The following is a 72,089-nucleotide window of genomic DNA, read 5'->3' as shown; positions in this document are numbered from 1 at the left end:
ATTTAGTGGACCTTCTTAGCAAAAACACAGTCCACAGTACAGTTATAAAGCAGGAAAAACTATTCTAAATTTTTGAAATAGTCAAACTTATGTACCAATTACTATCCGCCATGGTCGTAATATGTACACTCCTCAAAACAGAACAAAAGACGTAAATGGTATTACCCCTTGAAAAAGCCACCGACATGGTAGGATATGAAAGATTATTGTATATTGTACCTGTTGTGTATTAAATTTACCTAAAAAGGGTATAATTTTAAAGAAGTGTAATTGATCGAAATCGATCAATTATATAGATTAATTATAGCAGTCTTTCTGGCAACACTGTCATCCGATTAAAAGTAGAATACACGAGCCGGTTTCGGCAGGCTAAGTTGATCTTCCAACGTGAACTAAAGTGTACTCAGTACCCAGTGATCCGAACACTCAATTCCATTTACCATCTGAAAGGATTATTTCACCTTGCTATCTTGTTGGATTCTCGGATTTTACCCGGACACGCACGAAAGACCTTAAAGTACCATTGTTGGAAGCGGACGTAATAAAGTTTAGTTTGCATGATCAAAGTGTTTCCGTTCCCTAAAATTTTCGTCCTCCATAGTGTTTAATTTTTGCTCCACAGTAATGAAGAAGTATAATTGATAAGCCTTATGTTTGTCTTGCATGTGCATTTAGTAAGACTTTTACGCTGTAAAGAGAAAATTCGGTGGTTGATTTCTTTCCTACTATCATAAGAGCCATCCGAAGCCAATCATCAATCAGATAAAAACTATTATCAGTCAGATTATTAAGAAATTTTTGGTATTTGTTTCTTTCGTTCGAATGGCTACACTATTCTTCCCAACGGGGGAGGTGTGTCCAAAACTCAAATCGCGTCCCATCAATTGAAATATATCAAAGTGGGTATGCCGACTCGTAATAAAGCCTTTAGAAAAACGGTGTCTCATCCCGCTGCTGGGTCGACGTTTGTCTACCGGTAAGGTTGACTGTGCTGCAGCACAGTGCGGCTTGCTACAAGAAAAGACTTGCTTGGTGCTAGTTCAGGCCAAGCTCCGGCTCGTTCCCGCTCACTGGATTGCCTTCCCTGAATGTCGCACCGAGTACGTTCAAACGGATAAGTTTTAACACAACCCGAATACGGCCGCTTGGGTTTTAATGGGTTACGTAAAAAACCCGAATATAGCGATTAGTGGACCTTCTTAGCAAAAACAATTAAATCGAAGGACACGGTGATCACCATTCAACTGGATAGTGATCATTGCTGAACCAATTCTGAGCTTCATGTAGCAAGAATTGTCTAAGACTAGAGGTACCACAATTGTCGATGTAACAAATCCTCGGGTCAACCAACCACGAACTAGAACAGCGCAGTCCTTGTGAAAGAAATTTAAGATTTGTGGGTTAAGTAAAGGACCCAAATACAGAGATTGTTGGAGCTCCTTAGCTAGAACAACTAAATTGAAGGACACGGTGATGTTCCAAAGCTTTCATAAACACAAATCAGAATGACGGCTTCTCTACACAAGCATTGCTTTGTTGTTTTGTTATCATTTTTAAGTGCTTTGAGCATTGGAAAATGAACCTTCGAACTAGCATAAGCAAAGCAAACGAACGCAAAAGAATTACATGAAAAATGATAGATGTATTAGACTTCTAGATAAACCATTTCACAGTACTTAGCAACCAATTTTAGACAGCATTTAGACCAATGCACTTCATTACACCAGAACATTCTTTTGAAGGGGGAAGGTGTGCTATACGCTCTCCATTTCAAGTTCAACACAAACAAATTAATTGAGGCAGAGGGCTTACAGCTCTTCGAATAGCTACTGAATTCACTTAGCAACTTGCAAATAACGAACAGATAATTATAAACCAAATCATCGGTAAACGTTTGAATCACATTACCATCATCATTAACAACATACTGGGAATTGAAAGAGAACGAATTCACAATCATACACTGCTGATAAACATTGTCAGCTTCATACGGCGGCGATCGTAGCTTCTTGACGTTTTGCGTTCGCAAAGATCCTGACAAAGAGTTGGTTGCCCTTGGTAAAAATTGTGCCTCTCATTTCAATACCTGCTCTTCGGATCACCCCCTCAAAAGCAATGTTCAACAGCATGCAGGATAAGCCGTCACCTTGTCTCAACCTTACTACGTCTCGAAGGGACTCGAGAGTGTCTCCGAGATGCGCACGAAGCGCACACTCAATCCAATGTCCGTCAGTTTATGCGGAAAACCGTGCTCTTACATTATCAGTCATATAGGTGGTCTCGATCGACTATATCGTATGCTGCTTTAAAAACAATAAAACCTCTCTTTCCATCCATTCCTCCGCTAGCTTCTACTCCTCCCAAATCATGGAAATAAGCCAGTATAGAGCCGTTGCCAGCGTTTCTCGGCCATATTTATAAAGCTCTGCCGGTAGACGCTCTATACCGGTGGCTTTATTAGTCTTCTGCAACCTGATTTCTCGTTTGACTTTTTGGAGCTCCAGTGCAGGGACATTACTATCTGCCATGGGTACTCCCAGGTTCCACCTATTGCAATTTCGTCATTGAGGTGTTCATCGAAGAATTGCTTCCACCTGAACATCATCTCACGGTCGTTTGTGATTAGATTCGCCCCCCTCATCCATATCACATCACAGGCTTCGGTGTGCTATACCGTAACTACAAAGCTGTTTGGTTTTAGCGCAAGAAAAATTGGGGAATTTTTTCTGGTTTTCAAATTCCAATGGTGAAAATTTCTGGAGGGGGCCTGCAGAATACTGGAGGCCTGGTCCCCTTGGCACCCCCTCTAGCTACGCCAATGCACAATCTTCTTGTCCCAATGGTCCATGGCTTGCGCACCATAAAAACATCAAAGATTGTGTGTTGGCCTAGGCCGCACGAGTAGAGAATGTCACATTGGCGATCCTGCCAAGAGGTCAAATAAGTACTGACTCCTGCAAATCTCTCTACGCCAGACACAGACTATGAAGAATAAAGTGTGTTTTTTGAGTGATTTTAATTTTTTGTTTAAAAATTGTCAATTGTTAAAAATTCTTATAGCTAATTAAAATCGATCTAATCCGCATTCAAGGTAAATTCTTCCGTGCGGCTGAAGGAAAGCGAAAATTACGGTGGAAGTTTCAATAACAACAGATCAATGTAAAGAATATCTTACGACTGGAGCGTCTTCAATAAGGAGACTTATCGTGAGCCCAGAGTAGCGCACGCGCAGAGTAGGCGAACGCGCTTATCGCTCGACGTGATAATTGGAAGGTTAAGCCAATTGACCTCGTACAGATTGCTAGAGTTGGCAAAAGGCAACGCCAACAACTATCAATCAATCAGATCAAAACAATTCTCAATCAGATTATTGAGAAATTTTTGTTATTCTTTTTTTTTCGTTCAAATGGCTACACCATTTTTCCCAACGGGGGAGGTGTGTTCCTAATCTTAAATGCCGTCCCGTCAGTTGAAACATGTCAAGCTGGTTTTGCTGACTCATAAAAGACAGTCTTTAGCGAATTGGTGTCTCTCCCCGCTGGTAGAAGTAGCTCAACCGCTGCTCGAGGCGGTCGCATCCGTCGATCGCAGAAGTGAATTTTTTACTAGTACCACCAGTTCGTTCGCCTATGCCGAAAAACGGAAACGGAAATTTCCACAAGTGCCATCAGAACGCTATTCTTTAAATCACCATCAGCAGTATGATAATTTCGGATGCCTGTAGCTCGTGTAGGACCTGGCAGCTAAAGCTACATTGTGTTTTGAAGAAATCTTACTTACTACATATCCTGCTTATGACATGTATCATCCCGATCACTCATGTCAATCTACAAATACAAGACCTCTTAAGAAACCCAGGACTACTGACCATACAGAACGGAAACTGCATGATAAAGATGGAACACCACGAGATCGACATAGATAAATACAGCTCCTTACTAGACAAAATCTACAACATTATTATCGGCCTAAAGATATTCCCGAACTGTCAAAGACAAGACAGACTTATAACACAACAGATACTTGACCGTTGTTAATCAATTCAAAAACTTGTATCCTAAAACAGAGAGAAAGACGAGGTTTGTTTAACTTCCTATGATCTAGCATCAAACTGATAACAGGAAACCTAGATGATCTTATACAGATTAATAAAGACATTAATGATGTGAGATTTGCCAAAGACAAGCTCATCAGGGAAAACAATGTTCAAGTAAAAACTAACTCGAAAATAGGATCAACAACATTGTAAAAGCCATAAACCAACAACTGGAAATTATAGCTAAACAAATTTTAGCAGTTAGGCAAGATGTTGTAACCGGTAGGAATGTAAATCAAAACCTAACAGTGCTTAGACAGACTTTTAAAATATAAGTATAACTTATAAAATCACACTTTGATAATATTGTGGTGACCACCCTCGAGTACAACCCTGACAGAACAGCTGCTGGCAGTGTTCTGATTAGTAAAATAAAGATTCAGTTTTTAGTTGACTGTCGAACCGTTCACCTCACGTTTATCAGTACCGTATATCACAGTTCCCTAAGTTTATCCTCACGGTGTTTGAAGGAACTTATTAAATATCTTCGAAACAATACAATTAGCTAGACTAAACGTTATTTCGAAAAAACTTAATAGAAATTCAAAAGATGGAACTTTTAATCTATAGACTCAAAGAACCTACCAAACCTACGAATTTCTCAGCATCAAAGCTCTTTATAAAGGTTCCAAAATCTACTGCATAATACTTGTACCACAGATAGAACTACTAGCTTTTAGCAACTTCTTACTAGAACCACTTCCAGTAAGAATAGGGAAATAAAATTCCCTAGTAGTGTATAACCAACCAGGAATCCACTTACTTCGTTATACAGCCTGGCCAAGTCGTTGAGCAAAACACCTTATGTAACTTGAAAGACTTAATCAACGTGTCAAAAGATGAATGTTTCTCCAAACTATTGAATGGCGTCTCCGCAAGATGTGCCTTTACAGAAGCAAGCAGTACCACGGAAATCAAAAGACTAACAACAGACAATCATGTCGTCGTAAAAAATGCAAAATCAATAGATCTAACCATAGGCTGTCAGTTATCCAAAAGATCACTATCCGGAACATTTTTGTTACACTTTAGCAACTGTTCTATAAAACTTAACAATCAGAACTTCATCTGTTTTGAATACCAAAGCCGCCCCTCTCCTCTGATTGTTTAAAATGTTCTAAAAGAAAAAACTCTATTAACTCTATGAGAGAAAGTGCCAACGACCGCTTCCTTAATGTTTCGATTCCTGACCTAATCAGAAACATTCCTGCTTTTAACGGGAATAAAAAAAGAAGTAAATGCTAGGGTAGAGGATGCCGAACAGACCAAAACTACCAAAAAGGAAGCAATCTACGGACAGATCATTAGAGCTGTCAGGACTAAAATTATAGGAGAAGCAAGGGAAATACTCATTGCTTCTAGAAACCCTAACAGGTGGGTCGAAACTGAAGAAATTATTTTAAATGCATTTGGCGATCGGCGAAACCTGCCTAGCCACATTCAATCGTTTTTCTATATCCGACAAGGAAAGAAAACCTTAGGAGAAGATTGAAAGAAGAACCTTAGAAGAAGTGTGGTAATATAATTTAAGTGAATAAAAGTTTTCAACCGCGGATGTATCACGGCATAATTTATGTACAGGGTGTTAGGTAGCTTAGTGCAGATGTTTCAGAGGGTGATAGAGGACCATATTTGACGAAAAAAATCCTCGAAAATCTGTCGAAAAAAAAAAACTAAAAGAGCTCCCTTTACTATCTACGGTAAAATGATGGCACAAGACTTATGGCGCAGTGGTTGTGATTGGGACGAGTCAGTCGGTGAAGATTGCATCGAACAGTGGTACCAGTGGATTAGCTGGCTTCCAAAAACCGAATCAGTAAAAATTCCTCGTTTTCATTTTAAAGGAAGCTTACCGGCAGATTATCAGTCCTTGCAATTACACGTTTTCGTAGATGCAAGTCAAAAGGCATACGGTGCTGTCGCTTATTTCTGAATTATAACCGATTCGGGTCCGTTGTGCTCCCTTGTGATGGCACGCTCTAAAGTGGCACCTCTGAAGCAGCTTTCTATTCCGCGCCTGGAGCTTCAGGCTGCTGTACTAGAATCTAGACTTTTGAACTCCATAATCGACAGCCACTCAGTTGAATTGAATCAGCGGTTTATCTGGACAGATTCAAGAACCGTGCTTTCCTGGATCCAATCGGATCAGCGGCGCTACAAGCAATCTGTTGCCTTCAGAATAGGGGGAATTCTCAGTCTCACGAGACTAAATGAATGGGGTTGGATTTCTACAAAAGACAATATTGCCGACGATTTAACTAAATGAGACCGTGGACACAATCTAGGCTCGGACGGTGCTTGGTTTCGGGGTCCACGTTTCCTGTATCTACCAGACGATTTATGGTCGAAGCAAACGCGAATTTCACCAAATGTGCCGGAGGAGAGCTGTGCTCGCCTTTTGCACCACGATATTTTGCTCACGGAACCGGTGATCGAACCATTACGGTTTTCGCGTTGGAAAGTTCTCGTCAGAACAGTCGCTTGTCTTTATAGATTTATCGCAAACTTCAGACTCAAGCGGCAGTAAAAAGACCAAAGTATTACCAACCACTAATGCACTCAAGAAATTTGTGAAGAGAAAGTTAGCGGCAGAAGTTATCCCTCTACAATGCGAAGAATATCAAAAGGCGGAAGCGTATTTGTGGGAAAGGGCGCAATCCGACACGTTTCCCGATCATCCTTCCTAAGGAACATCCGGTTACCGTTAAATTGTTAGAATATTACCATCATTAATTTGGGCACAGTCACCAAGAAACGGCTGTAAATAAAATAAGACAACGGTTTCGAATTCCGAACCTTCGAGCAGAGTTGAAACGTACGGCAAAGTCTTGTATACACTGTAAACAAATGTCAACCAGATCATCCAAGGATGGTTCCACTTCCGATTTCCACCTTACACCCGGATTACCACCTTTTAATTTTACCGGGATGGATTATTGTGGGCCTTTAATGGTCTCTGTCGGGCGAAGATCGGAGAAAAGATGGATATGTTTATTCACATGCTTGACGACGAGAGCCATTCATCTCGAAGTAGCCCATGCTCTTACGACTCAGTCATGCATGATGGCGATATGGCGGTTCATCTGTAATAGAGGAAGTCCTTTAGATTTTTTTTCAGATAATGGGACGAACTTCCAACGTGCCAGCAAACAAATTTTGAAACAAATCGAGATTAACTGTGAAGACACCTTTACAAATGCAAGAACTCGCTGGAACTTTAACCCACCCTCCGCGCCGCACATGGGCGGAGCGTGGAAACGTCTGGTTCGCTCTGTTAAGGCAGCTTTGGCGGCGACAACCTTGGCAGAAGCAACTGATTTCATCAATTCCAGGTCACTGACATATGTTGGTTTGGAACAAGATGCGAAAGAAGCGCTGACACCAAATCATTTTGTTCGCGGTGTTTGCGTGAATCCGATTGTAGGGTCAACAAATGCACCACAAGTGCTCCGGGATATAAGCGTTAAGCGTTCGCAGTTTCTGGTTGATCGTTTGTGGCAATGGTGGAAAGAGGAATGTTTGCCTACCATAAACCAACGCGCGAAATGGCATCACGAGACATTCCCTATCATCGAAGGTGATCTGGTGTACATCGCGGATGAAAGTGTACGAAAGCATTGGGTCAGAGGCGTAGTGACCAAGGTCTTCTGTGGGGCGGATGGCTGGATCAGACAGGCGCTAGTTAAAACCTCGAAAGGAGAATTCAAACGTCCAGTGGCTAAGCTTGCGGTGCTCGAGGTCCAGGATCGTAAATTTCGTTCAGCATTGAATTCCTCACCAGAGTTACAGGGAGGGGCTGTGTACGCACCGCCTGGTGCCATGCCGTACCCGTTAGCAAGAGGGACCTGGTAGATTTATTAAGAGATTTTTGCTAAATAATTATCCAGCGGCTTAAACTAACGAAGAAGAAAGGTAGGTGAAGTAAAAAGTAGTATTGATTTAAACTCATGGAGAAAGGAATTTAGATTTTTGATAAAGAAGTGAAAAGTAGCTGAAAGTTAACCGGAAAGTAAAAGAGTGCGGAAAAACTAAATGTTGTGAAGATTTTTAATAAAATGAACTTAGTTTCAAGCTGCGACACAAAAAAACTGTATTTGCTGCTCTGGAAATAGTTTCGCCCGAACAAGTACAACTCATAACTAAACTTTTCCAAAACTTCCGAACATTAAATTGTGACGAATAACATAGTAAAAAGTGATACTTACCCATGAAAGTCGATCCACTTGCTGAGTGTGGAACAGTGTAAATGCATAAATAATGTTCATAGAATTGTTGATGAATAAACTAGTGAAGTGAAGTTTTCATATTCATTTTCATATAACATGTTTAGGTACCATCAAATGTCAGCATCGGTGCCTTTGGTGGGTCTACAAGAGGTAAAAGCTCAAGGCCAACGCTTATTTATTGATGGCCTAGTAAGTAGCGCTTAAACACTACTTAAAAGAAAGAAAGACGAGACAAATGAAAGAGACAAAGAGCTGGAAACTTAGAACATAATTACAACGCACCGCAAGCGTTATCATTATGTGTCAGAACTAATCGTTGATGCGTTTGGATAAAGGTTTCTGTGAGATACATGTATGTGAGGTGCATACAGGACTCTATAGACAGTCACTCTACTTCCCCCTCAACGACGAAAGTATCGGCAACGCTGTCATGTGAAGCTGTCACAGTGCGCAATTATCATTGGCAACATTGCTCGTGTATCTGCCTCTTTATCAGCAGACTCTTGGACAGGTAAGACGTACTTTATTTACACAGCGCTTCTCCGCGTCGAGTGATCTCTACAGTGCGATTTGTAATGGCGTCAGACATGAAACCCTTTATGTCATTGAGCCTTCACAGTTTCCTGTCATCGTTGGAAGGAAGGGAAATGGCATCTAAACGGCACGATAAACACGACAATTTCATACGTACTCATTTTCTTATAACGTATTTGGGTACCAGCAAAAGATCAGCATCGTTGGAGCCCAAGAGCAGGGTTTTTTTTAAGGTCGAGTCGGGATGAGCCCAAGGCGAGAACAGTATGAAGCTTAAGCTAGGAAACGGCCCAGCGCCCAGTCGACAAGAGCTCAAGGCTAATGCTTATTAAGGTCGAGATAGGAAAATATATCATAATATGTCGATAATAGATCATGGCCAACGACCTTTAAGTATTAAGGTTAAGTTGGCAAAACTTGTACTGTACGTACATATAATTTTAAGAATTTCCCATCCGGAAATTACACTCCGTCACATGGTGACGTCGTGACTGAGATGATTCTCTACACCTAAAGTGACAGTAAAAGAAGATCTACTCGTGACTACAAAAGTCGGAACCTAAAGTGTCAGTGAAAAGAAGATATAGTCGCGACTACAAGAAGAATTGCAAGAACACCAAACAGTAAAAATGAATTTAACAGCAATGGGCTGGTTCGCATCAGATAATATCGTAAATAAGCACGTACAAGTGTCGAAATTCGAATTACAAATAATCGTCAGCACAGACATAGCAGTCCTAATATTAGTGTTGTTATACGGCGCTTTGAAGCAAAAATAGAAAAAGTCACGCGGAACCAAGTCGCACCAAACAATGTAAGAACCACGTAAACCCCGAGTGAAAACTGCTTTCCATCAAAAGAAAAAAAAACAATTATACCGTATGAACAAATATTAAAGTGAAGAACTAAAGCTAGTACTATACTTATCTCCTGATATAAATCAACTACACAGTACATCAGCTACATGCTGTATTGCGAAGCAATATGGACTGAGGTGGACAGGTTTATAATAGAAACGGTTTGTAATAGCAGTACTTAGTGAGTTCCTGTGAGTCTAGTAAGGACGAACAGCAGGAAACTTTCAGCGGCGTTGATTGAAACGGAAAAATAATAATTTCAACCGAGCAAAGATTATTCGACGGAAAATAAAGCTCAAGAGTTATTAGCTTAGGTATTGTGCTTCCTGAGAAATTTCAATCAGTTCAGTGACGCACTAGATTTCGAGCTACTTCAGTGCAAGCACGCAGAAGACCGACAGCAACTCCACTAAAAAGGATTTCCACGTTGCGAATGATAGGCAGAAGAATTTATTTACCAGTCTGTTTTTGGAACTATGTTGTGGTACGGATGATCGTTATCGTCTCGACTTTGTTTATTTAGGATCTTGCTTTAGGAAACAGATCCGTAAGCATGACGAGACGTGTTTTATGATCGATCCGTCTTACAACATCTTATCGCGTAGGGTATAGTTAAACAGAAAGAAGGTAAAATATAGAATAAGGGCAAACAAGACATGTCTCAGTGTTCATATTATGTAAGCGAAAAGTAGATAAGCAGGAAGTAGGGAAAAGATAGTGAAGATAAAATGTGAAATGGGAAGAAATGGAAAAATAAAAGTTAGTTCTAGTCTTACTGTGAAGTCGGAGTGTTGTGTGAAAGAAAAGGCCTCCTACATTATTTTGGTGTCAGAAGAAAACCGGTAAGTACCTTCTAATAATATAAATATAAATTAGTGATTTTTAAAAGTAAAGTTTATGAATTTGAATATTACTCCCATTAGGAGAATTAAGAAAATAATTTCTCCAAAAGTTTTATACTTTGAAAAATTTAATACGAAGAAATCTAGTGAGTGTAACAAAAATTCGGAGTCAAAAATGTCGGAAATTTTGAAATTGGATTATGTGCAAGTTTTTAATGGCACACCCGCGACTTTAAATTCATTTATTGCGATTTTAGATGCATTGCACACGAGTGAGCAAATAGCAACTCCTGCCGATGAACTTATTTTTGCTGCTACAATTATTCATTGCAAATTATCAGACTCAGTTAAAGAGAATTTAACGGGCACTGAGATAAAGTCATGGGCCCAGTTGAAGCCAATACTTCAAGAAAAGTATAAAACAGATCCGACGCGAGTGCATATTTTACTGTCGGAACTGTCAAATTTTGCCATTAACCATGATGAGTGTCTATCAAATTTTGCTGATAGATTATCATCAAAACTCAAAGAAATTAAAATAGTGTGCGGAGCGGAGTCAGCGACACTTTTAAAGTTTGCTGAAACAAACGCTATTGAAAAATTACGAAATTATTGTTCCCCACATGGACAAATAGCATTAGGTGCCCCACAAACATTAGAAGAAGCTAAGAAGCTAAGAAGAAGCTTGTTTATAAAGGACTAGGATCATTCAAAGCAAATAATTCATTCGAGTCTATTGATTCAATAGCTCGAAGGGAAATGAGTGGTCAACCTCAAAGATATTCCTTTCAGCAACAATTTTAATTAGTGGAAAAGAACATAGGGTTCATAGAAATAGATTACTCAAATTACAAAACTAATCATATTATTTTTTCTCTTTCAGTAGTCTTCTTTGTTTGCTTTATTTTACACATTTATCATTTCAGAAGCAACCATGCTAGCTTTCATACTGTTACTACCAGCAATCATGGGGCTGGAATACGAACTAACGCCTTTGGACAACTCAGGATTTATTATGGAAAAAATTCCGGAGGTATATTATACCAAACAAAAAGTGGAAATCGCAACGTATGTGAACCTTACTGAAATCAGGACCGATATCTCATATCTGGACAGGATGATTAACATTTCTAGTCAGGCATGTTTAAAATTAAAATTCCTCAAGCTGCAAACACAATGCGAATTCGAGATGTCGAGTATGCGACATCAGCGAAGAGAAATGGCAGCCTCGGAATTTTTATTTAATGCAGGTAAAAGAAACAAGAGAAGTATACCTTTGTTAGGTATTCTTGGAAAAGTTGCTAAGACCCTCATTGGAACGCTAGATGAAGACGATGGACTATATTTTGAGGAACAGTTCAAAAAGGTAAAGAAAAATGAAGAAATTTTGGTTGATAGGGTTGATAAACAAACTATGGTACTGAGTTCTTTGTTTGAAATTATTAACAATCCTATGTACTCATTTTCTTATAACGTATTTGGGTACCAGCAAAAAATCAGCACCGTTGGGGCCCAAGACCAGGACTTTTTTCAAGGTCGATTTGGGAACCAACCCATAGTTCAATGACAAACGTTATGGTTGAATCAGAGAAAAACCCAAGCCTAACGCTTGTTAACGTTGAGTCGACAGAAGCTCAAGGCCAACGCCTGCTAAGGTTAAGTCGACAAAAGCCCATGGTCAACGTGTATAATACAGTTGACTAGACTAGAGCACCACATAATTTCTTATGTATTCGTTTTCATATAACATGTTTAAGTGCCATTAAAAAACCAGCAGCGCTGCAGCTGAAAGACAGAATGTTTTCTAGTAGCACAGTTGTAAAAAACCAGTTGCGGCAACGTTGGCCATAAATGAGTTGCTGCAACTAAAAGGGCCAAATGTGTACCGCTTGGGTTTTGAACAGATGTGAACAGCTCTGATAGCTACGATTCACAAAATGATAATTTCTCGCATAACTTTTCAATACTTTGTGATAAGTAACTGTGACAGATTTTCTTCGTGACTCTTCTCTCTCGCTTATCACGGCGATGCAACGAATAGATTGCTGACGTCATTAGGTAGCAAATTGCCAAGACAACATTAGTAGTTAACAAAGCCTTTATTTCACCGTACTAATCGGAAGAAAGCCTTCTTAGCATTGGTGTCGACAGAATGCGTGCGATGTACAGTTACAGTTGTCTATAACCCTGGTAGCACAGATGTTGTAAACTAGTTGCAGTGATCGATATATGGCCTTTGCAAGTCATAAATAAGTTTTTTCAACTTATTGTGGTAGAGCTGTGCTACTCGGGAAGGTGCTCGAATATGAGCAGGCAGTTATCCTTACCCGCTTGAGAATTTTTTTTATCAAACCTTCGCGAAAGTTAAGAATTGCGAATGATTTGAAAGTTAACAAGCTCAGTTATTAGTCGACTGGTGTTAGGTTGTTGTGCTTAATTTTCCGAAAACAACCCACCAGTGTCCAGTGACAAACATTAGGTGTTACGCTAGCGGTATGGAAAAAACCGAGCAAAAATTGGGCTAATTAATTTTACAACAACTTCGGATCTGAAATTTGGGTTTCTACAATAATAAAAGTAAAAAAAGGATATAAAGCCAGGGCAAAGCCAAAAATAACAATATTGTTATCGCTTCTATATAGTATGCGTCGTCCCTTGTCCTTATTTTATTAGTCTAGACCGTTTGTTTGAGACCTTTCTTAGGCTTAGGAGTGTGGAATAATAAAGAGTGAAGAAGTGAATTGTATCTCATCTCATTCTTCGAGTAACCAACTTTCTGTCCTACTTCAAATTAACGAAATGCCTTCGCCTAAGTTTGGCTTAAACATTGGCAAAAAATTCCCTCGCCTAAGTGTATATTAAGGTTGAGCCGCTGTGCTTATTAAGATTAAGTCGACTTAAGTTCATGGTCAACGTATATTAGCTACAGTTGATTCATCTACAGTACCACATAATTTCTTACATATTCATTTTTATATAACGTGTTTGGGTACCATTAAAAAACCAGTATCGTTGAAATTTAATAAATTACACATTTGTCATTTAATGATTACTTGTTTGCGCACGTTGGAAGTGATCTAACAACTTCCAGTCCACCAACAAACGTTAAGGTTGAGCTAGCCCAATACCTTGGCTTTGACTAAATTAATTAGTTAATTAGTACCACAACTAAAGTAATTAGCTGGAATCCTTTGCCGGGTGAAAGACAACGTCCGTCGGTAGCTCGCCATGAGCTACACATTGTGGTGACAGCGGTGGGATCCGAACCCCCGCCGTTTCTGTCTGAAAGTGAACCAGTGAAAAACTAGGCAGAAGTTAAAGAACTCTAACCGCATGGATGACAAAAACCAAAACCGAAGTAGGATTTAGCAGAAACTTTGCCACACACAGATTAGGAACAATCCTTGGAATCGGGTTTACTATTTCCACTATGGGCACCCGGTTTTTGCCAAACTTAACAAGTTTAAGATCAAAAGTTTACAACCAAAATAATCCTATCGGTATGCATAGGTTACGATTAGTGTGTTTGAGAATTCCATTTTCTGGCAACGCTTCCAAAATGTCAAAAAATAGACGCGAGAATTCGCTTCGTTGAGAACATAGTCATTCGACCTCCCACCGAGTAAGACCTAATAAAACGTTGGTAAAGATTGCGGCTAACTGTGCGTGTTTTATTTTAGGCTACAATGCTTTTATATTCGATATCGAATCGATTAATAGCTTTCAAGTAACCGATAGGTATATGTGCCTTATCATGAGCACAGCAAATATTTGCTTTATTAAAGGAGTAAAGATAAAAAGGACGCAAGTAAGATCGAGTAACGCTAGAAAAGTCAGATACGACATTCTGTGTGCTACTTTTGTGAACGAACGATGTGTTTTGTTTTCGGATACAGCTTATTCGGCAGACGAAGCACCAGCTATGATTCTAGACATTGACATGACTAAATCATCAAGTGGTCGTGACCGTGGTCGTATGAGATGCAGAGAAGCCAACGTTAAGGCAGTCGTAGTAAGTACCGCTTGATGGCTGTAATACGGCTTGTCACAAATAGGACATCCATCTGGGAATTCCACATGTGACGAATGCAACCAATGGTTCCAGGTTAGCTTCATGCAACATATTTAATAGAAATCATGCTGGCTGGAACAGCCCAAGTGCAACTCGAGCAGTGAATCCCGACGGAAATACACGATCCAACGCAATAGGTACCCATCGTTATGAGCGTCCTTGTGAAAGAATCGATAAGTCTCTTGGCAGACTGGTTTTTAAAACAACATGGGGACAACGCATGGAGAAAAAAGATGAGAGGATACTTAAAACTGACACAAGTGTGGGGGAGAACTAATTCACGTTCAGAGACAATTACTACAAACAGTTGGTAGGTGCACCGATGGGCAGTCCACTATCACCGTTCCTGTATGAACTATTCATGGCTAACTTTGAAAGTAAGCTGGAACAAAACCAGTTAGTCCCGAAAAGATGGAAGAAGGACGTGGCGGAAAGCTCAGAGATGCTCCTCCACAAAGACCCTACGTGGAACGTTATAGTTATAGAGGGACCCAACTGTATTTTTGGAGGCTTCTGGGCCACCTCCCTCCCTAGATTAAGACAGTGTAGATTTTAAGTTAGGTAAAAGTAAAAACTGAAATATAAAATCAGAATTGAATTAGACTTTACTCGGAAATGACGCATTTTTTTGTTTTCCATAAGTCATCGTTTTACACTCCTAATGGTACTAACGTGTTTTATTTATCCTTTTCGTAACCAGACGGTCGAAAGCGACGCTTAATCTGCGTCGCAACTTTATTATACTATAGAAACTACAGCGGTTGGGCAGGTCTGTGTTATAAGGAGCGCTACTTGAACTGCCGCATTTCACCGCAATGGCCAAAGAATGGTCAAAGTTTAACAAAAAAAAGAAAGCAGGGAAAACTTCAACTGTCTGGCAAACCTGAATAGATTGACGAAAGTCGTGCATGATGACGCAGAGAAACGCATGAGGCAGCTGATGCTAGATCCTGGGAAACGTCATTTATAGGGATGGTATGATCTGACCACAATACGAAAGAATGGAAGAAATGTTCTAACTGATTGCTCAGACGTGTCGGAAAATATTAATTCTAACACAATAGGTAATCAGAGAATGTGCGCTTGCGCTAATTAGGCAGCTGAATGTAAAAATTCACTACGGAGAAGCCACTAAGTAGAAGGTCCATTGGACATTCAGTCTACCAGTAACACCGCACTTTGGAGGCACTTGGGAAAGATTTATTTGAATTGTCAAAACATCTCTAAAGACGTTAATTAACTCGTTTGAGGCAGGCGTTCGAAACTTTTCGACGATTCATCATTCACATCCAGATTGGTAACATTAACTGAAGGACATAAAGAACTCCTCCAGTAGTCATATGCTTCGAATGGTCCGAACTCCCGGCCGTCAACTCGACCACCAGCTACTAGAAGCTCATGTTTTCAATAAATTGGGACGATGTAACAGTAAAAAAGAAAGTCTGAAAAACTACTTAAGTTCACCTATGCAGCCATCATCAGGAGAATTAAGCAATAGCAACTTCGGCGTTTCTACCACTTTCAAAAGCCAATAGAAGGTTTGGTCAACACGTGCTTGAGCGTGTTAGGGAAAAACGCAAACACACATTGCTGACCTGCGCGTCACTCGTAAATTTAAATAGGCTAAGATGTGATGAAAAAAAAACGTTCAGTCAGTTGAGAACACACGCCGTCTCCAAGCTCTATTTCGAAGTTCGATAAACCCTACAGCTGACAACACATGGCGACCGTGACAGTTAGACGCGAAAACCACAAAAACTAAAAGGTAAAAGTGTAACGGATTGCCCGAACGGCTGGTTCGTAGCAGAGAATATTGTTCATAACAATATAAAGCTATCGCAGACAGAACTTCAACTGATTTGTATCCTAGCCATGAAACGGGTTTCACGCTGCAATATTTTGCAGACCTTTCAATCCACGCGGATGCCAGGCATTTCTCCGCTGTTTGTAAATTTTTGTGCGCTTTTGTTATATCGCAAACCTTACATTCTCTTAATTCGTTGCAGCGATCGTACTCTTCCGTACTTAGTGTATAACCCCATGTGTCGTCATTTTTAATTACAGTAATATGTCCTCCTCTATGTGAGAAACGAGGATGGTTTTAGTTATCATACGTGGTTTCATCATACCCCTGTATGTTTGAAAACTTTCTCGATTTACGAGTGGCAACACTAACTCTACCATCAATTTGCCTGCGCTTAGAAATTTGTAGTTATGTTTCGTACCGTCCAATATTTCCGGTGCTATAGTTCCATCAACACCTTGGGCACCACAGAGACCAAAGTCATCGCTGGATCCATCTGCGCGCTCGTGGCAAACCTCATTGGCTATTTTGCACTGAAGATGCTGTTGACATACAGCAAGAAGACGATGTCGGAAGCAGCACGGCGGGAGGTACAGTTAAACAACATCACGACGCAGCGGTAAGCGAATGAAGATAAAATAACTACAAATATACAATATAAATAAAAAACAAAATAAATACTAATAGTAACACATGATACACAAAACTGAGTTACTAGACTAATTTAAAATATATGGACCCCATTAGAACGAAACTCGAGTCATTGAAAAAACTAGAGTCAAATTTCATAAGGGCACCAAACAGAAATTACACTAAGTGGTTTTTAGAGAGAAAGTTGGCGGAAGTAAAAATAATTCGAAACGAAATAGTAGAACTCCTTAGCGCCATCGAACACATAATAGATAACGAAACATTGAGACTTTTATATCAAGAGGCGAACAACATAGCCGGAAATTAAACTCAACAGACACAGACAAAGCAGTTCTAGTGTATCGTATGCTGCTCTGAAATTCACGAAAATATGATGCGTGGGCACGTTGTACTTTCGACATTTCTGAAGGATTTGTCGGAGAGTAAAAATTTGATCCGTAGTAGCACGGGCCCCCATAAAGCCCGCCTGATACTGCCCTACGAATTCCCTTGCTATTGGGGATAGACGACGCAACAGAATCTGGGAGAGCACCTTGTAGGCGGCGTTGACCACCGTAATGCCGCGGTAGTTACAGCAGTCTAGTCGGTCGCCCTTTTTGTAGATGGGACAGACTGCGCCTTCCTTGGTTTTAGTTATCATACGTGGTTTCATCATATCTCTGTATGTTTGAAAACTTTCTCGATTTACGAGCGGCAGCACAGGTGCTAGTAAAGTAAAATTCATCCGGGAGATTAGCCTCCATGATGTCTAGCTTGTTCATCAAAATTTCCGGGTACGTCAGCTTCTCTAACATTTGGCTGCTTATTTTTTATTTGTTAGAACGGCTACGATCGCGTCGAGCTTTCCGTTTATGCTCGCGATCAAATTCTGCAACCAGAACCCCATTTCTAGTAGCTTAGCTTCAAGAGCTACTATGCGCCTAAAATGTGTAGTGAAATTATTTGAATTTTTTACGACTTCTTTAAGAGCCATAAAATCTTTGTGCATATCTATTAAATTATTATTCATATCCAGCACCGAACGAATCACATCCCTTTAGTGCTGCAAGGTTCCTTCCGCAAAAGTCGACTAACGGAGAGAAAAAATGGAGAATAGTCGTAGACTTTCGGCCGCTGAACAAAATGTTGTTAGCGGACTAATTCCCTCTGCCGAGGATTGACGACCTCCTTGACCAACTCAGCAGAGCAAAATATTTTTCAACTTTCTTTCTTCACCAAATCGAAATCGGGAAACACTCCAGAAAAGTAACAACGTTCTCTTTATGCTTGCTGTATGGTACGACCTTTTGTGTTCTCTATTTTCTGTACAAAAGGGAGTGTTTTGCTCACTAGGCGACCCTTACGATGGTCACCGGTTAAACATGTTTATTGTTTACAACGACGAATCTTTTAAAATTGATGTAATTGATTGGACTACAATCAGCAGTTCGACATCAACACCAAATAAAATCCCTACGAGACCTCCCACAACAAGGCATTCACTGGCTACGGGCTGGTTCAACGGAGACACGTTCATCACCAACACTTTGGCCGCTGCGGAGACTAAAATGACGCGGGATCGATAGCAATGCTAGTATTGGGAGTCATCTCGTATTTTGCGCGTAAGGCCCTAATGGCTTAGAACAAGAGGACCATGGCAGAGACAGCTCGCAAGGAGGAACAGGAGGAATAACATCGTCACACAGCGGTAAGCAATCCAATTGTAAACATCTAGAATCTTACAAATCAAATAAGAAAGTGATTAAGAAGATAAGACATAATAGCATGAAACTGAAGAATAATATTTACATTTATATTTTTTGAAAAATTAACGAAAGAATAACATAAAAACTTCCGTAGCGTTTGAGACTGACGTTCGGAGCTTTTTGACGATTTATCACTCACTTCCAGATATCGAAGTGGGATCTGTCATATTCGCACCAATCAATATAGCGGCTGAAGTTTGGAGTCAGTCGTGATCAATTGTATCACGATTAGGGCCAGCTAACAATGCACTTGTGACGAGTGCGACAGGTGGTTGCATGTCCGCTTCTGGCAACATATCTAATAGAAATCACACGGACTGGAACTATCGCTATTATTTCCGATCTGATCCAGTGCAATGAGTGCAACTGGTATTTCTACCATTTTTGCGCATCGTTTTTCACTATAATCACTTATCAGTTAAAGAAAGTAAAAAAGTCAGTGGAGAATCACTTACCCAAGATGACACGGAGAGAAGGTAAATTCATACAAATGTTGAACTTAGTAAACCACTGAGCTACGTAGAAGATCCCTCCTATGCCAAACAATATCTGTTAGGAATACCGAGGAAGGCAAAGATCCACCACATTGCCCAGTAATGGTCAACGAACAAAAAATGCAGCGACACAGTCTAACCATGGCAGCAATGGGGACCACTCGGACTGCCTATTTGGGTTTGGTTCAAGTTCTAAGTGCTGCTACACATTCATGGTGTACCTAAACTCCTTTCAAACAGTTGGCAACCCCTCACTTCGGAGGAGCTTGGGAGAGATTAATGATGAAGTTCAAATTGTTTCCATTAGGGTGTATCATACTGTCCGTTTCTTTTGTGACGCTGCGGTTGAGTAACATATTTAATAGAAATCATGCTGGCAGGAACCAGTGCAAAAGGACTACTCGAGGAGTCAAACGGTTGATTGTTTCGTACAATCGTACAATAGTTTTTAAGAATAAAAAAAACACGCCCGGATAGACAAGTTTGATCAGTAAGCGTTATAAATTGGTAAAGAAATCATAACCCAACGATCAGTAAAAGTTACCTTGCCTAAACGTAAATGAGAATGGCACTCACAATCGAAAACTAACGATGCAAATGTCATGCCATCCACCATGAAGAAACCGATCCATTAAATCGGAAAATTAAACCATTTCCAAATTGGGGATCGAGATGACTTTTTGCATATTCTTTTTCGTTATCCGTACGGGCACACTGAGCTCGCTGTATGAATGCCTCACATCACGAGCTCAGTTAAAGTGACATACAGAGCTGCGCATGTGTGAGTGTGACTGAGGATTTGCGCAAGTTGGTTTTGCCACGAGCGCTCTTTGGCGGGAGCCGATCCCGGCTTCACACATACAATAACGGTTGAAGCAAGTAACGTATTGCCATCAATAAAGATGGCTTGCCCGATAACTGAATATTCTCTAACGATGTTATTGGCGGGAGAGAAATTGTATGAGCCGAAGAGAATCGGTCGGTATCGTTGAGCGTTCGGGGATCGGGTGATAAAGAGAAGCAATTCGGCTCTGAGTTAGAAGAGCAGCTAAAGGTTGCTAACAATTAAAATGGAAGACGATTCTGATTCTGTTGGCGAAGTTTGCATTGAATGCACATATTTTTCGATAGCACCGTTCGCGAGTGAAATTATACGTTGAAAATGGCTACGAAATGGGTTGATAAGCACGACAATGACTACTTGCTTCGAGAAGAAATTGTTTTCTTACTAAGCAATCGTGTAATATAACCGATCCCTTGAGGAAGTTGGTTATAGTTTGACGACTTAGAGCGGAACAATAAAACCACTTGAGAGGCTCGATTGCCACGACAGCCTCTGCAAAAGAGTTGTGCTTTAAATCACGTTCATGTGTTGGGACAACCATGAAGTTCTTCATATTCATTTTCATATAACATGTTCAGGTACTACTGATAGAATAGCATCGTTGAAACTTAACAAATTAGACATTTGTAAATCGCATTTTGGAGGCGCATGGGAACGATTGATTCAGACAGTAAAGACACTAAATGAAATGCTGGTGACCACAGGAGACCACAAACGAGTGGAATTATTTCCAAACTCACGATTTGTAGCATTCCGTCGAAAATTGCGGTGATGATATTGCCGATACCTTCCAACTGACCCCTGAGGTGACGATAGTAATTATAAGACGAAAAATCAAGTCTAATTAAAGGTGTATGAAATAAATTTCTGAGAAACTCGAGTCATTAAGAAGACTAATCAAATTTTAAAAAAGCACCCAATCGAAGCTGTCACTAGGGGTTCCTCGAGAAAAAAAACTAGCAGAAGTTACGGCTATTTTAAACATGTGATGAATGCGACCGGTGGTTTCAGGTCAGCTTCTTGGACCACATTTAATAGAAATCATGCTGGCAGGAACCATTGCAAAAGGATAACTCGAGCAGTCGAGCCAACAGTTGAGTAGCTCTAATACAGTATGAAGATCAAAGGAAATTCCACCTAGGAAGCACTTCGAAACAAGAAAACATTTAGACAATAAAAGCTCTCACTAAGGGTCGCGCAAATTAAGCGAATTTTTATTTATGACCGCACTAGAACTTTCCCTACGTATCACATAGGCTAAATGCTAGCGCAGAGAACTGTAACAACCGCCAACAGGGTATGTTTAAAGAATAGTTGAAGAACTCCAACCGTGTATGTCCGAAGAATAGTTGAACTAGCATAAGTGTTACGCTAATTGGGCTAATCATTTTACAACAACTACGGATCTGAAATTTGGGTTTTTACAATAATAAAAGTAAAACAGGGTATAACCGGGGCAATACCTAAAATAACAATATTGTTATGGTTTCAATACAACCAGCATCGTCCCTTGTTTCATTAGTCTAGACCGTCTGTCGCGAGTAAAACAGGGAGTAGACAAAGAACTCGTCCTGCGAGGCGTAGGAAAATAGTAGTAGTATTTTTTCCACCTTGAGCCTGATTGGCTGATTGAATCTTTCTTAGACTTAGGAGTGTAGAATAGTGTAGAGTTAAGAAATGAATTGTATAGCATAAGTTATAAATATTTATTATTAAGAGAATTAAGGGAGTCTCGTGTCGTTTTTAAGCCAACCACAGTGTCTTCTTTACTTTTTTTTTTTTTCAAAAAATCTAAATACCAACAATCCTTCGCGTAAAAATTGTGTGTGTGAATTTTTGTCAGAATTAACAATAAGATAAGTGTAACTTACGGCTATTTTAATCATGTGATGAACATGTGGTGTAACGGACGCATCTAATTAAACGTTTATTAGATATTTACCTTCAGTCAAATGCTAAATTCATTTCATTTATTTTCCTGTAACTAACGAAGGTTTTGAAATGTAGGTTCATAAATCGTGTATTTTCAGTACTGTAACTTTGCATAAGTAGGTTAGTTTTTGGAAAACAAACAGTCAGTACTTAAGAGTAAACTCAGACACGCAGTAGTGTTCTTCTCAATCCGAAAAGTTAAGTTTTTTCCACTTACTTGGTAAGCCTTCCGAATAAGAGAAGGACCTTGGTTTGTAAGTTTAAAGAAAAAATATTTAAAGTAACTCCTTTTGTTGTGGTACGGATGATCGTTATCGTCTCGACTTTGTTTATTTAGGATCTTGCTTTAGGAAACAGATCCGCAAGCATGACGAGACGTGTTTTATGATCGATCCGTCTCACAACATTTATCGCGTAGGGTATAGTTAAACAGAAAGAACAGAAAGAGTCTCAGCGTTCATATTATGTAAGCGAAAAGTAGGTAAGCAGGAAGTAGGGAAAAGATAGTGAAGATAAAATGTGAAATGGGAAGAAATGGAAAAATAAAGTTAGTTCTAGTCTTACTGTGAAGTCGGAGTGAATAATAGAAGAATAGTCGAGTTTGCTCTCATCTAATACCCTAGCGGTAACATGTGGTTTAAGCTCGGCTTCTAGCAACATATTTAATAGAAATCATGCTGGCAGGAACGAGAACCATAATTCGAGCAGTTAAGCAAACAGTTGAGTAGCTCTAATAACAGCATATCGATCAAGACAAAACCAGATAAAGACCGACAGGTTCGACCAAAAACCTGTTTAGCAACAGCTATCCGTCAGAAAAAGGTCCAAAGAAAAACAATTCATCGGTGGTTTTTAAACTGTTTGTTCGTGAACAAGGAAACATGACACTAGTAGAATGTAATAAAGTTAGCTAGAATGTTCCGGAAGCGGAAATGAGCAATATCTACCTGATAAGAGTAGAGTATAACAGTAAAAAGTTGAAGTGAGTGCGATCTGACTACTTTCCATCCATAATGCATCTCGATGAAAGTATTGGGGATAACTCGAAAAAGATTTGTAATCTCTTTGCAAATTTTTTTCAAGAAATCTATACAACATTTTCTGAAAAAGATCGCGATCGCGACTATTTTGCATTTTATCCGGAATTTTCAGTGGATATAGGTGTCAACCAACTTCATGCCCAGGACATTTTGCAGGCCTTAAAAAATTTAGATGCTTCAAAAGGCCCTGGACCCGACGGAATCCCTCCAGTTTTCATAAAACATTTTGCAATGGAGTTTGCAATGGAGTCACGAGGAAAAAAATCAAAGTCGTTATTACCAGGTGATTCCTGTTACCCTCAAAAATGGAAAAAATATTGTCGAAACCTACGCTTTCCTGGATGCAGGCTCCTCGTTAACACTTATCGACGAAGATATAGCCACTCAACTTGACTTGGAGGGAAGAACAGAAATCCTTAAACTAAAATGGACACAAAACGTCACACGAACGGAGGTTAGCAAAAATGTACAGTTTAAGATATCTGGCCCCTCAGGTAAAGAATTTACGTTAAAAGCGGTAATAACAGTGAAGAACCTTCAGCTACCGGTACAGTCCGTAAATTATACACACATGGCTAAACAGCACGAATATCTAAAGGGTCTACCTATAAAAGATTACCAGAACGCGCACCCGACAGTTTTATTAGGTCTAAATCATAGCCATTTATTAGTTGCGATGGATAAGAAAACTGGAAATGAAAATGAACCGATCGCAATCAGAACCAAACTTGGATGGATGATCTTTGGAAATATCTCGACCTCAGTGGAATATGAGCACGTAATGATGCACGACGAAGAAGAAGAAGATTTAAACGCGATGATGCGGAGATTTGAGTCATCGGAGAATTTTGGTGTAAAGGTAGTAGAAAATCTACCTAGGCCCGCCGACGACATTAGGGCGGAAAAAATCTTTAAGGATACTTTAAAATATGAGAATGGCAGTTACGAAGTTGGCTTGCTATGGAAGGACGACGAAGTTAAATTTCCGAACAACTATGGCCAGGCACTTAGAAGGCTTCAATACCTGGAGCGAAAAATGTCAATTGATAAAGGACTAAAAAAGTGGGCGATCGAAACATTTAAAGAGTACGAGAAAAAGGGATATATCCGCAAACTCGAAATAGCGGAACTATCAGAAAACTACCCCAAATTAAATTATATACCTCACTTCATCGTATTAAACAAGAATAAGGTTCCACCGAAGCCAAGGCTGGTGTTTGATGCCGCGGCTAAGTATGAGGGAATATCGTTAAACTCGAAATTGCTATCCGGTCCAGACACTCTTACCTCGTTGTTTGGAATTCTCCTGCGTTTTAGAGAGGGAAAATTCGCCGTCTGCGGGGACATTAAGGAAATGTTCCATCAAGTGAAAATCAGGAAGGAAGATCAACATGCCCAGAGATTTCTATGGAGGAACTGTAATTCATCTGAACCACCGGACCAATACGTAATGCAGGTGATGACGTTTGGGGCGACCTGTTCGCCATACTGCGCTCAAGCAGTTAAAAATCATAATGCGGAAAGATACGAAACGGAGTATCCGGAGGCTACAAATGCTATTATAAAACAGCATTACGTCGACGATTACGTCGACAGCTTTTGGGACCTTGATAGCGCAAAGGAATTAACTAGAACCGTGATAAGAATTCATCAAACCGGCGGATTCCACATCAGAAATTTCACGTCGAATAGTACCGAGCTATTAAAAGGAATACCAACCACTCGACGGGCACCCCTTCTAATAAAGCCTTTCGAAGACAAAGACTCGCGTATAGAAAAAGTGTTAGGCGTATATTGGGACACTGCAAACGATACCCTAAGTTACCGAATAAACTACGATGATAAAGGAATCGGAATGTTTAACGCAACTAAGGCGCCCACAAAAAGACAAGTGCTGTCACTTATTATGAGCATTTACGATCCGCTTGGTTTAATATCCAATCTGATAGTCCACGGGAAAACGTTATTACAGGAGTTACACAAATTTTCTAAAGAATGGGATACCGCCGTTCCGGACGAGTTATGCGGACAATGGTTAAGTTTTTTGGATAAACTAAAACAAGCGGAAAATTTGTCTATTCCTAGATGCATACTAGTGGAATACGGTCCAATACAACTCCATGCGTTTGTTGATAGCTCTGAAAAGGCGCTAGCGGCCTGTGTATACGCTAGAAGTGAATCAAGATATGGAATTCACATTCAATTAATAACGGCAAAAACGAGAGTTGCCCCAATTAAGCCAATTTCGATACCACGGTTAGAACTACAAGCAGCGGTCATGGGTACAAGATTAATTGAAACCGTCAAAAGGGAATTACGATTGCAAATCCAATCTATAACACTATGGTCGGATTCCCAAACTGTATTGGCTTGGATAAAAAATACTAACAAGAGATATACACCATACATAAACGTTAGAGTTGGTGAAATACTAGATACCACTGCTAAAGATCAATGGCGCTGGGTACCATCTGAAGAAAATCCAGCCGACGAGGCTACAAAGGAAAACGTCGGAAAATCGAAATGGTACACGGGACCAAGATTTCTTAAACAAGCATCTGACACTTGGCCATTATCGAGAGCACGACACCTAACATGTGAGGAAGAAATTTTGTTCCATGGAGAATGCGATATCATCGACGAAAACGATTTTTCCGATTGGTGGAGATTATTGAAGCGGTATCGATTCATCTTAAAATTTGTGAATCAAACAAGGGAAAAAAGATCAAATTTCACCGTTGCGGATCGAAGGTACATCGAGAATATTTTATACAGAAAGGCGCAGTGGCAAGCCTTTCCTGTTGAAATGGAAGTTTTAACCAACGGCAACAGTGTGACGCGTCCCAGCAATTTAGTAAAGTTAAATCCATTTTTGGATCAATTTGGAGTAATGCGCTCAAACGGACGTCTCGCAAGAGCACTAGGGCTCCCAGAACAACTTCGATTGCCGATCATACTTCCACAGAAGCATCATGTTACGAGATTGATTATAAGGGATGCTCATGAGCGAAAATGGCATCAGGGTAACGACACAGTCATCGGAGCACTACAACAGAAATATTGGATACTGAATGTAAGAGCTGCAGTTAAGAACGTAAAAAAATGTTGCCAATGGCGTATACTGGCGTATGCTAAACCAGTTAATCCAATGATGGCCGCCTTACCCGATTGTCGGACTACCCCAAATGTATATCCGTTTACAAATACTGGAGTCGATTATTTTGGACCTTTCGAGGTTATGGTGCACAGATCAATGGAAAAGAGATGGGGAGTAATTTTTACTTGTCTATCAACGAGAGCGGTGCATATCGAAATGGCGGAAAAACTAAATACGGATTCTTTCTTAGTATACCTCACTAACTTCCAAAGTATTCGAGGCAGAGTCAACCATCTCTTTAGCGATAACGGTACCAACTTTATAGGAGCCAACAATGAAATGAAAAAATTAATCAAGAATATCGACAAAAGAATGGATAACGGTGAAGCCGCAAAACAGGAGATACAATGGACGTTTAATCCACCTACAGCTTCGCATTTCGGAGGAGCTTGGGAGAGATTGATTAGGATCATTAAGGGTTGTTTAAAGGTTTTATTCAAGTCATTCCCAACTAAAAACCCTAGCCCGGATACTTTGAGATCCGCCCTTATTCAAGTGTCAGCGATTTTGAACAAACGTCCATTGACACATATTCCTATTGAGACAATCGAGGATAAGGTATTGACACCTTTCCACTTCCTCATTTTAAGATCTGGAGAAGAAGTACCGCCGCAAGAATATAATTTGACCCAGTACGATAGAGAGCATTGGAAACAAGCGCTAAAAGCATCAACGCAGTTTTGGAATACCTGGAAGACCCAATATGTTGCAACTCTATGCAAAAGGAATAAATGGACGAAATTGGAAGATCCCTTGGCGGTAGACGATATCGTTTTAATAACCGATGATAATGCGCCCCCTAATACTTGGCTAAAAGGAAGAATAATAGAAGTATACCCAGGCGCAGATAAACAAGTAAGATCTGTAAAGATACAAACCGCTAAAGGAGTTCTTACGAGACCTTCAAACAAGGTTGCTTTTCTAGATGTGAGAAATAAAGCGGAGGATAAAAACAAAGCGAGTGTTATGATACATCATCAAGAACCCGGACCGTTAAACCCGCCAGTTGCCAGCACATCATTTTCGAATTGGGGGAAAAGAAAGCAAATCGACATTGAAACAGTTAAAAAAAAGGCCGAAGAGCTCAATTCACCTCGGCCATCTAAACGAGCGAACTCCCATCGAATAACGACATCTCCAGGGGCATTTGCACGAATGGTAGTGACCGCTTCAGCCTTATTATCTTTCACCGATGCACTTCTGGTAAAGCCGATTGAGGATGACGGTTTGATGTTCGATCATCAAGGCACCTGCTTGGTTGAAAGAGGAACATGGAGAACGAATATCGCTACAAATATATCTATTTCCGAGGATATATACTTCATTAAATATATCCACCAAAAACTTTTGGACACGTTACAAGCTACAGAGAATCATTCATCTACGAACTCTGCTAGCCAAATTGCTCGATCCATAGAACACGAGTGCGACAATGCGATCGACGAAATACTACGGTCTTCTCGGGTCAAAAGAAGTAAAGGAATTTTTGGCTTTCTCAAGGATCTTTTTTTTGGATCAAACGATATCGAAGACACCATCGAGGCGATACGTGTAAATGAGGACACGAAGATCCACCATTTGTCCGAGACGATTGGGAAAATAAATGAAAAAACGGCAAACATGAGCAGCGATCTGAGTGGCAAGGTGTACTGGGTATTGAAGGGCGTCGATACTCTTAAGCATAAATATTCTCAGGTCGAACAAGAATCACTTCATAGAAGAATGCTGGAAGCGGAAATGCTTGCGAAACAGATGATCAGTGAAATACTAGGAAAATACAGAAAAATTCGCTTATTTCCGCTGACTTCGGAAGATTTAAAAACAATCAGAACCAATATCACGCGTTCCCTGCCCAATGGATATGAGATTCTGGACCATTCAACAGCAATTCAGTACGAAACCAGAACTTTAAATGATACAATAATAATAACAATGAAGACTACGATCATTGCTAAGAAAACGTTCGAATTGTTCCATATAATACCGATTCCGCATCCGAAGGACAAATCCTTAATTATCATAGACAATCATCATATCGCAGTAAACGAGCATGGACGATATTTCTACCCGATGAAGGAAGTAATACGAATCAATGGTAGCCACTCTATCACATCACATTCTGAAATAATGACGACACCGGATTGTTTAGCAGCGGCGATTCTTCAAAAAAACCCGAAGAGAAAATGTTCATCCACGCAATTAGACACGTTTCCGACGAAAATATTCAAACTGTTCGACTCAAACTCGTTTCTGTATTACACAAGCAAATCAGGACAAGTCGTCATACACTGTGAAAATTCTGCGACTTCTCCCCCATATCTGGCCGCGATATTACATCTGGAGCAGGACTGTATGATAAGAACGGACGAACAAACGTTTTATGCGGATATAAATGGAGAAAATAAAAAGGCAATTACTTTTTTTAAGCCAAGAGCGGATATACAAATAAGCTTTAACATCACCAACGTGACCTCAACGACAATGCTTCCAGATCAATCGGATCGATTTTATTTGTTCAAACCAGAACTCGACGAATTCGATTATTCAGTCACGGTCCATAAAATTCATCCGTTTGTTTGGATCGGATTTCCAATTCTATTGCTGATCGTGATACTGGCGATAGGAACATGTTTTTACCGTAAATGGAGGCGCGGTAGAAAGCAAAGACGAATCCGGCGACCACCATCATCATCCCGGCGCAGAATTGTTTCTGCATTTCCAACAACGGAATTAGCTGAAGTTAGTGTTTAAGAATAGTGAAAATAAGATGCGATAATTTCGATTTTTGTTAAAACAGAAGTTTTATGAGGCCTGGAATGTTACTTACGCATCTTAATTAGAAAATTTATTAACATTTAGTTAAAATCAATATCTAAATTCAATTCATTTATTTCCTATAGCTAAAGAAGGTTCTTAAAATAGATTCATGAATCATGTATTTTTTGGTACCTGCGCGTACAAATTGTAGAAAGATTAGAAGAAAGGATCAACAGAACCATCCATAAACCAAAACCAGGTATTTGAGCAAGACCCCTTTTTGGTGATTAGGCTGCATAGGCAGTTATATGCACTTATCATGTTTATCAGGCAGGGTCCGAACACACTTTACACTCGCCTCAGGTAGCGTCAAAGATAAGCCGGAAAAAGTAACCTCTTTTCACCACACCTGGATCAAATGATTTGAATTTTGTATCGAAAGATAGGAAAAACCAAAGTTATCACTTTCACTCCAATTAGCCATAAGGATTTAGAATAATTGAATTTACCTAACTATGTATAAATAGATCAGCTTTACGAAAAAATAAACCAGAGTTAAACTGACACGCAGTAAGGTTCTTTCTTATCCGAACAGTACTTTGAAAGTACTTTATCAACTTGCTCTCTAAGCCTTCCGAATAGGAGAAGGACCTTGGTTAGTAAGTTTAAAGATAAACATCTTTGAAGATACTCTTTTAAAAGAAGACAAGTCAGGTTACTCTCGATTTAACAGTAACAGTCAGGTTTGCTCTCAACTAAATACCCCTAGCGGTAACATATGATGACTACTTGCTTCGAGAAGTATTTGTTTTCTTAGCAAGCAACCGTGTAATATAACCGATCTCTTGAGTAAGTTGGTAATCGGTTCATAACCAGATACGAAAGAATGAAGAGCCAGGCAAACCTTAGTAAGACGATAAGTCTTTCTCAAACGGCATCGACTGTGTGCCAAACAATAAAAACGTAGGGTAACCGACTTGATTTGGACCCCTACATGAATTGGACCCTTTCAACATATTTAGCCACATTACTAGCTAGCAGCTCAAAATTCGATTAGTTTGATACCGTCATAATATTCTTTGGATTCTTTTCTAAGCCTGAATGCTTTCGGATCACTTTAAATTACTTGTATTTAGCTAAAATTTAGAATCATAAAGTATATTGCCATATACCACTCAACAATCCGACGTAGGGTCTTTTTCTAATTCCCGTCGTAATAAGGAAAGCCATTCTAATTTTCATCATTTCCTGGATGGATTTAGTGAATACTCCAAAAGTTCTTGTACTGATTTGACTAAAACACACTTACCTTCCGATCCGTGAACTTTGAAATCACTGAAAAGCGACTATTAAAGCATATTATTGAAATTACGCAACTGACTTCATTACTAAAATTCGTCGTACCGTTTTAAAATCCGTCCAACAAAATTTTTCATCGTCCGAACTAAAAATCACAACAATGTTTACGAAGCTAACGCGCATGTATTTGTGTAGGACGGCATGACAAATGTTATTCTACAAAATTTCTGCAGGTCAGGCAAGTTTTTCTGGCTGTAGATTAACGACAATGCCTTGCGTGAGTTATTTTCATTTATGAATGACGAAAATTAAAACGATTAGTCGACATTGTCTTCTTCGTCGCACGAAAAAACGTAGGATATTTGGCTGGTAGGACTTCTTTAATGATAAAAAGCATTTAAATAGATCTCAGCTCACTTTGATTGATTGCGTATGATAGACAACTAACTAAAATATTAGGGAATAACTAGTTTTGCATTGTGTGTCTTAAAAATGGTGATATTTTTAATAATTTGTGTTGGATAGGACGGGAATAGGCAATTACGACGATGTAGCAACATACCCTAGGTGAAGAGGAAACGATGTTTGCAACACGTTTTCGATTTGGTTTTAATAGTAAAATCCAATGAATTTGTATTGATGAAATCAGTTAGTTTTATTCTGGAAGCCGTATTTCACATGGTTTCGAAGGTTTCTTCTCAAGAATTCAAATTGTATCGTGGAAATTTTCTTACCGTCAGATTTTGGACACCCCTGTATTTTGATTTCTGACAGCAGTTTGTTTACCTATGATTCAATGGAAAAGCAAAATTGAATGTACTCGTCTATGCTATTTCTTCGCTTTGTGATTGAATTGGTAAGCATTTTAAGTAAAAAGAACGTTTATAACAATTTATTATTTAAAATATCTTGTTTATCAGGGAATACATCATGCAAAATAAAACAAAATCATGTAGAGTGGCCCGCTCGTAGGAGCTAGTTAATGAGTGTTTGCAGGAAATCAGTAACGGTGGGGCAGTTAAAACAGCATGTCACCAGTTCGGTATTCCCAGATCGACGATCAAGTTTCGGCTAAGCAGTCAATACAAAAACCTGTCAAGGCCTGGAAGTGCTCCAGCACTTGATCATGCTGACGAACTTGAGCATGTTGAATGGGTGAAGAAAATGGCTCGGAATGGTCCTGTCACTAAATACCCCATATCATGAACGGAATGATTCGCAAATCGAGACTGGTAGTGAGCTGCAAATTAGAGCTCTAACTCCCCTGAAAACGTTTCCAGTAATTCAATCGGACACAAAAGGAAGTATTTCTCGACGAACCCGATACCAAGAATGCAATAATTTGGACTTTACTTACATTAAATTTTGAATATTCTATCCTCCTGCCTGAAATTAAGCATCAAAACTGAAAAATCTATGAAAAGCTCTGTGTGCTTTCGAATCACGTTCATGTGATGGGACAACCATGAAGTTCTTCATATTCATTTTCATATAACGTATTTAGGTGCTATCAAGAGAGTAGCATCCATGGAATTTAACAAATTATGCATATAAAAACGCACTTTGGAGGCGCATGGGAGCGCTTGGTTCAGAGAGTAAAGACTACACTAAAAGAAATGTTAATGGAAACCACGTGAAGCAGCAGAAGTAACATCAAAGGGCCACTAAGGAACCTATTAATCCCAGGTGCGATGTGAGGTACTATTTTTATCACATTGCACAAATATTTTGTACTGTACGTACATATAGTTTTAGGAATTCCCCGTACAAATAATATTAGAAATTTTCCATCCGGAAATTTGGCTCTTTAAAATTCCATACCATCAACAATATAAACCTTCTCCAGGGATTTGACAGAATCAAACAGGTAGTTTTAAATAGGCTAAGATGAGATGAATAAAGACAGTCAGTAACAAGAACCCATGGTGTGTTTTACTCAGTTATGAACCTTTAAGCTAATACATGGCGACCGTGAAAGTTTAGACACGAAAACTGCAAAAAGTGGAGAAGTATAAACATGAACAACATAAACAACTAGCGCCACAGATTTAAAGTGCTATAAAATGAGCTGGAATAATATTACTTCACCACAATTAAAGGTTTCCGTAGACGGGGTTCGAGTCCTGACTATTTCTCGAAGCGTAATTTCGATGAACCGATACAAACGAGCCAGAAAGGGTCACTCCGTATAACCAATCAGAGCAGGGCACGTGAGGAGCCACTTCGTGCCGCGTAAGCCGATTTGTGGTTCGAACAAACGACATTAGCAGAGCAAGGATCATTAACTAGTGAACGCTGAGCCAGTCGTTTAAAACCAAGAGGCAAATTCACAGTTAAAGTTAACCACGTGTATTAAATTATTTAAGAGAAATTTGAAAAAGTGCTACGTAAATTAAATAAATTAGCAGTACAATGTAAGTGTAAAGATAAAACGGAAAAAGTGAAACAACCTCTAATTTAAACCATTATATTATAGTAATTAGAAACATTGCGCAACGTGCGACTGAGAACAGCCATCTAGACTAAATAGCAGAAAGTGCAAAGAAAAGGTAACACAGAAGATGAAAAATATTAAAATATCGAATTTATAGCTGGTATCGCCCGCCTGAAGGAACCTTTAGGCGAAGGTTTTTTTATTTGGTTCCGGTAGGGAGAATCGGGAGTAGATGGGAGTCCTCCCCAGCTTCGCTAGGCATCATCAACTGCCCAGCGTTCACATCCATAATTCGGGAGTCGACAGAAGTCCTCCCCTGCAGCGCTTGACCGTATCATAACACGCAGTGCGCCATTTTTGTGTGGCAATCTTTCGGCGTACTCCCGGTGGACAGCTCCCTGGTGACGTTCCTGCATATAACCGCAGTTAAACAGGTTTGAGACTATTCTAGGTCATAACGAGGATTAGGCAAACCAGTGAGGGTAGGCATCGGTCAAGAATAAATTGACGTGAAACCGAATAACTGTTCTTTTGAAAAGCCTAGACAAGCATCTGTGAAGCTAGCTAGGATCCCTGTTTTCCTGCTTTGTTACCGATTTAGTTGGTCATCTTGAATTTTTCGCCGTAAATAGTCTTTTTCGTTGGCACCTTACCTGACCTGCCCTGAGAGGACTAGCCAGGCCGGTACACACACGCTCCTCCGCAGTACAGCTTTTTTCCTGTACTGGCGCTTAAGCGGAGGAGTTTCGAAGGATAGTCGCAAAGGAATGCCTATCGTTTTGCGGGTATAGCCGAAATTACCGGGGTGTAATTGCACTTCAGCTCGTTTTGTCGCTACTTTGGATCTTTTACGCGTGACTATCAATTTTGTCTTGTGCCTGACAGTAAGCTAGTGATCCCGTCTGAGGTAGCAAACTGTTACAAATGAAAAGTGACAGTGCGCGATGGATTGGTTCGTAGCAGACAACATTGTCCATAACAATATAACCCTACTAGCACGGTTGTTACAAAATAGTTGTGGTAACTGAAATATGACTAATTTCAGTCGTAATTCGGTTGATTCAACTAAATGGACCCAAAGTGTGCTACTTGGGAAAATTGTCACAGACAGAACTCGAAGTAATTGCCGGAACGGCAATAGTCATTCTAATACTAGCCATCCTATATGGAGCTCTAAGAGTTTACAATAAACTAACGCGAGCAAAATTTGAGCGAATCGCACGTCGTGAGGCACAGTGTGCCACCTTAAATAACGTTTTCAACGTTTAAAAAAAGAAGTGAAAAACGCAGTCTTCGCAGATTAGCGAAGACAATGTAATTATAGGAAACCAGATTGACACGGGAGTATTTTATTCAAACACTATAGTTAGTCCAAATGCAAAATATATACAAATTATAACTACAAACGAACACCCGGTAACGATTGCAAATGACATTCGTCCAAAGGTGTTACTATTAAGAAAATTCGAAGTTAAAACCGAGACTAGAAATGAACAAATAGGCAATTAAGACTAACAAAACTAAACCAGGAAAATAATTTGAATGCATATCCTGAGGCCACAGAGAAATAAAGAAACCTGTGTATCAAATATAACGATATCTTTGCCTTAGAAGATGATATTATGACCACAAACAATTTTCATAAACAAAAACTAACTTCACAAGCAGGTAACGCAGTTTATATTGAAAATTATCGAACCCCAGAAGCTCACCTAAACGGCCCATTTAATTCACCTATATTGCTAGTTTCCAAGAAAACGGAAACCGAAGAGAAAAAATGGCGACTAGTTGTGGATTTTCGTCAATAAGAACATAATCGCCGATAAGTTTCCTTTGCCACGAATTGATGAAATTTTAGATCATGTTGGCAGAGCTAGGACCTTGACAACCCTGGATTTCATGTCAAGATTTCACCAAATCCAACTCGAGGAAGAGTCAAAAAGAGTGACAACTTTCCTAACGACTTCAGGACATTACGAGTTTAACCGTTTGCTTTTTGGATCAGATATTTCCCCAAACACACAAGGGACAAGCCGGCTATACAAGTTGTATAACAGCCGCATTTCTAAGAACCTAAGAGTAAGTGCGGAATAATAGTGAAATAAGTGTGGAATGAGCGTTGCGCAAACAGTATTACTAAGAACAAGTGTGGAATAACAGTGGAATGAACGTTGCGCAAACGTACCAGCAGCAGTTCTGAGAGCAAGTGTGGAATAAGAGTGACAAATCAAGCTACTAGAATTGTTATATTTTGGGGCCAGGAAAAAGAAGTGCGGGTTTAAAGGACTGGCCTGAAGCTGATTCAAACCAAAATGTGCTACATCTAGTGAGCGAACTAAAGAAGACGGAATAAGAACCGATTCGTGAAGCCAATCGATGCTAGTATTCACACTTTGGGTAAACTCTGAACATCTGAAGAAACTTTTTAACGCACAAGACGAGTCGTTTGATGGTGCTATTGTGGCAGAAGCCGTAAGTGATAGTTTTGAAATGGAGTTGAAGTAGAGTAAATCCTAGTTTGGCGAGTACTTTTCTTTACGAAATGTCTCTCCCAAGAGGATTTTCGCTTCGCCCAAATATAATTTTGCTTTGTATTATTTCATGCGTCTCGTGAAAATCATTAATTTAATAATTTTCAAATTTAAGGAATTAAACCAGCCAGATTAAGAATTCGTTTACGATGCAAAAAGGCGGTGTTAACAGAAAGCCACCCAAAGCCCTAAGGGTTAAGGCCGTAAGATTTGGGTACGAACAAGACAAGGCAACTTAAGTGATAGCGTCCAACATAAATTGTAGACATATGAATCAGCTCATGATGACTACTTGCTTCGAGAAGAAATTGTTTTCTTACCAAACTACAGTGTATAACCGATCTTAGTATTCGGTAGAAACAATGGTGGTAAATTAGTTTATTCACTTCTAAGTATTTGTTGAACTACAAGCAACAGTAATACGAGATTATTAGTTGCCGTTAAAAGGGAACTACGGTTGGACATCAAATCTGTAACGATTGCTGCCCGAAATTTCAAACAACTGACTTTCTTTCGTCAACCCTTTCAAATAAGGAAATGGACGGTCACAAGTGATGTCTACTTGCTTTAAAATGGAATCATCTTCTTAGCAACTGTAGAGCAACTGTATGACACCGCACTTCGGAGGTGCATGGGAAAGATTGATTAGAATCGTTTAAAATGACTCTTCGAAGGTATTACTAAGCTCGTGACGCAACTGAAAAGAATTTAGCTTTGAGCCGTTGACGGATCAATATAAATATAATTTATAAGAAGCACTTTGTCACGTGTCAGTCCGACCGGTCATTCAGAAATGTGCTTTCAATGTATTAAGCTCTTTTTTATTAATAAATAAATCTTTTTTCTGTTTAATTAATTAACCTTGGCCTTTCAATTCTACTGTGATCTACTGAGAAGTTGCGAGAAAATAGAGTGGTTTATTTGTTAATTTGAATCGTCGCATTAGTGCTTCTGTTGAACATCGAGAAAGACTAAAAGTGTGCTGTTGGGAACGAAATGGTTGAAAAGAAAATCTCGACTGAACGATTGGATCTCGAAACGACCAGAACCATTTTAATTCGAACCGATCACAAACCTTTTGTCTCGCTTAGACAAAAAAAAATATTTGAACAGAACGCTTATCCATTGGAAATTCGCCCATGAAGAGCTTGAATTTGAAATCTAATATAAGAATGGCACAATAAATGGAAATTCAGACGCTCTATCTAGAATTCAAAGCGTAATGCATGGCGAGGTCTACCATGTTCGGGAAGAGTATAAGTAATCAAACGCTAGAAAAATCGGTGCCTAGAACCTCAGTAGCAGAGTCGAATAAACAGGATAAGCCGAAAGGCTTCCTTTCCTTCGATTTGGCAAACAGCCAACAACCAAGACTGGCCGGACCCACGACACAGGGTTTTTTTTATTTTATTTAAATCTCATTTAACAAGTATAATTAACAAAGCGTAATCTTGCTATAAAATGTGTTGTGCTTAAAGTGACTTGTAAATACAAAATAAGGGGAAGTAGTCGTGATATTTCGCTAACAGCTCAGTTAACAGAAAGCCGAAAATAGCGCTAGTGAAAAGACTGTGATATCAAATTGTTTGGAAAAAATAAGTAAACATCACAGAGCTAATCACTAGCGAAAAGTATGACCCGCAACTAACAACGGTCACACCTGAGCAAGTCACAAGTACAGTAAACGCGAGAAACGCGAGCACCAAAACCAGGCAAGGATGAAGGCCTGTAGACATACGAATCAGCTATGATGACTACTTGCTTCGAGAAGAAATAGTTTTCTTACCAAGCAATGGTGTAATATAACCGATCTATTGAGGAATTTGGTATCAGATAATTTGAGGAATTTGGAAACAGATAATGACTAAGGCGGAATAGTAAGTTCGACTTTCACAGCAGCCTCTACGAAAGAGTTGTGTTTTAAATCACTTTCATGTGTTGGGACAACCATGCAGTTTGTCGCTGCTAGAGCGGAATGATAAACATAAATAACTTAGCTGGAGGCATTATCGCTTCCAGAGGTAGAGCAAACAAGCTGCTTAGCTAGACGCGCCAACGATGTAAAAAAATACACATGCCAGCAAAACGATCCATCTGATCGGGAGTAGAAAAATCAGAATATGAAAAGGAATCTGAAAAAACCATCTCGTGCATGGATTATGTACCGATTAGACTACCTGTTTAGGGCATGAAAGATTAAAACACTCCCATTTGTCGCATTTAGAATTTCTTTCTCTTTTTATCGTTAGGACGCAATGAGCAGTGTTCAAACAATTATAGTGTTTTAGAAAAAGCGCCCGTTAGACTCCAGAAGGAAAATAAATGAAAATTATGGATATTTGAAGAAAAGTCTGGTATCTAAAGGGACATAGTATATAAGTAAATTTTTCTGGGATGCTTTACATAAGTATCCATCGATTATTCAACGCGTAGCTTTAAGACGACAATTGTAACTTTTTTCAATAAAGCTAAGTTTTTCCTGGGAACAGTTTCCCACAGTAGTGAAGTGAATTTAGTTAATATCAGCACGATAAGCAAGTGAATATCACATCCAATTTCCAAGTACGACCTAGTCGGAAAGTGACTTTGGGGCAACAACGAAAACGACAAGGCAACTTAAATGATAGCGTCCAACATAAATTTTGGGCGTATGAATCAGCTATGATGACTACTCGCTTCGAGAAGAAATTGAAGCATTATTGCTAATACAGTATGCAAAACTCTCAAGAAAGGTCACGAAAAAACGAAGCTTTCCCTCCGAAAGTATCGAGTATTTAGCAATTTAAGTTGGACTAAAATTTCCAAGTTGCAATAAACGATTATTATACAACCGATTGCCGGAACCTTAACAGATTAAATCTGTAAGAACGTAACGAATTCGTTCGAACTAAGACAAAAAATTGAACGGGGTTAAAATTAAAGAAAGAGTACGTGAGTGTTCAGTGATTCAGAATTATTTTGTGTTAACAGCTAGTGACATGTCGAGAAGAAGAAGTGTTCAGTAGGACAGTAGAAATTACAGCGGTCAAATCCCACTTTTATTTTATGGTTGAACCACTATTGTTATCAGTAAATGGATGATCAAATAAACACCAAAAAACAACAAACATTTTCTCTCAGAGCCGGCAATAAAGTAAATCTCTGAACACTGAGTCTGCATGAAACGCAAGGCAGTTGCGGAAAAAGCTATAAAATTGAAGTCCCAATTGAAAAGTCCAGTTACGGTTACGGCTCACGACATTAACAACAATAGCACATTAAAAAGACTGATGCAAATTAAAAAGGCTGATGCAAAAATATTGTTGGATGGAATTGCCTTATTTTGGAATGTGTTAATAGTGTCCCGTTTCACTTGCTAACGAAAATATTTTCATAAATAGATAATAGATCAGAAGTAGATCCCTTTTGAAGAAAACACCAGCTAAGGTTGATGTTCAGAATTAGATGGATCTAAATCTGTATGCGCTCCAAAAATACCTGAAAACAGAGGCCTGGTTGACCCTAAAGTAGACCAACGATCTCTAAAAGAGAGGTGAGCAGTAACTTCAGTTCAAAGTTATAACGTCAGATAGTTTGGATAATAGTCTCTAGCTAACATCATATGATGAGATATTCTATAAATGCATCCTACTTGCACCAAATGTGTTTTTAACCTAGTCATACCGCAGAAAATATTCAGGTTGGATTGCCTCTTGCCTACGTTAATGTAAATTGCTCTATCGAACCTTAAAAACTGCTCTCCCTAATTTCGATTTGTAGACCAAACTAACCGGTTGAATTTAACTATTGAATCAAAAATTCAATCCTATGAGCTTTAACGTACAATCAACTCATCGAAAAAGGTTGAAAGCTCTATTCACGTATCGGCTATCTTAGACTAGAGTTACTTGCGTTCGATGCGATGCGATAATAATCATTTTAGATGATGTTGGCACTCCAACGAAGGCAGCAAACACCACCAAAAAGGCAACCATTTTTCTCCAATTCATTTCCTTCCAAATTAGCAAGTTTTTAGAGTACGGTACGTTGTGTTTCCATCACAACTTAGTACGCCAATGACACGACCTGTAAAAATGTAAATAAAAGACAAATGCTTTAATTAAAGTGCTGCCTCTAGGATTAATTCCGCCAACGTACGTCTTGGTTTCATCGGATTACACTTTGGATTGCAGATAAACTCATTTTATGCTGCATCCGCTGCTACCTTCAATGCTCTGCCAATTTGGACGCCGTTCAAACCGACGGACAGACATTGAGAGTTTAATCCCCTGTACCCTGGCACCTTTGGCTTATCTCCGTGACCAAAGAAAAGCACATCTCACTGGTTTTCACTTTTTTCGGCGCCGCCGCATAAATTTCTCAAATGGTGGTCGCCGCATTGTAGGTTTTTGTACCATACCGATACCCAAACCAGTTTGCCAGAACATATTAAACTGCAAATAAGATAGATATATTCGAACACTATTTTCACTTTTGAAATCAAGCTTCAATTCTACCTTTTAACGACAGCCATTTTTCACTTCCATCACTGCTGGCATAGAATAAAGCTACTTTTAGCACACATTAAGACTAAACTTTACAAATTGTCAATGCGTTCACACTTTTCAATTCAATTCAGGCCAACCAAGGGCCACAGCCAACTACTGTTCTACCTCATGGTAGCCGTAAAAATGAATCTATAAGCCGCCGGTGAGCAGTTAAAACCACATAGCAAGCCAGTTTACCGACACACTTGTGGAAAAATTCATTAAACGAAACGCACACATGAGAAAACATATTTCTACTACCTCCTGGAGATTGCTGACAGTTACCGTACGCACACTTTGCCGCGTTGTTGGTGGTTTTTCCATGATGCTATTGTAGGGTTTTTTTTTTCAAACCGTGGGAAAACAAACCACTAACACAAACGCAAATCAGTAAGTTCTATTGACAGCCTCTATTGGCTGCCAATAAGTTTTTTTTGTGAAAATCTGGCAAACGAGAAAAAAATTATTTGACAGGAAATTTGTCAGTATCACCGCAGATACAAAATTTTGCTTATACGCTTCAAAATAAAAACTTTCAGCTTAACCGGGATGAACTTTCATATATTTTGCAGCGTTTGCGATGGAATTTAACTTTTCAACACTCAACTTTCGATCTTAAAATAAAATCAAAACTGGTAGTCAATGCATTTTTGGCAAAAAATTCCAGGCTGCTAAATTAGTACTGCGTGACAGTGTGACAGAAGCTGCGGAAATTTTCATTGCCATATTGTATATTAAGGCTTTACGGTAGCGGTCTTACAATACATACATACAATACCGGTAGCACCATACCTTTCCGGATCAGGGTTGCCACATGCACAGATTATTCTGTGTTTAACAGTTATTTGAAAGAAATCGCCTGTACAGAATACAGATTTTCGCCAATTACAAGATGTTTGAGCTTTTACATGAGAGTGAAAGAGACGGAAATAGTCAGCACATTGACTATCCGTCTCTTTCACTTTCATTATTTTACATTGGACAGATTTTTGCACAGATATTTTTCCTCGCTATACAGATGGTCAGATTTTTCCAACAAAAAACACAGAATTATATGTGGCATCCCTGTTCCGGATACATTACCCAGCTAACTGGCACCTTTATCTCATTTGCTTTGCGTTGACAAGAACTAACATCAGGCGGGCTCAGGAGTCGTGGGCCCCACTGACAGCTGAAGAGCTAACTTGTGTGAAGAGTGGCGAATATATGATTTCTCGTTTACGCTAACGCTAACATGTTGGCATCGAAAACATGGCTGCCTGCCAGCTATTTGACATTACCAGGCAAGAGTGCGGTAAACGCGACAGTTGAACAAGGTACACAAACCGAATGTCAGAGTGTGCTTGTACACACTCACAATCTTTTCGGTAAATTATTTACCATTTTCAAACTGTTAATAATAGGTAACAGTTTCAGGGCGATGTGCTATTATTAAGACTCAGCACTAATTTTCATGATTTACTGTTCGCACCGATCGAAATTGCAGAGTATTGTGTCAAATTATAACTTCAACGAATTGAGAAAAATCGGTACAACGAATAGCAACGAGTTTTCATTACTTATGAGATATTGCAAAACTACCTGATATTTCACGGACTCCCAGCCCGTTGAATTTGAATTTTTCAATGATATTTTAGCGAAACAGCCGTAAAAAATGACGAAATGACGAGCCTACACAAACACGTTCTTTAGCTGTTGCGTAAAAAATCGTAATTTTACAACGATATGTCTTTGGAGAAGTTTATCAATATAATACAGCGCATCTTTTTAAACTATCAAGGTAATCTCATATCCATCAATCGGGGTGATAGAAACTTTTGTTTTTTTTAATTCGTCCAAAAAAAATTTTTATTCAGAAAAATTATAGAACATACTAAAATGAGCAACTTTGCTAAATATAGTAACTATCTATCTTTTGCTAGTTGCGAGATATAATGATTTATTTAAAAAGTACACTTAAAATTCAATTCTGTACAATAACTCCGCATCCAATTAATTTATTGCTTTCAACTGTTCTCCGAAGTTATTCAGTATGATAAAATACACATTTTTTTTAAGCTTGTTTTTGCCTTTGAGTTAGTTTTGATTGCTTTAATTAAGTTATCTATGTATATGAGGGTGAATTGGCAAAATGGACTATTCTTACATTTCGCACAGTATGGAATGGATGGAATTTGATTCTTTGGATGTTTTGACAATATTTGGAAGCTATTTGAGTTCGTTTCACAGGCGGCATATAAGTTTTAACACTGTTTAATTAGCTTTTATCATGATTTTTGGGGAAAATAGAGTAAAATGGACCACTTTCCGAAATCTGTGCAGGATGAAACCATCGCCAATCGATTTCCCGCATTTTTTTACATAAGAATAGGTATCTTGTAAGATTTCAAACCAGCGGCTTCTAACTTGGGATTACGAGCTCGTTTTTGCCCATTGTGTAACGGATTGTGATCGGTGTGTATGCTGAATTTTCTTCCGTATACTCGGTAAAAAATCATCACGTCTAATTGAAGTGTTCTTACACTTAATTCCTTCTGACACGCTGCACTATAAATTAAAGTGATTTCATATTGATTTTCAAGTGATTCTTAATTTGTGTCGAAAGGATCTTTCATCGAATATGATTCAATAAAAATCCCCATCGAATTATAATGCATATCAATTGAATTATCACCATTGTTACTCCATTGAATTTGAAATAGTTTGCATTTCACAAATGTCAAAAATGTGCATGTCAACGAAAAGTTTCACAAACTCGTGTACCTAGTAGGTAGTAAAACGTTGCGTTTAAAGTGATAAAATAATATTACAGCGAGATTTCACTTGTGATCCTGAGCGCGAGTATAAAGAAATTTCATCTGTGATCAAGATTAATAATTTAATATTTGTTTTCAGATCACGGAGCTGATTACACGGACAGGGCAGCATCAGTTAAGCTGTCAAAGGCAATGAAGATTCCCCCAGAGCAGTATTATTTACCACCCGGGCACACCTTTTGCGGAGAGCGCCCAACAACTGGTGCTGCTAAATTAAACATTATATGTTTTATATTGTGTAATTTATTAAACTAAATATAAAGACTAAATCGTACAATTTTGGTTAATGTGGCTGACATTTTCATTTTAAAACATGGCACATTAACAAGGACGTCCAAGACATTCGTAATTGAAGTGATTTTCTGTTGATTTCATCATGCTCTGTATTGATTCTTTTCAAGAGATTCGCATTTCACATTGAACCGTTTGGCAAGTAGTGCGAATTCAATAGTAGGGTATTGTCGTTATCGTCGGGCCACTGTTATGGTCGGGCCATCACAATTTTACAGTTTTAGTAACTCATGATATCTATGATACAACCATTGTAAAACTTCTTACTGTGATGGCTAACTTTTCACAATATTGTGAGTTTCAATCGTGTATTCAAAACACCCGTACTGAATTCAGTGACTAAATCTTACAAAAACAGTTTTCCAGGGGCAATGAACTTTTCTTCAAGAAATGTTTCATGAAATGCAATTATCGAGGTCAACTTTGAAAATATATGAAGTGTATTGTGCTGCACACGAAGACTATAAAAAAATCCCCTCCAGTAAGGCGTTTGGGAAGGCTAAGGTGAAATACTAGAAAAGTGCTATTTGTAAAGGTCGGGCCACTTGAGTAGTCATGGTTGGGCCAGCATAATTTTAAGCGCAGAAGCGCAATAATCGCTAGAGAATCTCAGTCACGTAAAATGTGATGAAATAAAGCAAAATTAATACGATAAAAACCTAGATTTTTGTTGTTTTTTTTTTCATTGTAGTTGTACACTTCGGAAAACGCGATTGTAGCAATATTGATTTTACAAGATCGCCAAAATTTCGCAAAAATGCAATTAAAAATAGGGTATTGGTATCTATATGAGCCGTTGTTTACGGAATTCATTCTTTTCATGTCTTTATATAGAATTTCAATACGTATACGTATACGTATACGTATAACATTTTTTGTCTTAACGTAAATGCCTACAACTTTTTTGTTTTTCGAGCAATCAATTCAAAACTTTCCGGATATATACCTTATTCTTAGACCTGTGTAACGATGTATTTAGATTTTTAAAATTCCTTTTGAAACGAAAGTTATGGGCGAACTCCAAAACGTGGCCCAACCACGACGACACTCCCCTAAATCACTTTACTTCAGCGTGATATTTTTTTACCGTGTATGAAGCGATGAAACTTGGCGACACCAAAGATTAGCGCCAATGCCTCCTTTTCCACTTGACCGTAACGCTTTTCTGCTGGAGATAGCGTTCGGGAGACAAGGCACATCGTCTGGGTATCGATGCATAAGACACGCTCCGACTCCATGACTAGATGCATCCGCTGCGCGAGTTTAGGGTCGTAGTGTGCGAGCAGCAAACGGAGCAGACTTTTGAATTGCTCAAACGAACGTTGGCAGCTCTCATCCCAGTTCCATTTTGAATCCTTTTTAAGAAGTGAATCTGCTACCTACTGTTTGTCAGCCGGGTGAGCAATGCTCTTCGGCCCAAAATGCCTATTAATGTCTCAGAGTCGGCACGGTTTAGAGATACATAGCAAGACTTTTCGTATTTACATGCAATTTATTCTCGGGGTATTCTGACCTGACTTAACCTAACCACGTGGTTCACTTTATCATAAGTACTAATGACATGCGAATTATAGCTTACTCTACTTTCTCACCCTATCGATGCTGGATCTGCCGTTTCTGGTCGCACACGCGTCCGTGTGGCCAAAGTTCCTCCCGTAAGACGTTCACCGCACTATTCGCATTACGAGGTTCTGCCGTACACCTACGAACCGCCGCCACGTGCTAACTGCGGGCCTTGCTCGCCGCCACGTGCATAACGAGCCGCGGTCGCCTAGATTCCGTCGTCCAACGAGCCCTATGTAGTGGAGCGCGTCCCGCGCGGTAATAAATCTGTCTCGGGCTACCTAGCCGATTGATCGTTCCGTTTCCTCGGCCTCAAGCGCATCGGCGAACGCGTCGTAGAAGAAGATGGCGATCGTCTCGGTCGTTGTTTCAGCCGGTGCTTAATAATCGAGAATGTTGGGTCCTGTATTTACCGTACAAAACGGTCAGTTAGTTTTAATGTCACTACACCTTTATTTCTGGAGTGGGACCAATGGAGCTGATAAGTCTTACCTGACTCAATATCCATACGGTGTAGAGGATATGGCAAGTAATATGCCCACTCTGCTCTCTAGCAACACGGCTGCACTAGTCAAACGATCGTATTGGAATGGCGGAACTTTGGATGTAGATTGCGAATGCTGTCCTCGATCGCTTGCCGTTTAACGATGCTGATTGGGCTGAATGGCGATGTTTAGGCCAATAGAATAGTCAGCGCACACTCTTACTCTCGGTGGCTGTCCGTTCGCTGCTTTCTTACGAACGGCAACGATGGGTGCCGCCCAGTCAGAAAACTCTACCGGCGAAATGATTTCTAACTCTTCCAATCGTTTCAGCTCAGTCTCGATCGTTTCAAGTGCGGCCAACAGAACAGGTCTTTTAGCACAGAAAACGGGCTGAACATCCGGCTTCACATGAAGTGTTGCTTTTGTTTTATTGCAACAACCCAGTGAATCCGAAAACATCCGTTGCGGAAACGATATTTTCAACCATTGTACGTTGTCGGTTGCTGTCGTGATGTTGTTGCAGACCGTGCTCAGGGGAACGTGCCACAGGTTGAAGAGTTCGATAAGAGATTGTGAACGTTGGTAATAAACAGTTTACTTGAGCGATGAACTTCTCTCAGCATAACGTCACAATCAATTTCTGCGATGAGCGGCAGCGGTTGACCTGAAGCCGTTCGGGCTTGTTGTGAAGGTGGCTTAATTGATGGTCGTCCGATCCGATTCCAGTTGCCTTCGGTAATAATGCTGATGTCTGGCACGCAATCTAACTGGAGCTCAATTTTGACCTCATTTATAACCACGATGACGTTTTTTCTCCGATCTCGAGCAGCAACTTGTCGAACGGAATAAATGCCTTTTGTTTGTGGGGCTTGTTTCGATTACCTTTTCTTGCCTGAATTCGATGACACACAGTGGCAATACCCTTCTTTGTGCCCAATAACGTTACATTCACGGCAGCGATTGTCTTGGTAGGGGCACTCACGATCATAGTGGAGCTGTCCGCATCTCCAACACGGCGTTCTCGGTTTATTGTTGCTATCATTATTGTTACCGTGAGCCAGATTGTTGGATGTCGGTGGGTGTTTGAACGCAGGCTTAGAGACGACTGATTTCTTTGGGTGCTTGATCGGATTGATAGCGTTGACCGATGCCTTCTCACTTGACCACTCCACAATTGAAGCGTCTTTCCGAAGGTTGATAATGCGATGACACTCTGTGGTGAGATCGTTGAGCGTCATTGATTTGTTGCCTTCCAGCTTAGTTAGCAGAGCGGTCCGGATCTCAGCATTGTGGGGCGCATGTAGGCCACAAACGTATATTAAACACTTGAACTCGTCGACGGAACAATTAGCACCGCACCGAAATCTTCGCATAGGCGATTCACAAAACCGGCATACATCTGAAAGTCGTCGGAAGCTTTCTTGTTAAGCGTGAGGCAGCGGTATCGCTTGCAGAAGAGAGATGCGTGTGCACTAAAAAGCCGCTTCAATTTAGACACCGTCTCGTTGAACGAAAAATCTCGTGTGGTCTTCGGGAGAATGTGGTTCATGTACTTCGCATGAGTACTATCACTGAATTTGCGGAGCAGCAGACGTGTCTTAGCGGCATCATTGAGTTTACCTGCATCGACCCGAAATGTGTCCTCATGACGGCTGTACCAGTTGTCGAAAGTGAGGTTAGATTCGGGATCGTAACGGAATTCTGTCATAGAATTGGCAAGAGATTCCATGCGGGCATCAGTCGATGATGTTCCTGCGGCTGCCGTGGGCATTGTTCGGCTCATAGCAAGCTCGGACAAAATCTTCTGCTCGTCGCCAGAATGTTGCGTATTTAGATGAGGAAAAGAATGGTTTACTACTGACTACACTAAGTTTATTAACACTCAAATACGTTAAGTAGTTAAGATTCAAACGACTACATTGTGCGACCCGAGAATAAAGAATGGTGTAATAATCATTTCCGCTTCGGAAATGACAATCTTGACAGTTGTCAAGAGTGCCAACTATCGAGTGCAGGGTTGAGCACAGTAATTGACTCGAGGGGCCTCAACAAGTAGCTACGCTTAACAAGTAGTCTTTGTGACTCCTACCTTTTGTCCAATTCTGGAAGGTGCACGAGTCTAACCAAGCTATAATCTGAGACTATAACCGGATTCGAACCCACAACACCCGCCAGAGCATGTGGCTCGTTGGTACTAATGTACCTTTGAACCATAGCGGCGCTGGACAAAAGGAGACGGCACAACCTTTTGTCCTTTTGTCCCAGGATTTGACTTCATGCCATTGTGTAAAGGCCGTGCTGGAGTGGCATAAGGCAAATAATGTCGATTTCGCGCCGAAAGATCATAACCCCTCAAATACACCGGTAATGCGGCCAATCGAGATATACTAGGCTATTATGAAGCAGAATCTTTTGAAACATCCTAAAGTAGTCAAAACAGTTGAAGAAATGAAGAAAGTATGGGTGAATATGCAAATCATGTCGATTTTATGATTATGCAAAATCTTATTGGAGGAGTTAAGGTCAAAGTATGGGCATTCGGATACGGAGGCTGTTACGTATGTTATAGAAGCTCACTTTATTGAGTAGATCGCTGAGCGCTGATCGCTCGAAAAGCGGCCGTGCAGGTCGTAAATAAAATTGCGGTCCGCTGTATTGCTAATAAAGCAACATCTAAGTGAATCTAAGTGAAGTGAATTACTCTCCACGTTTATCACACTACGTCCTGTGGGCCATGTTCCGGCCAGTGAACATACCTAGGTAACCAATAAGCATTAATATAAGCAGTAAATCAATCGTTTATTAGCATCCCTGGCGTTTTATACTGCAGGTTGCTGTTTATCAGCCTTTTTACTACATAACTGTTGTAAATTGGCATCCATAATTCTATTTAAATTGTTGCGTTGCGAAACGAGTATGTGTTTGAACAGTCGACGTTTTGGACAGTCAAAATTTTGCAATCAACTCGTGACCAGCCCTTTCGAATTTGAAACCAAACCAAGCGGTCGTTTATTATTACCATCTTTATTGCTATGTTTACAGGGGCACAAACCCGATTACCACATTCGTTGGGTACTTACTTTAAACAAATCGTTAAACGGTTCCTTGCATCGTGAGTGTTGCGCAGTGATTGTGACTCTGGAAGAGCAGTGCAGTCAGCTAACCCGCTGCAATGCTTCGTGGAATGTGCGATTGCCAAAGAGAAAAATTTCTGAAACCGTTCAGAAGATTATTAACTACATCCAGTCAAGAAGTGTACACAGCATAAGAAAAGGGAAGCCTCTTCAGGGGATTTTTCGGACAAGGAATTTGTCACCAGGGCAGGCAGAAAATATTGAAATAGAAAAACAAGGTTATATAATTTAATAATGAAATATTTTTATTTTAATCGTTGTAAATGGTAAACCTTAAATCTATAGGTTACAATGTTGTGTAACTTGAATTTGATTTGAACTTCAATCAAATATTTGTTTTTTAATAATACTAAAAGTTTCAATAGAACAATGTTTTTCTCTGTTTTGAAACATGTAATCAAGGATTCAATCTAACGGTATCTTTTATTTGCTCAATTAGTTGTTATATAAAATCGTTTCACTGTATTTTTTCCAGCAGCTTAAATAAACTAACGCAAAGTTCTCTGATTTTTCCTTTACATCTTAATTTTTTATTAATTCCATTTTTTCCTAGACTTTTAAAGAAAACTAGCACCTTTAGGTGCACAACTTCATTTGATTAACTATTATGTGTCCATCACCAATCATTTCACTTATCATGATTATACTTATAGATCTATTGTTGGACCCTAACATTTTGAGTTTTATCGCAGTTTGATTTCGTTGAAAACTATGTATTCGTTTAAAAACTGTTATTCAGCTGATATTTAGCGAGTAGACTAAATTTAAAGTGGAGTTTAAATGATATTCAATGAATTCACTACTGAACTGAGTATTCTGCCAGAAAGGAAGGAAGGTGTAACGATGCGTGAAGCAATGAATTTAGAGTTCATTGGTATGGTGATAATCGTAATGGAACGCTTCAAGTGTTCACAATTCAATGGATGTCATATTTTTAGAAACGATTTAGAAAATTAGAACATTTGACTTGACTACAGTCGCTAAAATTCTGGTTCTCAAAAAAGGGTGAGTCAAATCAGCAAACGTTAAGAAGAAATTTTTGAACGTTTTACGTGATGTGTAAGATTCTAATAGCCTAATAGATTTAGGCTAGGAAGATAGCTTTTAAGTTTTGCTAGGAAAAGAAGGTTTATAATAACGGCAGCCGATAGTCAAACGTTACCGCTTGAACAGAATATCACGGTCGCCTTACAAGGGAGAGTGACGTTGCATGTCCCCCCACTTACTGAGCTGCAAGGCATTCGATCTCAGTGGTGACGACGTAGCGTTTCAGTGTCACTTCCATTTGGAATATGACACTCGACCCTCCAGAATTCAGATAATTTCAGGATCTGAGTGAGGTGTAAAAAACCGCTGCTGTAGTACAAGATATTACTTTGCTATTTCAATAGTGGACTAGTTGTCTACAAATACAATAACACTATTCACTCTGTAACAAAAGATACCCTAATAATATTTATACAGGCATTAACATAGACAATTTATTATCCTTAGACTTTTTCCAACAGAAACGAGATAACCTCGATAGAATTGTCGCAGTACTTGAAAAGAAACAAGAAAATATTAAAGTTCCAAAATATTAAGACTGTAAACCAAATAGTTACGCCTTTGAACAAAAATATGTAGCGTTTCAAAGAGAGATCCATGCTTCAAGAAAGTCATTGTCAAAGAAAGCCACCCTACTTTATAGACGATAGAGGTAGAAATTTCTTCTTTATAAATTCAAAATATGAAATAAGGTCAACTTAACAACACATACTGTTGTTTTTAACAGTCGTTGTAAATTCCAAGATAATCAACTTTCGGTGCAGAATAGGCAAATTTGAATTATCATGAATGCACGACTATTTCTCTCCTGTTTTCTATTTTTTGTTAGGCGCAAGTATAGACTTTTTAGGTATAGAATTAATTTTTCATCTCTGTAAATTTGCGTATTTAAAGAATAGTTTTACGAAAATAAAATTAGTGCAAACTCAGACCAGCAGTAAAGCTTCTCATCTGAACGTTCCTTTTGAATATTTTCCACTTTCATACTAAGCCTTCCGAATTGGTTTGAAGGTTCAAAGAAAATATTTGAAGGTGAATCTTTTTATAGAAGTAGGTCCGATTACACTCGTAACTTACCCTCAGCTATGATAACTATTTGCTTCGAGAAGCAAACTTTTTTTTACAAAGCAATCATGTAATATAACCGATCTCTTGCGGAAGTAAGTTGTCGGCTAATGACTTCCAGAACACTGGCTTCCACTGTTGTGGTACGGATGATCGTTATCGTCTCGACTTTGTTTATTTAGGAGCTTGCTTATGGAAGTAGATCCGCAAGCATGACGAGACGTGTTTTATGATGTTTTATAAAGTATTATCAGCACGATAAGGACCAACCAATCCACTTGTGAGAGAGTAGCGGATTCCAAGAAGTTGAACTAGTTTAAAATTATTAATGAGGTTCGTCATCAACTGCCAAGGACTAAACCTGTAGCGATCAAATGAATCGGAACCATCATCGATAGAATTGCAATTAAAGAGAGGATTCACTTGTCACCTTTTAAAGTCGTAACAAGGAGCGTCATTTAGAACCATAAAATTATAGCCAAAAGAAAATAAAAACCCGCAAATAGCGCACGGAATGCATCTGATCCTTTAGGTCATAAAAGTTTTAACCGAACGTTCACATAATATTAAAACAAAAGGAAAATAGACAATCACTAATGATCCCGTCTGCATCGGTGCAGGTAGACCGCTTTCATAACTTGAAACGGTTGACGAATAAGAATAAGTTCTAATGCGATAATCCGCCTACGTAGGGAGTTAGTAAATGAAAGTGAAATGAAACATAATCTGGGTAACAATTCTTGGAAGATCTAGATTTCACAGACGAGTTTTAATACCCACCTATGGAGCAGATAAAGAGAATTGATAAGACTAATCCCAAGCAAACCGATTCGTTAGCTTGGGAAATACTAGGCGTGGTTACTGCGACCCTTTTGCAAGGTTCAATCACGGCTGTCGCGGGTTCGCGATCCTCTCGGGCATTAGAAAACCAGTAAATGTTGTTTTCTCATTCACCCTTTCTGGCAAGTTTTAGGTTATGTTAGTTGATGTAAATTTTGTATATAACCCCCACTTTTGTAGTAATAAATTTAGTCTTAATCGTAAACTCACGACCAACGGTTCACTTATTTTTTTCTCACAAATTTCCTACCTATAGCTTGCGCAGATAATCCGAAAGATTAGTCCATCGGTTAAAGACACTTCTAATAAGGACTCTACGAAATAGCGCTAGCGAACCGTTAGCGGTTTAATTTCTTTAATGACGTTCTGAACCATCATCAATCAGTCAGCCACTTTGTAACATAAATCGTAGACATATAAATCAGCTATGATGACTACTTGCTTCGAGAGGCAAACTTTTTTACCAAGCAATCAGGTAATATAAACGATCTCTTGAGGAAGTTAGTTGTCGGCTAATGACTTCCAGAACACTGGCTTCTAGATGGCAGACAGATGAAACAGATGGCAGTACGCGCTCTATAGAAAGGCTCAGTGGGAAGCTTTCCCAGAGGAGATGAATTGCTTAATTAACTCAAAGTCAATCAGCGAGAAGAGTCATTTGCTAGTTGCTACAGTTTAACCCATCCATGGATGAGCACGGTGTAATGCGATCAAGAGGACGGCTACAACATGCATTGGCCCTTCCACAAAGGCTACGGGAACCTATTCTGCTTCCGCAACATTCTCATATCACGAAACTTATTGTAAAGGATGCTCTTGAGCGTTTTCCTCACCAAGGAAATAATTCAGTCCACGGAGTTTTACAACAGGAGTATGGATTATCGCACTTTGGAGGAGTGTGGGAAAGGTTGATTCAAATAATCAAAAACTGTCTAAAAGAATTGCTTAACTCTTTTGGAACATGAACTCCCAGACCAGAAACGCTAAAATCTGCACTAATACACTAAAACACTAATGCACTTATCTTAAATAAACTATCGCTCCGCTAGAAATGCTAGAAAATAAATAAGGAAAATCAATGCGAGGCGACGGGCGTAAGAACAAGGCGTCAACGGTTTTCTTTAGTAACCAACGGCGAATGGGCATCTGTTTACCATCTAGTTCGGAATTTTATTATGGCTACATTTTATTACCCAGGACCTAGGCAAATACGAAGAGGCGGGCTAGGACTTTTTTCCCAAGAATAGGACTAATTTGCGGGTAGAGGTTAGGCTAGGGTAGTTTTAAGTTAGACAGTGTATTTTTTTAGGGAAATAGAAAGTAGTCGGGTATTGGCCCGTTATAGTAAAGACGTGTTATGTCATTAAGACAATTGGTATCACAGCCCCTACCGTTCATTTGTGGTGACAAGCGATAAAGCCATGACCGCTCGGGCGCGTTGTGAACTAGGACAGAACAGTTGTTGAAGTCTGTTAACTCTCTAATGTTGAAGGTGAAACTCGTGTTTAAAAAAATTCCGAATAAGAGAAGGACCTAAGTTTGTGGGTTTAAAGAAAAATATTTTTAAAGAAACTCCTATAATAGAAGAAAGTCGAGTAACTAGCGGTGCAGCGCCATAAAACCCAATTTTACCGTCCGATGAAGGACTGGGTCATAAAGGAGATGTTTCTTGGGAAAAACGCATTCCCAAGTAAACATGATTATCGAGAGAAAGGTTCTTTCCCGAAAATAAACATGTAATGATTCTGCTCGCATAAGATGTACAACCAACGCGAGGCAGAATTTATGATTGTCATCCGGTGAGACATTCACCGTCTATGAAGGATCATAGAATTAAAATTATATTTACACTTGAATGATCCACTTGAACAACGCGGCGACTCAACGACTTTCGTCCTTTCTTCTGCTATCGATCTGGTTCCATATACGTTATCTGGAGTTTTACGATCGTCATCCGGTCATATGCGTCCAACATAAATTATAGACATATAAATCAGCTATGATGACTACATGCTTCGAGAAGAAAACATTTTCTTTTAGAATTTAGAAAATTCAATTCGTCTCCAACAAGCATTCCCAAGCAACAATGTGAGTTTTATTGTACTCTTATGGTGGTCTTCAAGACCAATTTTGGTCTTAAATGCCATCATAAGAGTGTAATAAAACCCAAATTGTTACTTGGGTTGAAGCGAAATGCAGCAAAAAGCGTGCAGCAATCAATGTTGGGCGCCAAAACTAGAAGAATTAAAAATGGAAGAAGAATTAAGACACTTCATTGTCATTCACGATGTGGAACTTAATCCACAATTTATTCGCGGAAAACGATATTCCTGTTGGCATAAGCTAATCCACCATCTGTGTCTGATGCTAAAACTTAAGGATTACTTTAGGTTTAGGCCTAAATTAAGAGCTAACATAGCGTTTACCCGAAGAAATGATGGACCGATAGCGAATAGCGAATCCGTTAAGAAATCCAGCCATTTCGCTCCATATGATGACGAATTTGGAGTAACGGGCGCTTTTGCCCGGACTCTAGACGTACCATGGAATTCAACAAGTTTGCCAACAAATCACTCTGTGACTAAATTAATAGTTCGATTTTATCGCGAACTTTATTACCATCATGGTGACAAACCAGTAATGGGTGCCATACAACGTTATTATATAAAACGTTTGAGCAAGGTACTGAATGGCATAAAAAACAGGCCTAAAAACATCCAAGGTCGCTTTAGAGCGGAGAGGCAATTAAAAACCTTCGATCGATGAAATAAATAAAAAAAAATGGAGAGAGGTTTAGCGGCATCCTTAGATCAGGCTCTCACTTCGGAGGGGCATGGGAGCGATCAATTGGGATTGTAAAGAATTCGCTCAAAGAGATGCCAAAGGCCAGAGAAGACCGAAACCCTCAAGGTGACCTTGGTTTGACGGATTAAAGAAAATATTTAAAGATAACCTTTTTATAGAAGAAGGTCTAGTTTTCTCTCTATTCACCCTCAGCGGTAACATTTTGGCTCACCTCAGAGAGGAGAATTGGTATTTCTAAAGACCAGGAAGGACGGACAAGATTCCCCTGGCAAGATTCGCGTTATCAGCACGATAAAAGAGTAACAAATCCTGTAGCACTTGAGAGGAAAAGTCAACGAGTTCCAGCACTGATAGAAGTCATCGGGTTCCGGCAACATCAACGAAGTCAACGAAGTCTAACCGAATTTCAGTTTCCCGGAAACGAGGAAAAGCCATAAGCTTGAAAAATAAGACCAATTTGAGAAGACAACAAGCGATCGAGGTCTTCATCGAAAATACAATGAGTTTATTTATCACATAGACAGTCAAAAGACACTAAAGATGATATGGTCGCATGTGATGAATGCGACCGCTGGCCCAGCTGAAACGTGTACCAACTAAAGGCGAGCGCTGGTTGTGCATAAAATGCAATGGCATTTTACAAGAATTTACTCAGTTAAAGACGGCTAAGTCAATATCTACCGACGCAATAGCACAAATTTTTAAAGACCTTAGAGACAGTATGGCAGCAATGATGCAGTCGTTCAACGCTATGAAGACTGAAAGCTATATACGTATAGCAAAGACAAAAAGGGTTAGGAATATATATTAATTATTAACATAAGTGTCCCTACCTATTATTAACATAAACATTACTATTACTAGTGCATACTAGTAGAGAATATTATCAAGAAACAGAGGATTTTTTTTTTCTCTACAAACATTCTATTAAAGATATAATTTTCGTAAATTGTTTTTTTTTTGGGCTATTTTTTCTGCATGCTACATGCATCATTACGACGCTAATTTTCACTTTACTGATTAGGAAACTTGGAGGCGATTAATTTTCAAGAAGAATTAGCACGTCAATGTATAATTTCCTTAAATCAGAAGGCCATTGATTGGGAGCAATTTAATAGCAACCAACAAATTATTAGTGAAGAAGAATCTTTTGCTAATTTGAAAATAGCTGAAGCAATTTGTAATACTGGCGTGTTAGCATGCAATATTACTCGCTGCGAGGCTACTAGAGTCGAACTAAATTACGCATTCCAGAAAGTATTAGGAGAAATCGAACTAAACACCTGATCTCGCGAGCTCGAGGAGCATCAAATTCAAGTAGAGCTGGAGCTAAATCAAGCGCGATTTGAAAACTTGCTAGACGCAGAATTTTGCGACGAAGGTTTTCAGTCGGATAATGAATAGAAACGGCGAATAGGATGAAATAGTTTTTTTTTTCTTTCTCTTTTTTTTCTCTCTTTTTCTTTATGAGGACTGTTTATTCAGCTGATTTGTGTTCATTAAATTAAATGACCGATCGAATAATTTCATTACGAAATCGGGAAGTTATTGCTTCAGGTTCTTCGCCAGGGGGAGGTTCATTAGTTAATGAATCTATTTTATCGTCGACTTTGATTGCCGAAAATTTAAGCAATAGCGACGAAGAGAACCCAGGCGCAGGAAATAATCTACAGGGTTTAAGAAAGCGATTCGTTGAGATCAGTAAAGAATTTGAAGATTCTTTGCTAAATTTAGGAAGTGATAATAAGGCTAAGAAAGAGGTTTGTGGAGATTAGTAAAGAATTTGAAGATTCTTTACTAGATTTAAAAATCGAAGATAATAAATTCGAAACCATGACTTTTCCCTTAGCATTGGCCCACCAGCTAATCCCTGATTATTCAGGACAAGTGGAGGAGCTGGATGGATTCATTGGACAGGTGGATTACTTTGCGTCTCTTATTGCAGATGGCGAGTCACAATCCCCACTCATTACAATAGTAATGGGAAAGTTGAAGGGCGACGCAGCAAGGAAAGCCAATTTAATAAAGGCTGATAGGTGGGAAATTATCAAGATTAATTTAAAAAAATGTTTTGGCATATCCGTGAAAATGGATGAAGTGATAGCCAGAGTTGATAATCTGGAACAAGAAGAAGGAGAATCTTTCACAGCCTTTGCCGATAGGGCAAAGAATTTAAAATTGCAAACGGAATTCTTTGATCCTCCAAAAGAGGGCAAGGAATCTATCACTGCCAGTAACTTAAAATGGCATTTTATTAGCGGGTTGCGCAATTCGCAACTTAAAGAGATGGCAAAGACAAAAAAGACACTCACACTGGAAGAGCTCATAGATTTTTTGGAATCCGAGCAACACTAGTGTGAGCAAATCGAGGCTTTGGACTCAAAGATAATAGGAAAACGATTATTGGAAGGCCGTGTGACAGCTACAGAGGCACTCCCAAGCACTTCTCGTCGACAACCATTATTCTCCAGAAGGGAGGGTAGTAACATTTCGCATGGTAATATGTATCAGATGAATGATATGAGTCGTACGTTGAATGATATACCCTGGAGAACGCAAAGCGGACGCAACCGTAACGCTGAGAACGGTTTCCCGCGTGTTCAAAACGGACCTAGAAATGATGGTCCTAGATTTTATAATAATTATAGTAATAACAATAGAAACATTCGAGCCATTAATAATGGAAATTTTAACAATGTGGCATATCAAAATGTCAATTCTAGATATGCCCCACAATTTGGTAATAATTTCAGGAATAATAATCGAAATACGCCAAATTTTGGAAATAGTAATAATGGTAACGCTAGAGGTAATTATCGAAATGATAATAATTTTAGTAACAATTATTCTGGGAATAGGAACAATCACGATCAGCAACGGCCACTGCAGAGAGTTGGTGGTGGTTCGAATAACTGGCGTGATCGTCCAGGTCAATATGTTCCAAATAACGGGCCACGACCTGAACAAGGTACTGGTTACATGCGTAACCAGCCAAAAAACTAAACAATAAGGTGTTCGAGATTAGTAGCTCACGGACACCTCAAATTAATAACTTTATAATTAATAATAATAATAAGGTATGTGTAGCTAAGCGTATTTTTTATAATTCTAATAACCAATTAATGATATCCTTAAAAGCCAAGGAAAATTCAAATATTAATTTAAATTTAGTATTAGGTACTGGCGCGTGTGACAATATTTTAAGTGTTCACATGTTAAGGAAATTAAATGTAAGGGCGAATATTCGTGAGATAACCGATTTCCGAGGAATTGGAAATGGTTGGGCGAGAACAGATAAGGTTCGGTAATTTTGGAACTTATGGTAGGAGATCTGGTTATTTCCACCAAATTCCACGTATTAAGAGATTTGGCTGCTGATGGAATAATCGGCGCAGAATTTTTAAGGAAAAATACCTTATATATAGGACGCAATTTTGACTATATTGTGTCCAAGAAAATTTTTAATAAGGACGCATGGCATAATCGGAGTTTAACGAATATTAAGCCAAATCAAAACATTCATGAGAATGGTCTCAATGTAAATATTGAATGCTTGTCTATACAAAGACAAGAAAAAGACACTTTAAACATGGATTATAATAGAGAAATAGCCAGGGAAGTAATGGCAGCTCTGCCTAAATTGGACTTTGACTCCAAACTTGATTGCGATTTACTGGAACACAAATTATTCCCAGAGGCAAAAGGGGGAGAACGTATCAATCAGTTACGTCAAGTGATAAATTTAAATCACTTACTTGATAGAGAATTTCTTCAAGTTAGGCAAATTTTAGAAAAATTTAATGATGTTTTCTTTTTGGATGGCGACAAATTAACCACTACTGATGCCGCGGTGCATAGTATAGAAACCTCGTCAAATATTCCTATTAATAAACGGCAGTATAGATTTCCAGAATCTACAAAAAAACACATTAATAAGGAAATCGATGAAATGTGGAAGCAAGGTATTATTAAACCAAGCACCAGTCCGTGGAATGCACCGGTATTATGTATACCGAAAAAGTTAGATGCGGATGGTAATAAGAAATACCGCATGGTTGATTTTTGGTCATTTGGCTACTTGTTAACCATAGCTACCTATTACCCCCCCCCCCCCCCCCTTCCTTTCCACCCTTCTCCTTCATTCCCGAAAAAATCCTTCTTCATTACTTTCCCTTACCGTCCCTTCATCAATTGTAGAATCACCGTTTCAAAATAAATATTAATATAAAGTATAACATTTTGTGTAAGAAAATAAGAAAATGAATGGTTATACTAAATAATTAATACAAAAAATAAAAAAAAAATTGATATCCATCAATCATAATACCGTTTTAGTCGGTTATAATGGACCTTCTCTAATTTGTTTCCATTCTTTACTATAGTTGTTTGTTCACTCGGCAGAATTACATAATCCCAGTCATTCGCGGAACCACTCTTATAAACTGATGTAGGTATTCGCGCATTACGTCCATATAATAAGTGAAAAGGAGTATGAATTAATTGTGGTATTATACTCAAACGAAAAGAAAGGCAAAAATTTGTCCCAAGATTGCGACTTGCCACAAACAAACTGTCTGAGGTACGTCTTAAGTTCCCTATTTGATCTTTCCACTAAATTTGCTTGGGGATGATAAGCACTGGTAGTAATTTTTTTAATTTTCAAAATCTTGCAAACATTTTTCATTAAATTGCTTACAAAATTTGCCCCATTATCTGTTACTAGTTCCAGCGGAGCACCATATTTACATATGTAATTTTCTACAAATGTTTCTGCAACAGTATAACTTTCTTGATTCGGCATTGGCGCTATTATAAGATACCTAGTGAGATCGTCTTGCATAACAAGGCCATATCTATTGCCCTGATCTGACTCTGGTAATACTACAATATCCATGTATAATTTATCAAAAGGTTCTGACGCTGTAGTAGTGATTCGCATAGGAATTTTGTTCATTTCACATATTTTGTTCTTCTGACAGGAATCACACTGTCGAACATAATTATCGATGTCCCGCCGCATATTCGGCCAGGAGTAAAGGCACCTCAATTTCTTGTGCATGCGTTTTGCACCTACCTCTTCGGTGTTTAAATTCATTCGCTCCGAATCAGCATTAAAAAGTATAAATTTTTTATTAAATTTTTCCGCAAAGAAGTTAATTATATCTACTACTTCCTGTTGTTTAATTTCCCTAAACGAAGTAATATTTAATGTTTCTTCGTTCTTATACAAGTCTTTCCCTATCATAAAGCTTGTATAAAATTTCTCAAAAAATTATTGGCAATCTATCATTGAATTATGTTTGCCATTTAATATCATATCCCAGATATTCTTTTTCGCGATCAATAATATCCCATTTTCCAAATAGTCTTTTAAACCATGTGATAATTCAAATATTTGTGACATCTCTGTATAAGATGATCGACTGTTTAATATCACAAAGAGTCTTTGTATAGACAAGCATTCAATATTTACATTGAGACCATTCTCATGAATGCTTTGATTTGGCTTAATATTCGTTAAACTCCGATTATGCCATGCGTCCTTATTAAAAATTTTCTTGGACACAATATAGTCAAAATTGCGTCCTATATATAAGGTATTTTTCCTTAAAAATTCTGCGCCGATTATTCCATCAGCAGCCAAATCTCTTAATACGTGGAATTTGGTGGAAATAACCAGATCTCCTACCATAAGTTCCAAAATTACCGAACCTTATCTGTTCTCGCCCAACCATTTCCAATTCCTCGGAAATCGGTTATCTCACGAGTATTCGCCCTTACATTTAATTTCCTTAACATGTGAACACTTAAAATATTGTCACACGCGCCAGTACCTAATACTAAATTTAAATTAATATTTGAATTTTCCTTGGCTTTTAAGGATATCATTAATTGGTTATTAGAATTATAAAAAATACACTTAGCTACACATACCTTATTATTATTATTAATTATAAAGTTATTAATTTGAGGTGTCCGTGAGCTACTAATCTCGAACACCTTATTGTTTAGTTTTTTGGCTGGTTACGCATGTAACCTGCACCTTGTTCAGGTCGTGGCCCGTTATTTGGAACATATTGACCTGGACGATCACGCCAGTTATTCGAACCACCACCACCTCTCTGCAGTGGCCGTTGCTGATCGTGATTATTCCTAGTCCCAGAATAATTGTTACTAAAATTATTATCATTTCGATAATTACCTCTAGCGTTACCATTATTACTATTTCCAAAATTTGGCGTATTTCGATTATTATTCCTGAAATTATTACCAAATTGTGGGGCATATCTAGAATTGACATTTTGATATGCCACATTGTTAAAATTTTCATTATTAATGGCTCGAATGTTTCTATTGTTATTACTATAATTATTATAAAATCTAGGACCATCATTTCTAGGTCCGTTTTGAACACGCGGGAAACCGTTCTCAGCGTTACGGTTGCGCCCGCTTTGCGTTCTCCAGGGTATATCATTCAACGTACGACTCATATCATTCATCTGATACATATTACCATGCGAAATGTTACTACCCTCCCTTCTGGAGAATAATGGTTGTCGACGAGAAGTGCTTGGGAGTGCCTCTGTAGCTGACACACGGCCTTCCAATAATCGTTTTCCTATTATCTTTGAGTCCAAAGCCTCGATTTGCTCACACCAGTGTTGCTCGGATTCCAAAAAATCTATGAGCTCTTCCAGTGTGAGTGTCTTTTTTGTTTTTGCCATCTCTTTAAGTTGCGAATTGCGCAGTCCGCTAATAAAATGCCATTTTAAGTTTCTGGCAGTGATAGATTCCTTGCCCTCTTTTGGAGGATCAAAGAATTCCGTTTGCAATTTTAAATTCTTTGCCCTATCGGCAAAGGCTGTGAAAGATTCTCCTTCTTCTTGTTCCAGATTATCAACTCTGGCTATCACTTCATCCATTTTCACGGATATGCCAAAACATTTTTTTAAATTAATCTTGATAATTTCCCACCTATCAGCCTTTATTAAATTGGCTTTCCTTGCTGCGTCGCCCTTCAACTTTCCCATTACTATTGTAATGAGTGGGGATTGTGACTCGCCATCTGCAATAAGAGACGCAAAGTAATCCACCTGTCCAATGAATCCATCCAGCTCCTCCACTTGTCCTGAATAATCAGGGATTAGCTGGTGGGCCAATGCTAAGGGAAAAGTCATGGTTTCGAATTTATTATCTTCGATTTTTAAATCTAGTAAAGAATCTTCAAATTCTTTACTAATCTCCACAAACCTCTTTCTTAACTCTCCCTTTGCCTTATTATCACTTCCTAAATTTAGCAAAGAATCTTCAAATTCTTTACTGATCTCAACGAATCGCTTTCTTAAACCCTGTAGATTATTTCCTGCGCCTGGGTTCTCTTCGTCGCTATTGCTTAAATTTTCGGCAATCAAAGTCGACGATAAAATAGATTCATTAACTAATGAACCTCCCCCTGGCGAAGAACGTGAAGCAATAACTTCCTGTTGCAGAAACATTTGTAGAAAATTACATATGTAAATATGGTGCTCCGCTGGAACTAGTAACAGATAATGGGGCAAATTTTGTAAGCAATTTAATGAAAAATGTTTGCAAGATTTTGAAAGTTAAAAAAATTACTACCAGTGCTTATCATCCCCAAGCAAATTTAGTGGAAAGATCAAATAGGGAACTTAAGACGTACCTCAGACAGTTTGTTTGTGGCAAGTCGCAATCTTGGGACAAATTTTTGCTTTTCTTTTCGTTTGAGTATAATACCACAATTAATTCATACTCCTTTTCATTTATTATATGGACGTAATGCGCGAATACCTACATCAGTTTATAAGAGTGGTTCCGCGAATGACTGGGATTATGATAATTATGTACGAGAGATGAAAAATAATTTTCATGACATACATGAAGTTGCTAAGAAAAACTTGATAGCCTCTAAAGAAAAACGTAAAGAGTATTACGATAAAACATCTAATGAATGGCAGCCTATGTGGGGAGATTTGGTTCTAGTTAAAGCAGTAACAACTGGAGTAGGGCAGAAATTGCAATCTACATGGCGTGGGCCATATGAGGTAGTTGATCTGCCGAGTGAACAAACAACTATAGTAAAGAATGGAAACAAATTAGAGAAGGTCCATAATAACCGACTAAAACGGTATTATGATTGATAAATATCAATTTTATTTAAATATACGTTATTATATTAATTATTTAGTACAAACTTTATTTACGTAAAAGGTTATATTTTACTTGTATATATTTCATAAGGTGAAATTAAAGATATTTTTAGGAAATTACTCAAATTACTAACATTGGTGTAAGATAGCTTACCAATTATTAACCGGGGGATATATTTACCAATGTTCTAGGTTACTGCTTATATGCCTCACTATGGCAGGCGCCGAGGACATAGAAGCCTCCGTGAAGCCGTTGCCGGATACCCTTATTGAACGAGGGATTTTTAAGTTAGAAACGAATCTGGCATTGGAAACTATTCAGATGGAAGATGAGTTCTTGAAAGACGCCGAGGGACGTTTGAGGAAAGTGTGTAAGGATCTCGAAGCGATGGTCGATTCAGTACAATGCACGCGGATAAATCTTCACATAAGTTCTCGCGTGGCGGAGATTGGTAGTGAGAATCGATTTATTAAGGAATTTATAATATCCAGACCAAGACGAGGGATATGGTCTGCATTGGGTGCTATAGACTGAAATGATAGGGAACGTATAGATGTGGATTTAGACAAGTTGCGAGAGAATGAAGATCATTTGCAACATAGTCTGCAATATCAGACTGATGTTGCGGATGCAACTTATAGTTTCGTGAATCATTCGGTTTTAGACATCGATGCAAATTTGGTTATTGTTCATGAGGAATTCGCAAAGTTAGGAAAAGAAATTGCTAAAAATAAGGATTTGACTATTCAAGTTAGACAAATTGCAAAACTAGAAACCAAACTACTGGATATGAACCTTTGGATAGAAAATTTATGCCATAGGCTAGAGGAAAAGATAGATGCTGTAATAACGGTATTACTGCACCGAAAGACAAACTGTAATCTACTGAAAAATATTTTCCAACCCGAAGTACTGCATGAAATGTTAAAAAATGTCGAAAATTCGTTGGAGTATGGTGTGATGCTCCCACAAGATGATAATGGGCAGCTGGCACCTGAGATATGGGATGGAATGAAGCTTTCATACTATTTTGAAGAAGGAAAAAGTTTATTTCTTGAATTGGATCTGCCTATTGTAAGCGATCGTTTTAAATCTTTTGAAATTAATATCTTGCCGCGTCTGTTGAATAAAACAGCCCTCCTAACACATATTGAAAATGATATAATTATGTTTAAGGAGCAAGACATCTGGGGATACATCATGACAAAGGCGGAGTACTCCCAGTGTACGAAATTGAGAAATATGGCAATGTGCGTTACAAAGAAAGTAATGCAGAATTTACGCCGTACAAAGGAATGTGCTGCGTCAATTATTTTTAATAAATCGGCTGAATATTGTCACACAAAAGCTATAGCGCCGAATCATACATTATGGTTCGCGACAGACGTAGCCAACGTATGGAAATACCTTGCACCCGCAGAGGTTAATTTAACGGTCATACATAATCATAATGTATCTTGTAAAATTATTTCAGGTTCGGGATTATTGACGATTTTACCAAACAGGACTATTTTTAGTGAATTCGTCAAATTTATGTATTTCAGTGAGCAGAAAGAGACTTTAGCAAAATTTACACTTTTGACAGGGGAGAAACAAGACTTATGGAATCTTAATTCAGAAAAAGTTCCGATATGGGATAATGTAGAAAAAATTTATACATACGTAGACAAGAAAAGACTATTCGATATTGGAGTCAACGTTAATGATCTTAAGCATGATACACCACTCCTGACAAATTTAATTTACGCACCATTAGAAAACCCATGGACGAGTTTTACGGTATTAGCAGGAGTTGCAGCTGCAATTTTATTAGGTCTCTTCTGTTGTAAAGGAAGATTGACTTGTTGTACTAGGAAAACAATTATAGACCCTTATGCAAATTTAAAAGCTTTAGAAGGGATATCGGAACGACAGAAAATGTTAGAAGATAAAAGAGAAATTCGAATTAATAATGTGGACAAAGAAGAAGATATAGAACCGGTATCGCAGATGAAAATAACTGAAAAACGAAATATTGAGGACCTTGGAACGAAGAATTTGGACACGGATAAATCAGCTATGATGACTACATGCTTCGAGAAGAAAACATTTTTTTTAGAATTTAGAAAATTCAATTCGTCTCCAACAAGCATTGAAGCGAAATGCAGCAAAAAGCGCGCAGCAGTCAATGTTGGGCGCCAAAACTAGAAGAATTAAAAATGGAAGAAGAATTAAGACACTTCACGATGTGGAACTTAATCCACAATTTATTCGCGAAAAACGATATTCCTGTTGGCATAAGCTAATCCACCATCTGTGTCTGATGCTAAACCTTAAGGATTACTTTAGGTTTAGGCCTAAATTAAGAGCTAACATTGCGTTTACCCGAAGAAATTATGGACCTCTCAAATAGCGAATCCGTGACGAAATTCAGCCATTTCGCAGATTTAGCTCCATATGATGACGAATTTGGAGTAACGGGCGCTTATGCCCGAACTCCAGACGTACCACGGAATCCAATTAGTTTACCAACAAATCTCCCTGTGACTAAATTAATAGTTCGATTTTATCGCGAACTTTATTACCATCATGGTGACAAAGCAGTAATGGGTGCCATACAACGTTATTATATAAAACGTTTGAGCATGGTACTGAATGGCATAAAAAACAGGCTTAAAAACATCCAAGGTCGCTTTAGAGCGGAGAGGCAATTAAAAACCTTCGATCGATGAAATAAATAAAAAAAAATCGAGAGAGGTTTAGCGGCATCCTTAGAACAGGCTCTCACTTCGGAGGGGCATGGGAGCGATCAATTTGGTTTGTAAAGAATTCGCTAAAAGAGATGCCAAAGGCCAGAGAAGACCGAAACCCTCAAGATGTCCTTGGTTTGAAGGTTTAAAGAAAATATTAAAAGATAACCTTTTTATAGAAGAAGGTCTAGTTTTCTCTCTATTCACCCTTTGCGGTAACATTTTGGCGTCACTCCAGAGAGGAGAATTGACATTTCTAAAGACCAGGAAGGACGGACGAGATTCCCCTGGCAAGATTCACGTTATCAGCACGATAAAAGAGTAACAAATCCTGTAGCACTTGAGAGAAAAAGTCAACGAGTTCCAGCACTGATAGAAGTCATCGGGTTCCGGCAACATCAACGAAGTCAACGAAGACCAGCCAGCAATTTATAACAATTTATAAAGAATTACGTAGCGAACTAACTTCGAATTCGCAAATAAAATCGAAACGCTGTCGTCGATTGTTCGGACGCCTTGGAAAATCTTGTGGCTAATGTCCAAGCAATAGAAAAAATGAATTTTCCTAATGATTTAGCCCACAACAAGAATAGACGCATTTTTTTCTGCAAAGCAGTATCACAAGAAAAATTCCTTCTCCGCACGAGGAAAAGGTAGTTCAGGAGTGTATCAGATACTTAGAAATCGAGTACAGAAAGTGGGAAAAATTTAATAGCGATCGACAAATTATTGGGAGGATAGAGTCGATAGCGAAACGGCGACTAGCTCAATCGATATATGATTGTGGCGTGTTAGCAGGCCAAGCTTTTATTGCCGAAGAATTTAAGACTAATTTAAAACACACTTTTCAGAATTTGGTGGCGGAGATCGAAATTAATACTTGGTCTCGCGAAATTAATGAACAACAGGAACTATTAGAAGCACAACGCGACAACCAAGATTGGCCAGAACAGGTCGAAAATTTTTCAGAGGACGAGATAGAGAGCGACGAGGGCTTCCGAACCGACGGGGGGGGAGAACAGTATTAAGTTTTGCTAGAAATCTGAAATTTTCGCCAAATTAAGAATCATTTTTTTTTGTCTTTCTGATAATTTATTTTTCTGCCAATCATTTTTTTTTTTGTTGTCTCTCGTTGAATTAAATGACTGACCGAATAATTCAATTACGAAATCGGGAAGTCATTGCTTCAGGTTCTTCGCCAGTAGAGGGTTCATCAGTTGGTAGATCTATTTTATCGTCGACTTTAATTGCCGAAAATTTAGGCAATAGCGACGAAGAAAACTCAGACACTGAAAACCATTTGGTGGAGTTAAGTAAGCAATTTTTAGAGATTAGCAAAGAATTTGAAGATTCTTTGCTTAATTCAAAGTTAGACGACGATAAAGCGGAAACCATGGCTTTTCCGTTAGCATTAGCCCACCAGCTTATCCCTGATTATTCAGGACAAGCGGAGGAGCTTGATGAATTTATCGGACAAGTAGATTATTTTGCGACTCTTATTCCAGAAGGCGAGTCACAATCCCCGCTCATTACAATTGTAATGGGAAAATTGAAAAGCGATGTGGCGAGAAAAGCCAATCTTATAAAAACTGAAAACTGGGAAGGTATAAAAGAGAATCTAAGAACAATTTTTGGTGTCTCGGTGAAAATGGATGAAGTGATAGCCAGAGTAGATAATCTGGAACAGGAAGAAGGGGAATCTTTTACAGCCTTCGCCAATAGGGCTAAACAACTTAAAATTCAAACGGAATTTTTTGACCCCCCGAATGAAATACGTGAGTCAATAACAGCCAGAAATCTCAAATAGCATTTTATATGCGGATTGCGAAGTGCCCAATTAAAAGAAATGGCAAAATCGAAAAAACAGCTAGATTTAGAAGAACTTATTGAGTTTTTAGAGTCTGAGCAACATTGGTGCGAGCAAATACAGGCTTCGGACTCAAAGATAATAGGGAAACGATTATTGGAAGGCCGTGTGACAGCTACAGAGGCACTCCCTAGCACTTTTCGTCGACAACCATTATTCTCCAGAAGAGAGGGTAGTAACATTTCGCATGGTAATAGGTATCCGATGAATGATATGAGTCGTGCGTTGAATGATATACCCAGGTCACAATCTTGGGGACACAGACCAATCAGTAATAATGAAAACGGTCGTTTCCAAAATCGGGATCGATACAGAAACGACGGTTTCAATAATATTAGACAAAATTCAGGGAATAGTAATAATTATAACATTAATCAACGACACAATTATAATGGACGTTTCAGTAATAATACTCAATATCAGGCCAATAATAATAAGTGTAGTATGAACAGTAATTAAATTTAATAATCACCCATAACTTATCCCAAAAGGGCTACAAAGTTTCAGGCCATATCATAAAACCCTAAAATCATAAAACCTCCAAGTGAACAAACAACTTTGTCACACAAGTATTCTATTATTCGATAGACGCTGATCGTGCTGATCGCGTCTCGAATTTCGAGTTGACATTCCAATTTAAAGTATATCCAAATTCCTTTCCCACACTTCAAACTCATAAACTTTCCCATACCCGAAATTGCATTAACAGCAGAAGTATTTTCAATGTGAACAATTGTTCGATGCATGATCGGCGCCCGTTCGATACAATCAATGTGCGTCGACAGCATTCCCATATGCTTGCATGAATGCGCTGCGAGCAAGTGACGACGCCACGAGCAAGTGACGACGTCATTAAATTTTTATGTCACCTAAGTCGATGCGTTCGGTGCATTGGTGTTGGGGTCAATGTTCCTTTGTTTGTTTTGATTGGCTGTTCGCCGATCGTACTAAAACGATATGATTGGATGATAGATTTTAGAACATTCAGGCTTCCCCCACTTATGATGTAATGATTGAAAATTAGAGCCTTCTCCATTAGGCTCTAATGGAGGCCTTTTCCCAAAGGCCTTCTCCATAAAAAGTGAGTGCAGCCGAAAAATGCATGAACAAAGAAGATTGACGATTATTTGGACTAGTCGTATGAAATAATGGACTAAAGGACTTATGCAGGTGAGAGTATCTATAAAAAAGTATAAATAGAAAAACTTTTTAGTGAAATGCACAGTTTAAAAGAAAAATAAACAATATTCTGATTTCTAAACATAAAAGAATGAGCACTACAGGGGAGAATTTTGAGGATGACCTCGCTTATTTCCAAGCTTGGGACGACGCCTTAAAAAGAGACAAACAAATTATCCCTGAAAAATTTACTTTTGAAAAAGAAAGGTGCACAAGACGTGTACCGATTACGTTCTTCCATAAAGGAGAACTATACGTACGTTTTATTAATATTGTGAAAGTTCACACCGTAAGCTCGGATGATATAAAACACCAGCATAACGCATGGGAGACGGTAAACAGAACAAAGATTGTATATTAACGTCAATAAAATAAAAGACTACAGTGGTGCATCGCACTTTGGAGGAGTGTGGGAAAGGTTGATTCAAATAATCAAAAACTGTCTAAAAGAATTGCGCGTAACTCTTTTGGAAAACGAATTCCCGGACCAGAAACGCTAAGATCTGCACTAATACTAGCTTCTGCAATTTTGAACTCTCGACCATTAACGCACATTCCGATTGAATCCTCTGAAGCGGACGTATTAACACCTTTTCACTTCCTAGGAATGAAACCTGCAGATTATGTGCCTCCATTTGCACCTGTTACCAACGAGTATGAACTGCTGCAATTGAGGACAGTTCAGCGTGCGGTCAAAGAATTCTGGAATCGGTGGAAGTAAGAATATCTTTCTACTTTGTTAAAACGATACAAATGGGCCAAATTAGAGAAGCCATTAGAGCTAGCTGATATCGTGCTAATCACGCTCCACCAAGTAGCTGGCTAAGGGGACGAATAATCGAGGTACGTGCGGCACCAGATGGGCAGGTTCGATCAGTTAAAGTTCAAACTGCTAAAGGGGTCCTTACTCGTCCGGCTGTTAGAGTTGCTTATCTGGATATAAGGAGAGAGCCCGAGAAAGACGACCATGTCATGCTTCATGAGGAATTTACACAACCTATTCAACCGTCTGTAAGAAGTGCATCGTTTCCAAATTGGGGAAAACGGCGGTAAGTCGATGTAGAATCCATAAAAAGAAAGGCGGAAGAACTAAACTCGCCTGAACCAAGTAAGCGATCAAATTCAAAGCGAGTAAGACCGTCACCGGGAGCATTTGCCCGTATTGTATTAACCGCTTCAGTCTTTCTGTCAGTATCAAACGCGCTGGTAATCAAACCGATTGAAGACGACGGCTTAATGTTTGACTATCAAGGGACCTGTAACAGAGGAACATGGAGGACGAACATAAGCACGAATATATCGATATCGGAAGATACATAGAGATGTCGGGAATATGTAGTTTATCGCGGCAAAAAGGAGCCGTGGATTTGTTTTAAATGTAAGAGACTCTACGACGAGATCTCAAGCAGGGACAAGAAGATTTCTCAAATATAAAATCCCGACAGTTCGCATGTCGAGGTACTTAATGAAATTATTAATAAGATTAAAGAAATAAATGTCGAAAAGCACTCATCAACCGACAGTTTCTTGATGAAACAGTCGATGATTGAGTTGCCATATTTTGATGGGTCATATAATCTTTGGCCCAGATTTAAACAAACCTTTATCGAAACCACGAGTAAAGTGCACTCCTGTTGGATTCCGCCAACGTCGGAATAATTTTGAATAAATTAGAAGAACATTTCGGCAGGTCCGAAATGGTCTATAATGGATTATTAAGAGAGGTACTTTCGTTAAAGGCTCCACGATTGGAAATGCCTAAAACGGTAGTCGATTTTATATCAGGGATTGGAAACCTGGACCACGAAAAGTCTGAATAGAGAGGAATATTTAAATGACCAACGTCTGATTAAAGACTTGGCCTTTAAATTACCAACAACATTGCATCAAAAATGGTTGATGCACCTTAAGGAGGAGAGACTCTTGTCAACTCCTGACAACCCCTATACGGCTCCAACATTGGAAATTTTTTATAAGTGGTTGAAACCACAAGAAACTCTTGCGAACATGTTAATCGCGGAAAGAGGCGTTAATTATGAAAGAAAAAGACCAGACCGGGTGAATTTCCTCGGAAATAAACAGTCCAGATATTTTGCTTGCAAGGGCGATCATCGTTTATCTGATTGTTCAAATTTTAAAACGATGCCAATTGACAAAAGAAGGCAATCACAAGGGAAAGGTTTCTGTTTTTCGTCCTATTTTCTATCGTTTCGGTTTACGCCGACGCAACGATGCCCAACGTGAATATGCCGATGCTAATTAGGTTGTGTTAGGGACCAATTTTCAGGTAGATCTAGGCTTGGGTTAGTTTATTTAGCTTTAAGTTAGAAAGTGTAGAAAATAGGGAAATAGATTTGGTAGTTGGGCTTTTGCCCCGTACGAAGACACACGTCGTCTTTATAATTTTTAAAAACGGTATCACAGCCCCTACCTCCCATTTGTGGTGACTAGCGGTAAAGCCAAGACCGCTTGGGCGCGTTGTGAACTAGGACAGAACAGTTGTTGAAGTCTGTTAACACTCCGATGTTGAAGGTGAAACTCGTGCGTAAAAAAATTTTTTTGGTGACAAAACAGTAATGGGTGCCATACAACTTCGTTACTATATAAAACGTCTGAGCAAGGTACTGAATGGAATAAAAAACAGATGCTCAAAATGTATAATTGATCGCGCGAAGCCTGTGTCGCCCCAAATGGCTCCCTTACCGGCATCAAGATTAGACGTGCTTGCATATCCATTCACACATACAGGTGTTGATTACTTCGGTTCATTTGAAGTGGCCGTTAAGCGATCGATCGAAAAACGTTGGGGTGTAATATTTACTTGTGGGACTACAAGAGCAGTCCATCTAGAGATGGCTGAAAAACTAGACACTGATGCATTTTAGCGAGTCTTAAAAACTTTCAAAGTCGAAGTGACAATGGCACAAACTTTGTTGGAGCAGAAAGAGAATTAAAGGCCCTGATTGAGGAAATAAATAAAAAATGGAGAGTGGTTTAGCGGCATCCTTAGAGATAGGATAGACGTTTAATCCTCCGACTGGTTCTCACTTCGGAGGGGCGTGGGAGCGATTAATTAGAATGATAAAGGATTCACTAAAAGTAATGTTAAAGGCCAGGGGAGACCGAAAACCTCAAGCTGAAGTATTTCGTTCTGCTCTCATAGGAGCTGAATTCATTTTAAATTCGCGACCTTTAACTAATATTCCGGTCGAAGACATTAACGATGAAGTACTAACGCCATTCCATTTTTTAATTGGAAGAGCGGGTGAGTTCTTAATTAAGCGTAATAAGTGGACATCAAATATAACGCCCATAAAGGTCGGTGATATTGTAATCATCACCGATGATAATGTCCCACTAGGACAATGGCTCAAAGGAAGAGTCATCACTCCGCATGTAGCAAAGGACGGGCAGGTGCGTACCGTCGATATCCTTACTTCGAAAGGTATCAAAAAACACCCATCTATAAAGGTTGCTATATTAGAAATTCAAAATGATAGGGAAACGCCGGAACATTCAGTTCTAATAAACCAAGAAACAGTAAATACAGAAAAAGAAAACCTTGCTAAAAAAACGTTTAGGAATTAGGATTTTCAACTCTAGGCGTGCAGTTAATGTTATTTTTGTGGCTTATATGCCAAGTTATCGGATATAAAAACCCAGGACTTATTGCGTATGATTGTGCAAATCCTGAAATAAATATGACGACGTATTCTCTTCTAGAAGTCGCATCATGTATTGCGCCTACAAATAATCTAACATATTGTTTAGCATCTTGTTTGGATTTTTTTCCCAAGAATAGGTCTTATTTTTTTCATTAGGTTATGCTAGGGTAGTTTTAAGTTAGAAAGTGTATTTTTTAGGGAAATACACGTAGTCGGTTTTGTGGACTTGAAGAGAAAAGTCGACTTTTTCTCCGCACCGAATTGCGGATTGAAATAATATATCACTTTTCCTATTGTTTAGTTCACAATATTTTAGGGAGTTTCCACATTTTTATGGTGACAGTAGAAAACCGGAAATTACTAACCGGTGTGTTACAAGTTCGAAAAGAAACTAGCAACTAGTTGAAAGTACATGGTGTACTGAGCATCACATCGGTAGTATGATGAAATTTATCAGGTGAGTAGATTTTTTTTCCTTCCTTTTATTTTTTATATTTTTTTTTTATTTTAATAAAACACATTAAAGCGTTAAACGCGAATCGCTTACTAATTAAGAGTGTGAATCGACACACTAAAATATCACAGTTCGAAAC

General features: G+C 38.9%; 1 protein-coding gene across 1 annotated transcript; it reads left to right on the top strand.

The window, feature by feature from the left end:
• Nucleotides 1–23,708: 23,708 nt before the first annotated feature.
• On the top strand, nucleotides 23,709–44,705 carry LOC128744438 (uncharacterized). The gene is made up of 2 exons (XM_053841459.1): nucleotides 23,709–28,373; nucleotides 44,523–44,705. Exons 1-2 carry the CDS (start codon nucleotides 23,709–23,711, stop codon nucleotides 44,703–44,705), a joined length of 4,848 nt encoding a protein of 1,615 aa, XP_053697434.1.
• The last annotated feature ends 27,384 nt before the right edge of the window (nucleotides 44,706–72,089 follow it).

This window comes from Sabethes cyaneus, chromosome 3, assembly GCF_943734655.1.
Source record: "Sabethes cyaneus chromosome 3, idSabCyanKW18_F2, whole genome shotgun sequence".
NCBI classification, from domain to species: Eukaryota; Metazoa; Arthropoda; class Insecta; order Diptera; family Culicidae; genus Sabethes; species Sabethes cyaneus.
This window is presented reverse-complemented; position numbering and strand designations above follow the sequence as displayed.

Coding starts and splice junctions, on each gene's coding strand:
- LOC128744438 (XM_053841459.1), top strand. CDS start 23,709: ATGGCTAAACAGCACGAATATCTAAAGGGTCTACCTATAAAAGATTAC. Junction 28,374..44,522: donor ATTTCTACCCGATGAAGGAA/GTAATACGAATC, acceptor TGCGAATTATAG/CTTACTCTACTTTCTCACCC.